The sequence below is a fragment of the Anolis sagrei genome, chromosome 2 (genome assembly GCF_037176765.1).
Source record: "Anolis sagrei isolate rAnoSag1 chromosome 2, rAnoSag1.mat, whole genome shotgun sequence".
Taxonomy (NCBI): Eukaryota; Metazoa; Chordata; class Lepidosauria; order Squamata; family Dactyloidae; genus Anolis; species Anolis sagrei.
In genome coordinates, this window is record NC_090022.1 from 7,254,072 (window position 1) to 7,315,019 (window position 60,948).

General features: G+C 45.2%; 4 protein-coding genes across 5 annotated transcripts in view; all 4 read left to right on the forward strand.

The window, feature by feature from the left end:
- LOC132765319 (uncharacterized) overlaps positions 1-24,193 on the forward strand; it is a 66,188-nt gene extending 41,995 nt beyond the window's left edge. The window contains exon 10 of the mRNA XM_067463267.1: positions 22,653-24,193. Coding sequence (XP_067319368.1) covers positions 22,653-23,432 — 780 coding nt within the window. The 3' untranslated portion in view covers positions 23,433-24,193. The remainder of the gene's footprint in view (positions 1-22,652) is intronic.
- On the forward strand, positions 664-22,641 carry LOC137096311 (zinc finger protein 1 homolog). Of its 2 annotated transcripts, none has more exons than XM_067465451.1 (7): positions 664-902; positions 2,419-2,501; positions 7,362-7,482; positions 11,883-11,996; positions 13,787-13,903; positions 15,947-16,158; positions 22,423-22,641. In XM_067465451.1, the coding sequence occupies exons 2-7, from the start codon at positions 2,478-2,480 to the stop codon at positions 22,546-22,548; spliced, it is 714 nt and encodes a 237-aa protein (XP_067321552.1). In that variant the 5' UTR covers positions 664-902; positions 2,419-2,477; the 3' UTR covers positions 22,549-22,641. The 2 variants fall into 2 exon arrangements, with proteins under 2 accessions (XP_067321552.1, XP_067321551.1); XM_067465450.1 differs by lacking the exon at positions 22,423-22,641 and adding an exon at positions 17,153-17,704.
- A 4,645-nt stretch (positions 24,194-28,838) lies between the features above and the next one.
- On the forward strand, positions 28,839-42,499 carry LOC132765803 (zinc finger protein 25-like). Its single transcript, XM_067465307.1, has 5 exons — positions 28,839-29,024; positions 30,759-31,364; positions 33,352-33,434; positions 37,305-37,425; positions 39,724-42,499. The coding sequence occupies exons 2-5, from the start codon at positions 30,782-30,784 to the stop codon at positions 40,791-40,793; spliced, it is 1,857 nt and encodes a 618-aa protein (XP_067321408.1). The 5' UTR covers positions 28,839-29,024; positions 30,759-30,781; the 3' UTR covers positions 40,794-42,499.
- Positions 42,500-46,660: 4,161 nt separating this feature from the next.
- On the forward strand, positions 46,661-58,103 carry LOC132765328 (zinc finger and SCAN domain-containing protein 30-like). Its single transcript, XM_067465355.1, has 5 exons — positions 46,661-46,771; positions 50,447-50,986; positions 51,735-51,814; positions 53,297-53,417; positions 56,069-58,103. Exons 2-5 carry the CDS (start codon positions 50,467-50,469, stop codon positions 56,950-56,952), a joined length of 1,605 nt encoding a protein of 534 aa, XP_067321456.1. The 5' UTR covers positions 46,661-46,771; positions 50,447-50,466; the 3' UTR covers positions 56,953-58,103.
- Positions 58,104-60,948: the final 2,845 nt, after the last annotated feature.

The following is a 60,948-nucleotide window of genomic DNA, read 5'->3' on the forward strand; positions in this document are numbered from 1 at the left end:
AAAGAAAGAAAAAAGTAGAGAAGAAAGGAAAGAAAGAATGAAAAAAGGGAGGGAAGGAAGGAAAAAAGGAAAGAAAAAGGTAGAGAAGAAAGGAGAGAAAGAATGAAAAAAGGGAAGGAAGGAAGGAAGGAAAGGAAGGAAGAAAGAGATAGAGAGAGAAGAAAGGAGAGAAAGAATGAAAAAAAGGAAGGAAGGAAGGAAGGAAGGAAGAATAGAAAGAAAGAAGGAGAGAAAGAGGGAGGAAAGGTTGGCCACAGCAATGCATGGCGGGTACAGCTAGTTATTAATAAAATGGGTAAGTTTCTAATTAAGGAAAGAAAATCTGTGGACACATGACTGGCTATAGAGGAAACTGCACAAGAATCATCTGTACACAAGATGCAGGTGAAACGTCAGGAAAGAATGCTACTGGAGCATTTCCATTCAGCACAAAAAATTCACAGCAACCCAGGAAAACAGAGGAGGGTCTGTGCCTGGAATCTCAAGGACTCCGTTCACACGTGAATATGTGGATTCTGTTAATTATTTGGGGAGGAGAGCCAGTGTAATTGAGAGACTTCCTAAAAGAGCAGGGAGAACCTAAAGGGTTAAATTTCCAGGGTGGGAGGGGGAAGAGGGAGGGAGGGAAGGGCTGGGAAGGGGGCGTGTCTTTATAAGCCCCGCCCACCACAGCAGAAGCAACCTGGAAGAGGAGCAGGAACAACAACAAAGCCTAGGCGGCCTTGGGAAAGATTCAGTCCAAACCTTTTCTTTCTGCCAGGCAGGGAGATATAATCAAAGCATTGGGTTGCTGTGAGTTTTTCGGGCTGTATGGCCATGTCCCAGTAGCATTCTCTCCTGACGTTTCGCCTGCATCTGGCTGCAATCTTCAGAGGTGTGTTCAGAGGTCTGCTGGAAGTGAGGCAAGTGGGGTGTGTATGTACCTGTGGAATAATGTCCAAAGTGTGAGATAGAACCTTTGTCTGTTTGAAGCAAGTGTGAATGTTGCAGTTAGCCAGCTTGGTTAGCAATTGAGTAGCCTTGCAGCTTCAAAGCCTGGCTGTTGCTGCCTGGGCCGTCCTTTGTTTGGGAGGTATCAGCTGGTCCTTGATGCTGTCAAAGGATTTTATGGCTGGAATCACTGGGTTGTTGCAATCTTCAGAGATGTGTTCAGAGGTCTGTGGAAAGTGAGGCAAGTGGGGTGTATATACCTGTCCAGGGTGGGAGAAAAAACCCTTCTCTGTTTGAAACAAGTGGTCTCTTCTCCTCCAAACTGCACCAAGATGGAGAGTGGGTCATGGGGGCTCTGTGTGTCACCTTTGGTCTTGATCAGTCATTGGATGAGGGTCGCAGTGGTCTCTGAAAGTACTGTACTATAAGTCCCATCATCCATAGTCTGTCCTCCTCCAAACTGCACCAGGATGGAGAGTGGGTCATGGGGGCTCTGTGTGCCAAGTTTGGTCTTGATCAGTCATTGGATGAGGGTCGCAGTGGTCTCAGAAAGTACTGTACTGTAAGTCCCATCACCCATGGTCTGTCCTCCTCCAAACTGCACCAGGATGGAGAGTGGGTCATGGGGGCACTGTGTGCCAAGTTTGGTCTTGATCAGTCATTGGATGAGGGTCGCAGTGGTCTCAGAAAGTACTGTACTGTAAGTCCCATCACCCATGGTCTGTCCTCCTCCAAACTGCACCAGGATGGAGAGTGGGTCATGGGGGCTCTGTGTGCCAAGTTTGGTCTTGATCAGTCATTGGATGAGGGTCGCAGTGGTCTCAGAAAGTACTGTACTGTAAGTCCCATCATCCATGGTCTCTCCTCCTCCAAACTGCACCAGGATGGAGAGTGGGTCATGGGGGCTCTGTGTGCCAAGTTTGGTCTTGATCAGTCATTGGATGAGGGTCGCAGTGGTCTCAGAAAGTACTGTACTGTAAGTCCCATCATCAATAGTCTGTCCTCCTCCAAACAGCACCAGGATGTAGAGTGGGTCATGGGGGCTCTGTGTGCCAAGTTTGGTCTTGATCAGTCATTGGATGAGGGTCGCAGTGGTCTCAGAAAGTACTGTACTGTAAGTCCCATCATCCATGGTCTTCCTCCTCCAAACTGCACCAGGATGGAGAGCGGGTCATGGGAGTTCTGTGTGCCAAGTTTGGTCTTGATCAGTCATTGGATGAGAGTCGCAGTGGTCTCTGAAAGTACTGTACTATAAGTCCCATCATCCATGGCCTCTCCTCCTCCAAACTGCACCAGGATGGAGAGTGGGTCATGGGGGCTCTGTGTGCCAAGTTTGGTCTTTATCGGTCTTTTATTATTGATATGGTCAGTGGACTAGTCAATAAACAAATCTATCTATCTATAGTTGAAAAAATAATATATGTATAGATTAATAAAGAAAAGCAAGATCATTAAGCTTCTCTACATTGTTTAATTGGCATTTGACAGGAGGTGAACCGAGGATACCAGGAAGACGGAGCAGCTCATCTCTTTCTAATGCAGGAGAAATGGCTTCAGCGCAACGGTTTCAGGTAAAAAGATGGAAGTAGAAATGAAGTGGACATATCTGTGGAGCACTTCTTGGGACTTGAAAGATTTATGTCAAAGTCTATTTCCTCCAAACTCCACCAGCATTCATATTTGGGCGTATTGAGAGCTTGTGCCAAGTTTGGTCCAGATCAATCATGGTTTGAGTCCACAGTGCTGTCTGGATGTAGGTGAACTACAACTCCCAAACTAAAGGCCAATGCCCACCAAATCCTTCCAGTATTTTTTGTTGGTCGTGGGAGTTCTGTGTGCCAAGTTTGGTTCAATTCCATCATTGGTGGAGTCCAGAATGCTCTTTGATTATAAGTGAACTATACATCCCAGCGACTACAACTCCCAAATGACAAAATCATAATTTTTGGAGTGATGGCCACTCCTTGTGTTGTGAGACGTTTTGTTGCCAAATTTGGTGTGATTTCGTTCATTGGTTCATTTGTTTTTAGGGAACTCATTATGCACAGAGCACTTTGATATAGAGAGATTTATTTACAATATTTCTAAATATTATTTACAATATTTCTAAGTCACCTTCGGGTTCTTTCTCGAACCCGAAGGTGACTTAAGGCGGCTTACAACCAGGCAGCCATTCAATGCTATTAACAATGTACACTCAAAACATTTAAAATAAAGTTAAACATTATAAAAACCATACAAAGAAGTTTGAAAACATATAAAAAGCAGTGCTTTCACTGATAATCTCGTTGTCCAAAAACCTTGTCTGAGCCGTTCCAAAATCAGTATCATTTAGTTCCATGTCTGTCTATTGTACTGCGTTTCCAAAGGCTTGTCATTAGGAAGAACTTCCTGACTGTGAGAGCCGTTCAGCAGTGGAACTCTCTGCCCCGGAGTGTGGTGGAGGCTCCTTCCTTGGAAGCTTTTAAGCAGAGGCTGGATGGCCATCTTTCAGGGGTGATTTGAATGCAATATTCCTGCTTCTTGGCAGGGGGTTGGACTGGATGGCCCATGAGGTCTCTTCCAACTCTTTGATTCTATGATTCTATGTTCAAAAAGCCATGTCTTTACTTTCCTACGAATGTTCAGGAGGGAGGAGGCTGATCTAATATCCCTAGGGAGGGAATTCCACAGCTGGGGGGCCACCACTCAGAAGGCCCTGTCTCTCGTCTCTGCCAATCGCGCCTGCGAAGAATCTGGGATCGAGAGCAGGGCCTTCCCAGATGATGTTAAGTACCTAGATGGTTCTTAGGGAGAGATACATAACAAGATTGCTTTGTTTGTTTTCTTCTCTGGTCCAAATTTCCTTATAACAAGTCTCGGCATGGTGTTTTTGAAGGGCTTGCATCTTCCATTAGGGCTCTCTCTATTTTGGATTGGACCCCATTTTCAAACCTTCATTGGATCAATTTAATTATACTTTGGGATCCTGCTTAGCCACTTTGGGCTGTGCTCTGGGAGAAAGGCAGCATACAAAGAAAACAATCAAACAAAGAATAGTTGATTTATTATTTACTAGCTGTCCCCTGCCATGCATTGCTGTGGCCCAGTCTGTTGATCTGGAAAATAAAGTAATGAGAAAGTGTCGGTTTCTAATATATGTAATGTCTTTCTGCTTGTGGGTAAACAGTATTTCTTGCTGTTTGTTTGCCAGTGTTGATGTCTGGTTTTCCTATTCTGGAACATACAACATATCATTGTCCTTCTTTAGGGGTCCCTTTCAAATCTTTGATACTGCATCTGTCATATACATATATGTGTGTGTGTGTGTGTGTGTGTGTGTGTGTGAATGGCTGGATAGCCCTTTGTCAAGAGGGCTTTGATTAGGTTTTCTTGCCCTTGTGAAGGGAGTTGGACTGGATGGCTTTCAGGCAGTATTTCTCAACCTGGGGTTTGGGACCTCTGGTTGCGAGGAGGTGTCAGAAGGTTTGCCAAAGACCACCAGAAAACACAGTAGTTTCTGTTGGTAATGAGGGTTCTGTGTGGGAAGTTTGCCCCAATTCTGTCGTTTGTGAGGTTCAGAATGCTCTTTGATTGTAGGTGAACTGCGAATCCCAGTGACTACAACTCCCAAATGTCAAGGTCTATTTCCCCCAAACTCCATCTATGTTTATATTTGGGCATATGGAGTATTCGTGCCATGCTTGGTCCAGATCCATCATTGTTTGAGTCCACAGTTCTCTCTAAATGTAGGTGAACTACAACTCCCAAACTCAAGGCCAATGCCCACCAAACCTTTCCAGTATTTTTTGTTGGTCAGGGGAGTTCTGTGTGCCAAGTTTGGTTCAATTCCATCATTGGTGGAGTCCAGAATGCTCTTTGATTGTAGGTGAACTATAAATCCCAGTAACTACAACTCCCAAATGACAAAATCATAATTTTTGAGTGATGGTCACTCCTTGTGTCGTGAGATGTTTTGTTGCCAAATTTGGTATGATTTCATTCATTGCTTCTTTTGTTTTTAGGGTACTCATTACACACAGACTATTTTTGTATAGCTAGATGTACAGTATTTATATTGTGCCCTTCTCACCCCGAAGGGGACTCAGAGTGGATCACAAAACACATATCCAGCAAACATTCAATGCCATTATACACTGACAAGGCAGATAACTGTACATAGACAGAGGTATATATAGACTTTCCTATCTTCGGCATCTTGGAGACTGTGCTCAGTTCTGGCCAGGGGGGTGCTGTCACTCCATCTTCCCTGCCGAAGAGCTTTGTTTGTAAACTTCCTCCTTGATTGAATCACCAGCATTTTTTCTGGCATTTCCTTATGGGTGCCTTAAATACCTCCCCACTTTAAACGGTACCTATTTATCTACTCGTGTTTGTTTTCAAACTGCTAGGTAGACAGAAGCTGGACTATTTATTTATCGTGTCATCAGCAACCAGACATTTGTATTACATTTTTAACAAAAACAAACAAACAGACAGACAAAAGACAGAATTTGCAAGCTTGGTAGTTGATTAAATGTCCTTTGACCAGTATCTGGCCACTTGGAGTGCCTCTGGTGTTGCTGCAAGGAGGTCCTCCATTGTGCATGTGGCAGGGCTCAGGTTGCATTGAAGCAGGTGGTCTGTGGTTTGCTCTTCTCCACACTCGCATATTGTGGATTCCAATTTGTAGCCCCATTTCTTAAGGTTGGCTGCATCTCGTGGTGCCCGAGCGCCTTCCAAGTCGCCCAGTCTTCTGTGTGCCCAGGGGGGAGTCTCTCATTTGGTATCAGCCTTTGATTGAGGCTCTGGGTTTGAGCCTGCCACTTTTGGACTCTCGCTTGCTGAGGTGTTCCAGCGAGTGTCTCTGTAGATCTTAGAAAACTATTTCTTGATTTATGTCATTGACGTGCTGGCTGATACCCAAACAAGAGATGGGCTGGAGATGTCACTGCCTTGGTCCTTTAACTGTTGGCTGCTACTTCCCGGCGGATGTCAGCTGGTGCAATACCGGCCAGACAGTGTAATTTCTCCAGTGGTGTAGGGCGCAGACACTCTGTGATAATGTCTCATTAAGAGCTACATCCACTGTTTTAGCGTGGTGAGATGTGTTCCACTCTGGGCATGCATACTCAGCAGCAGAGTAGCATAGCGCAAGGGCAGATGTCTTCACTGTGTCTGGTTGTGATCCCCAGGGTGTGCCAGTCAGCTTTCGTATGATATTATTTCTAGCACGCACTTTTTGCTTGATATTCAGGCAGTGCTTCTTGTAGACCTTAGAAAACTATTTTCAAACTGCTAGATAGGCAGAAGCTGGACTAAAGGCCAGGAGTTCACCCTGATCCTGTCAATCTTTCGGTTGGCAAGATTTACTGCAGCTGGTGGTTAACCTGCTGTGCTAAAGCTTGGCCCCTGTACATATATAAATATTTACTTCTTCCAGATGTGGCGGTGGGTCTGTAGGTGGCTGTGGAGCCGTATTCTTGACCTGCCTCTTCTCCCGCAGTGAGGGCATTTTTTTTCCAGGCGGAAGGCAAGACTGCGTCAGGGTTGGCTTGACGCGCCTTCCTCTTGGCATGTTTCTTTCTTTCGCCCTCCATTTGTGCATCTTCAAATTCTACAGCACTGCTGGTCACAGCTGACCTCCAGCTGGAGCGCTCAAGGGCCAGGGCTTCCCAGTTCTCAGTGTCTTTGCCAGAGCTTTTAAGGTTGGCTTTGAGCCCATCTTTCAATCTCTTTTCCTGCCCACCGACATTCCATTTTCCGTTCTTGAGTTGAGAGCAACTGCTTTGGGAGACGGTGGTCAGCCATCCAGACAACGTGACCGGTCCAGCGGAGTTGATGGCGGAGGACCATTGCTTCAATGCTGGTGGTCTTTGCTTCTTCCAGCACACTGACATTTGTCCGCTTTTTTCCCCAAGAGATTTGCAGGCTTTTTCGGAGGCAGCACTGATGGAATCGTTCCAGGAGTTGCATGTGACGTCTGTAGACAGTCCATGTCTCGCAGGCGTATTGCAGGGTTGGGAGGACAATAGCTTTGTAGACAAGCACCTTGGTATCCCTACGGATGTCCTGGTCCTGTATTTCAGTGTCAGTGTTGACTTTGGTGGAGAGGTAGCTGCCAAAATAGCGGAAATGGTCCACATTTTCTAATGTAACACCATTGAGCTGTATTTCTGGCATTGGAGAGGGATTGGCTGGTGACTGCTGGAAGAGCACTTTGGTTTTCTCGATGTTCAGTAAGAGGCTGAGCTACTCGTTTGCTTCTGTAAAGGTGAGTGGCTTGTAGGTCTTCTTCTGAATGCACACAGTCATCGGCATATTGAAGTTCTATAACAGATGATGTTGTTGTACATAAATAGCAGTGGGAGGGCTGTTGGTTTAGTCTGGACATTCCTTCCGCAGTATGATACTATCGTCTTTATTTTTGTGTCCAAATGCTCTTCTTTCAGGTGTCGTTTGAGGATGTGTCCGTCCATTTTAGTGAGGAGGAGTGGGTTCTCTTGGATCCGGATCAACAAGCCCTGCACTGGGAGGTCATGGAGGAAAATTATAAGATGGTGGCTTCTCTTGGTAAGAATCTTTAGCCCTTTGGTTGGTAAACATCCGTTAGGGATTGCTATTGGTTCTACAGTCTTGCTGTGTAGTTCAGGGTCATGGAACATGAGGGACTGTATAAAGCGGTCGCAGTATTAGGAAGGCTGAGAAACACTGGTGTAAGGGGACACCCAGCCATATACACACATACACATTTTCATTATATGTATAGATAAGGTAAAGGTAAATGTTTTCCCCTGACATTCATAATAATAATAATAATAATAATAATAATGAACAACTTTATATAATACCCCGCCACCATCTCCCCAATGGGGACTCGGGGCGGCTTACATGAGGCCAAGCCCAACAGCATATTACAATAAAGTAAAACCAAAACACAATAACAGCACAGTAAAATACATACAACATATGAGTACAAAGACAATAAAGCAAAATCATACACAGTAAAATAACATAACATCACAATGAGCGGGCTGCATGTGCAAGATAAAAACTAAGATACTAAAAATACTAAAATCAGGATAAGATAGGGATGGGGGTGGAGCAGATTGTTTGTGCGGGAGAAACTCGTAAAGTCCAATCGTATCCGACTGGGGGTTGGTGCTCATCTCCATTTCTAAGCCGAAGAGCCGGCATTGTCCATAGACACCTCCAAGTTCATGTGGCTAGCATGACTGCATGGAGTGCCGTTACCTTCCCGCCGGAACGGTACCTATTGATCTACTCACATTTGCATGTTTTCAAACTGCTAGGTTGGCAGAAGCTGGGGCTAACAGTGGGAGCTCATGCCGCTGGATTCGAACCTGTGAGCTTTCGACCAGAAAGTTCAGCAGCTCAGCGGTTTAACCCACTGCGCCACCGGGGGCTCCTTGTGTTTATAGATAGATAGATAGATAGATAGATAGATAGATAGATATATAGATAGATAGATATGTCAGGATTAATTTAGTTATGTATGTGTTTCTCAATGTGCTTCTATGTATTGCCAAGATGGATACTACTGTGAATTGAAAATGCCATGCAGAAATGTTTATACTTTGAGGTTGTGATTAAGTGAACTTGAAAAAGTAAGATTTGTTCTTGCTGAGAACAGAAGGGAGTTGCCAGTCTCAGCAAGAGAAGATAAGCAGATGTGAAGAGGCTTTCGGTTTAGACTACTTCTTTGTTGTTCTTCCTGAATTGTAGCTCGCTGTAGAAAGACGTGTCTGTTGTATGCACTTAGTAAACTTAGTTTCTTTTGTAACTCAAAGCCTGCAAAGTCCTTATTTTGCAACTCAGTGTCTGCTTGATCTAGCATTCCTTCCGCTGGGTATTGTCAATCTCTGACTAGATAGATAGATAGATAGATAGATAGATAGATAGATAGATAAATTCCTTGTTAACTGTTCACCTGTATAAATCCAACTCTTGTTCCTGGCGAGATTAGAGCACTTTCAAGAATGAGCTTGGAGGACAGAACACCTTGCATAGGTTTTTAAATCCTTGTGTGTTATTGTTTATATGTTATTTATATTAATTTGCATTGCATTGTATTGTTTTGTTTATTGTTCATGTAAGCCACTCCGAGTCCCTTGGGGAGATGGTGGCGGGGTATAAATAAAGTATTATTATTATTATTATTATTATTATTATTATTGCATGAGGCCTTGTTCTCTCCTCAAGAGCAAGATTCTGACTTCTCTGTCTTTCTCATCCTCTCACTTAAAATGTTTTGCTCATTGACTGATTTTGAAAGGGAACCCCAAAATTTCTTGGTCCCACAGAGCAGATGCAAATAGCCAGCCTCCTTTTTGTTGTTCATTCGTTCAGTCGTCTCCGACTCTTCGTGACCTCATGGACCAGCCCACGCCAGAGCTCCCTATCGGCCGTCACCACCCCCAGCTCCTTCAAGGTCAGTCCAGTCACTTCAAGGATGCCATCCATCCATCTTGCCCTTGGTCGGCCCCTCTTCCTTTTGCCTTCCACTTTCCCCAGCATCATTCCCTTCTCTAGGCTTTGCTGTCTCCTCATGATGTGGCCAAAGGACTTCAACTTTGTCTCTAGTCTCCTTCCTTCCAGTGAGCAGTCGGGCTTTATTTCCTGGAGGATGGACTGGTTGGATCTTCTCGCAGTCCAAGGCACTCTCAGAACTTTCCTCCAACACCACAGCTCAAAAGCATCGATCTTCCTTCGCTCAGCCTTCCCTAAGGTCCAGCTCTCACATCCGTAGGTGACTCCAGGGAAGACCATGGCTTTGACTAGGCAATGGATCTTTGTTGCCAGTCTGATGTCTCTACTCTTGACTATTTTATCGAGATTGGACATTGCTCTCCTCCCAAGAAGGAAGCGTCTCCTGATTTCCTGGCCACAGTCTGCATCTGCAGTCATCTTTGCGCCTAAAAATACAAACCCTGTCACGGCCTCCACATTTTCTCCCTCTATTTCCCAGTTGTCAATCATTCTTGTTGCCACAATCTTGGTTTTTTTGATGTTTAGCTGCAACCCAGCTTTTGCACTTTCCTCTTTCACCTTGATTAGAAGGCTCCTCAGCTCCTCCTCGCTTTCGGCCATCAGAGTGGTGTCATCTGCATATCTGAGGTTGTGAATGTTTCTTCCATCAATTTTCACCCCAGCTTTGCATTCATCCAGCCCCGCACATCCTCGCATGATGTGTTCTGCATACAAGTTAAAAAGGTTGGGTGAGAGTATGCAGCCTTGCCGTACGCCTTTCCCAATCTTGAACCAGTCTGTTGTTCCGTGGTCAGTTCTGACTGTTGCTACTTGGTCCTTGTACAGATTCCTCAGGAGAGAGGGAAGGGGGCTTGGGATGCCCATCCCACTAAGAACTTGCCACAATTTATTATGATCCACACAGTCAAAGGCTTTAGAATAGTCAATGAAGCAGAAGTAGATGTTTTTCTGAAACTCCCTGCCTTTCTCCATTATCCAGCGGATATTGGCAATCTGGTCTCTCGTTCCTCTGCCTTTTCTGAACCCAGCTTGAACATCTGGTAACTCTCGCTCCATGTATTGCTGGAGTCTTCCTTGCAGGATCTTGAGCATTACCCTTACTGGCATGAGAAATAAGGGCCACTGTACGGAAGTTGGAGCAGTCTTTCGCATTTCCCTTTTTTGGTATGGGGATATAAGTTGATTTTTTCCAGTCTGATGGCCATTCTTGTGTTTTCCATATTTGCTGGCAAATGGCATGCATCACCTTGACAGCATCATCTTTTAAGATTTTAAACAGTTCAGCTGGGATCCCGTCGTCTCCTGCTGCCTTGTTGTTAGCAATGCTTTTTAAGGCCCATTCAACCTCACTCCTCAGGATGTCTGGTTCTAATTCATTCACCACACCGTCAAAACTATCCTCAATATTATTATCCTTCCTATACAGATCTTCTGTATAGTCTCGCCACCTTCTCTTGATCTCTTCAGCTTCTGTTAGGTCCCTGCCATCTTTGTTTCTTATCATACCAATTTTTGCCTGAAATTTACCTCCAATGTTTCTAATTTTCTGGAAGAGGTCTCGTGTCCTTCCTATTCTGTTGTCTTCTTCCACTTCCATGCATTGCTTATTTAAAAATAGTTCCTTATCTCTTCTGGCTAACCTCTGGAATTGCGCATTTAACTGGGCATATCTCCCCTTATCCCTGTTTCCTTTTGCTTTCCTCCTTTCTTGGGCTATTTCCATTTTGCCTTCTTGGTTTTCTTTTTCTTTGGGACGTACTTTGTTGCCGCCTCCTGAACAATGTCGCGGACTTCTGTCCATAGTTCTTCTGGGACTCTGTTTACTAAATCTAGTCCTTCAAATCTGTTCTTCACTTCCACTGTATATTCGCTAGGAATGTTAGTGAGATCATATCTAACTGGTCTGCGTATTTTTCCTGATCTCTTTAGTTTTATTCTAAATTGAGCAATAAGAAGTTCGTGATCTGAGCTACAGTCAGATTAACCGTTATTATTAACTGTTCACCTGTATAAATCCAATTCTTGTTCCTGGCGAGATTAGAACACCTTCAAGAATGAGCTTGGAGGACAGAACACCTTGCATAGGTTTTTAAATCCTTGTGTGTTATTTTTTATATGTGATTTATATTAATTTGTATTGCATTGTATTGTTTTGTTTATTGCTTTCTTGTTTTATTGATGTGTTGTTGGGCTTGACCTCACGTAAGCTGCTCCAAGTCTCTTGGGGAGATGGTGGCGGGGTATAAATAAAGTATTATTATTATTATTATTATTATTATTGCATGAGGCCTTGTTCTCTCCTCAAGAGCAAGATTCTGACTTCTCTGTCTTTCTCATCCTCTCACTTAAAATATTTTGCTCATTGATTTTGAAAGGGAACCCCAAAATATCTCGGTCCCACAGAGCAGATGCAAACAACCAGCCTCCTTAGGTGAAGCAAAATCTTTATTTATTTTTTCCAGCGTGGCCACGCAGAGACAGAACAGCCGATGACCAAAGTGTGCCTTCAAAGAAAACGCTTCCCATCCTGTTAAACGACGAAAAAGTTGAAAAAGAAATTATAGAATTTTATCGATGTAAGTAAATTACATGATTTATAGATTTCGTATTAAAAATAAAATAGTATAAACGTTGTATATAAATAGTTTTCGGCTGGTAACCCCTCCAAGCTGAAAACCATGTTTTGGCACATTCTTCCCATGCTGTTTCGGAACGAAAACAGACCAATTAATATTATAGGTTGGGTTGTTGTAGGTTTTTCCGGGCTATATGGCCATGTTCTGGAGGCAATTTTTCTCCTGACGTTTCGCCTGCATCTATGGCAAGCATCCTCAGAGGTAGTGAGGTCTGTTGGAAGCACCATTAAAGCCTTGGCAGACCGTGCAAAAAGAATCTGCGAACCCCACCTCCTCCAAGATGAACTGAACCCCCTCAACTGGGCTCTCCAGGCCAATGGAGACTCCACCTCAGACATCAGAAGAGCTGCAAGGTGATCGAGAACAAGCCACAAAGATCCACCCAGAGGAAAAGTGTTCCTGCCAGACATCAAGGGAACCACTGACCGCATAGGGAAGCTGATGAGGAAACACAACATACAAACCACTTACAGACCCACCAAGAAAATCCAACAAATGCTCCGTTCAGCAAAGGACAAGAGGGATCCTCTCACCTCTGCAGGAGTCTCCCGTATACCATGCAGCTGTGGACAAGTCTACATAGGGACCACCAAACGCAGCATTGCCCAGACATGAATCAAGGAACATGAAAGGCACTGCAGACTACTTCAACCAGAGAAGTCAGCCATAGTAGAGCACCTGATGAACCAACCTAGACACAGCATATTATTTGAGAACACAGAAATGCTGGACCACACCAACAACCACCATGTCAGACTACACAGAGAAGCCATTGAAATCCACAAGCATGTGGACAATTTCAACAGAAAGGAAGAGACCATGAAAATGAACAATATCTGGCTACCAGTATTAAAAAACTCAAAAATTACAACTGCAAAACAACAGAGGGGAAACAAACTGGCACATAAAATCACTCTCAACAAAAGATTCCTCCCAGGCACTTCCAAGCCATTGAATTCAAATCAAGGTGATCAGCTGAAACTTTCACAGCTAGCCCCAGCAAACAAAAGTCCTTTGTCCCACCCTGGTCATTCCACAGATATATAAACCCATTTTTCCTACTTCCAACAGACCTTACTACCTCTGAGGATGCTTGCCATAGATGCAGGCGAAACGTCAGGAGAAAAATTGCCTCCAGAACATGGCCACATAGCCCAGAAAAACCTACAACAACCCAGTGATTCCAGCCATGAAAGCCTTCGACAATACAATATTATAGGTTATTCAGATCTAGCAATAAAAATGATGAAAAATCATACTTATAAAAAGCAATAGATCAAAAGACTATCATTGCGCAGAGGTAACAATGTGGGAACAAAGTGTTTTGTGAAGTTGTTCTATCCAGAGATAAATCATTTAAAAATATTAGATTTTTCACAAAATTAGATGGAAATAAGTTTTCTATTAGGTTCTTGTGGGTTTTTTTCAGGCTATAGGGCCATGTTCTAGAGGCATTTCTCCTGACGTTTTGCCTGCATCTATGGCAAGCATCCTCAGAGGTAGTGAGGTCTGTTGGAAGTAGGAAAATGGGTTTATATATCTGTGGAATGATTGGGGTGGGGCAAAGAGCTCTTCTCTGCTGGAGCTAGGTGTGAATGTTTCAACTGACCACCTTCATTAGCATTTGAAGGTCTGGCTGAGCCTGGGGGAATCTTCTGTTGAGAGGTGTTAAGATGTGTTTTCGATTAATAATATATTCAGTGAGAGATAATACAATCTTTGTTCTACAGCCAATCCACATCTGTGGAATCCAAGTCATGTGGACTATTACAAAAAGAACAGGAGGGATTCCACATTGACAGTGTTAAGAGACCTTTTAGCTTCTGAACATGGTGTCAACATCACTTGTAAGTAGACTATGGATATGTATGATGTAGTAGGCCAGTGTTTCTCAACCTTCCTAATGCCGCGACCCCTTAATACAGTTCCTCATGTTATGGTGACCCCCAACCATAACCCGAACATTATGATTCGCCATGTAAATAATGATCTGCAGTATGTATTTTCATTCACTGGAGCAAATTTGGCACAAATACCTGGTATGCCCAAATTTGAATACTGGTGAGATTGGGTTGTTGTAGGTTTTCCGGGCTATATGGCCATGTTGTAAAGGCATTTTTTCTCCTGACGTTTCGCCTGCATCTATGGCAAGCATCCTCAGAGGTAGTGAGGTCTGTTGGAACTAGGAAAATGGGTTGATATATCTGTGGAATGACCAGGGTGGGACAAAGGACGCTTGTCTTCTGAAGCCAGGTGTGAATGTTTCAACTGACCACCTTGATTAGCATTTGATTGCCTGGCAGTGCCTGGAGCAATCCTTTGTTGATACTGGTGGAGTTGGGGGGGGGGGGGAATTGATTTCGTCATTTGGGAGTTGTAGTTGCTGGGATTTATAGTTAACCAGTGGTTCTCAACCTTCCTAATGCCACGACCCCTCAATACGCTTCCTCATGTTATGGTGACCCCCAACCACAAAATTAGTTTCGTTGCTACTTCATAACTGTCATTTTGCTGCCATTTTGAATAGTAATGTAAATATCTGATATGCCGGATGTATTTTCATACACTGGACCAAATTTGGCACAAATACCCAATACACCTAAATTTGAATACTGGTGGGATTGGGGGAGCATATTGATTTTGTCCTGTAGGATTTATAGTTCACCTAAAATCAAAGCGCATTCTGAACTCCACCAACAATGGAATTGAATCAAACTTGGCACACAGGGTTGGGTGGGCATTGACCTTGAGTTTTGGGAGTTGTAGTTCACCTACATCCAGAGAGAGCTCTGGACTCAAACAATGATGGATCTGGACCAAACTTGGCACAAATTCTCAATATGCCCAAATGCAAACACTGGTGGAGTTTGGGGAAAATAGACCTTGTCATTTGGGAGTTGTAGTTGTTGGGATTTATAGTTCACCTACAATCAAAGAACATTCTGAATCCTACCAACGATTGAATTGGGCCAAATTTCCCACACAGAACCTCCATGACCAACAGAAAATACTGTGTTTTCTGGTGTATTTGGTGACCCCTCTGACACCCCCTCGCGACCCCTCTAGGGGTCCTGACCCCCAGGTTGAGAAACATTGATGTAAACAAAGCACATTCTGAACTCCACCAACAATGGAATTGAACTAAAGTTGGCACAGAGAACTCCCATGATCAGCAGAAAATACTGGAAGGGTTTGGTGGGCATTGAGCTTGAGTTTGGGAGTTGTAGTTCACCTACATCCAGAGAGCACTGTGGGCTCAAACAATGATGGATCTGGACCAAACTTGGCACAAATACTCAATATGCCCAAATGTGAACACTGACGGGGTTTGGGGAAAATAGACTTTGACATTTGGGACTTGTAGATACTGGGATTTATAGTTCACCTACAATCAAGGAGTGTTCTGAACCCCACCAATGATAGAATTGGATCAAACTTCCCAGACAGAACCCCCATGACCAACAGAAAATACTGTGTTCTTGTGGGTTTTTTCGGGCTATAGAGCCATGTTCTAGAGGCATTTCTCCTGACGTTTCGCCTGCATCTATGGCAAGCATCCTCAGAGGTAGTGAGGTGATCACCTCACTACCTCTGAGGAGGCTTGCCATAGATGCAGGCGAAACGTCAGAAGAAATGCCTCTAGAACATGGCTCTATAGCCCGAAAAAACCCACAAGAACCTAGTGATTCCAGCCATGAAAGCCTTCGACAATACAGAAAATACTGTGTTTTCTGATGGTCTTTGATGACCCCTCTGACACCCCTTCGCGATCCCCTCAGGGGTCCCGACCCCCAGGTTGAGAAACACTGTAGTAGGCTATAATCTGTTCCATCGTATCCCAATTATCAAAGTGAAAATAACAACTTGAACATTTCCATTATAATTTACAGCAAACAGGATTCTTAGTAAAAAATTTAAAAATATGAAGGATGCATACAAGAGGGAACTGTCAAAGCTGCAAAAATCAAAGTTGTCTGGAGTGGGCACCAATAACGTGCACAAAATCAGATTCCCGTACTTCAAGGAGATGGATTTCCTTAGGGACTCCATGCAGGCAGATGAAAGTGAGGATACCATCAACCTCAGCATCTCCCTTGAAAATGTAAGTGCGAACATATAGGCTACATAACTGTATAGTGTGATGGTGGTAACACTATAGTTATTTATTTGTCGTGTCAGAGGAACCAGTCCATTATATTACATTTCTAACAGAACAAAGCAAACAAACAGAAAAGTACAAAACTTGTGAGTTTGGTAGTTGGTTAAATGTTCTTTGACCAGTACCTGGCCACTTGGAGTGCTTCCGGTGTTGCTGCAAGAAGGTCCTCCATTGTGCATGTGACGGGGCTCAGGTTGCATTGCAGCAGGTGGTCAATGGTTTGCTCTTCTCCACACTCGCATGTCGAGGATTCCACTGTGTAGTCCCATTTCTGAAGGTTGGCTCTGCATCTCATGGTGCCAGAGTGCAGTCTGTTCAGTGCCTTCCAAGTCGCCCAGTTTTCTGTGTGCCCAGGAAGGAGTCTCTCATTTGGTATCAGCTATTGGTTGAGATGCTGGGTTTGAGCCTGCCACTTTTGGACTCTCGCTTGCTGAGGTGTTCCAGGAAGTGTCTGTAGATCTTAGAAAACTATTTCTAGATTTAAGTCGTTGACGTGCTGGCTGATACCCAAACAGGGGATGAGCTGGAGATGTCTCTGCCTTGGTCCTTTCACTATTGGCTGCTACTTCCCGGCAGGTGTCAGGTGGTGCAATACCGGCTAAGCAGTGTAATTTCTCCAGTGGTGTAGGGCGCAGACACCCCGTGATAATGCGGCATGTCTCATTAAGAGCCACATCCACTGTTTTAGTGTGGTGAGATGTGTTCCACACTGGGCATGCCTACTCAGCAGCAGAGTAGCATAGCGCAAGGGCAGATGCCTTCACTGTATCTGGTTGTGATCCCCAGGTTGTAAGCAACACTATAGTTGCTTACCTAGAACACTGATTGTCTCTTTGGACCAGTTATGGATGATTTGATGTACAAATATCACATTCTAACATGTGCATTAGCCATGCACACCACAACGTGTCTAATGCAGTGCTGGTATTGATTTCAGGACAAGTGTAGTCAACCCATAGTTGCAGAAGAAAGAGAGGACTCGATGTGCACTGAAGCAAGTGAGATCCAAGAGGTATCTTTCACCATAATTCAAAGCACAGAGCCAAATACACCGTCATGTAGCCATGACACAATGAACTCAGTAAGTAATTCAGTAACGTCAACAAACAGTCAGTGGTCAAGTCCTCATCCGAGGGACGATGGAGTTGCAGTCGACAGACAGGAGAGTAAAAGAAAGCGACAGAAGACATCGCTTGTGTCATCTCCCTCTCTTCGGTCCGAGCTATATAAGAAGGCTGTGGGCTACCTGGCAAACAAGCAAAGCAACACCCCAACATGTGTAGAACAAAGTTTCGGTAACCACGTCGCTCTCAGCTTAATGAATATTAATGAAGACTTGCGGGAAGAAGCAAAATATGAAATACAGGGTATCTTGTTGACATATTACAAACAGTCAAGGACCAATAAGCAGTAAATTAGCATTTTGTTGGCAATAAAGTAGACTGCTGTAACATGTTATGTTAAATAAAGGTTTGTTTTATTATCAATATGTTTGTTGTTGTTCATTCATTCAGTCGTCTCCGACTCTTCGTGACCTCATGGACCAGCCCATGCCAGAGCTCCCTGTCGGCCGTCACCACCCCCAGCTCCTTCAAGGTCAGTCCAGTCACTTCAAGGATGCCATCCATCCATCTTGCCCTTGGTCGGCCCCTCTTCCTTTTGCCTTCCACTTTCCCCAGCATCATTGTCTTCTCTAGGCTTTGCTGTCTCCTCATGATGTGGCCAAAGGACTTCAACTTTGTCTCTAGTCTCCTTCCCTCCAGTGAGCAGCCGGGCTTTATTTCCTGGAGGATGGACTGGTTGGATCTTCTCGCAGTCCAAGGCACTCTCAGAACTTTCCTCCAACACCACAGCTCAAAAGCATCGATCTTCCTTCGCTCAGCCTTCCCGAAGGTCCAGCTCTCACATCCGTAGGTGACTACAGGGAAGACCATGGCTTTGACTAGGCAATGGATCTTTGTTGCCAGTGTGATGTCTCTACTCTTCACTATTTTATCGAGATTGGACATTGCTCTTCTCCCAAGAAGTAAGCGTCTTCTGATTTCCTGGCCACAGTCTGCATCTGCAGTCATCTTTGCACCTAGAAATACAAAGTCTGTCACGGCCTCCACGGTTTCTCCCTCTATTTTCCAGTTCTCAGTCATTCTTGTTGCCATAATCTTGGTTTTTTTGATGTTTAGCTGCAACCCGGCTTTTGCGCTTTCTTCTTTCACCTTGATTAGAAGGCTCCTCAGCTCCTCCTCGCTTTCGGCCATCAGAGTGGTGTCATCTGCATACCTGAGGTTGTTAATGTTTCTTCCAGCAATTTTCACCCCAGCCTTGCATTCCTCAAGCCCCGCACATCGCATGATGTGTTCTGCATACAAGTTAAAAAGGTTGGGTGAGAGGATGCAGCCTTGCCGTACGCCTTTCCCAATCTTGAACCAGTCTGTTGTTCCGTGATCAGTTCTGACTGTTGCTACTTGGTCCTGGTACAGATTCCTCAGGAGAGAGACAAGGGGGCTTGGGATGCCCATCCCACTAAGAACTTGCCACAATTTATTATGATCCACACAGTCAAAGGCTTTAGAGTAGTCAATGAAGCAGAAATAGATGTTTTTCTGAAACTCCCTGCCTTTCTCCATTATCCAGCATCCGGATATTGGCAATCTGGTCTCTCGTTTCTCTGCCTTTTCTAAACCCAGCTTGAACATCTGGCAACTCTGGCTCCATGTATTGCTGGAGTCTTCCTTGTATCAATATGTACAGTTACATTAAAAAAAATATAAAATAACTGCTATACAAAACGATGTTGCCAGTACACCGCACCAACATCAGATGTAAAAAATGCTTTAAAATTCTCCCTCACCGCTTTTGCCTCTGTGCGGTAATAATTGGAGTAGGTGGTGGCCCCTTGTGGAAGATGCAGATCTGTTCCGGGCTGTATAGGAATCTCAGTCCTCCAGGCACCAGGCACAGTGGTACCAATTTCCACATCTTCTCTGTCCACATAATTGACTGGCCATGATTCTGTGCTTTCATGGCTCCTTAAAAAGTTGTGAAGTGCACAACCAGCAAGTACTAATGTGCGCACTTTGTCTGGCTGTAGCAGGATGGGATTCTAGATCTAAGGAAGTAATGCTACCCCTCTATTCTGCTTTGGTTAGACCACATCTGGAATACTGTGTCCAATTCTGGGCACCACAATTCAAGAGAGATATTGACAAGCTGGAATGTGTCCAGAGGAGGGCGACTAAAATGATCAAGGGTCTGGAGAACAAGCCCTATGAGGAGCGGCTTAGGGAACTGGGCAAGTTTAGCCTGAAGAAGAGAAGGCTGAGAGGAGATATGATAGCCATGTATAAATATGTGAGAGGAAGCCACAGGGAGGAGGGAGCAAGCTTGTTTTCTGCTTCCTTGGAGACTGGGACGCGGAACAATGGCTTCAAGCTACAAGAGAGGAGATTCCATCTGAACATTAGGAAGAACTTCCTGACTGTGAGAGCCGTTCAGCAGTGGAACTCTCTGCCCCGGAGTGTGGTGGAGGCTCCTTCTTTGGAAGCTTTTAAGCAGAGGCTGGATGGCCATCTGTCAGGGGTGATTTGAATGCAATATTCCTGCTTCTTGGCAGAATGGGGTTGGACTGGATGGCCCATGAGGTCTCTTCCAACTCTTTGATTCTATGATTCTATGATTCTATGATTTAGAAATACTCTTTATCTATTAGCAAAAATTCCAAAAGCTGTCTCCACAACTTGGCGGTCACGTGAAATTCTTTAGAAGAAAATAATCAAAAGATACGTTAAATACAACTATTACTATATCAATTTTCCAAGGTCAAAGGTTTCCTTCTTATACTATTTATTTATTTACTTTATTTCTATACCGCTTTTCTCAGCCCTTAGGCAACTCAAAGCGGTTTACATAGTACAAATTATCACAAGACAGTATCATAGGCAATTAAAACACATTATACATAACAGTCAATATCAATAAACAATCATTATAATAATGCCTCAGCACCAAATCAGAACCATTCTCATAATCCTAGTTCCATGTTCCTATGTTCGATTGCACCGTATTCCTATAATCAATTGCACTGTTTAGCCAAACGCTTGTTTGAAGAGCCAGGTCTTCACCTTCCTCCGGAACGCCAACAGCGAAGGGACCTGTCTGATGTCTACAGGTAGGGCATTCCACAGCCGAGGGGCCACCACCGAGAAGGCCCTGTCCCTCGTCCCCGCCAGGCGCGCCTGTGATGGAGGCAGGATCGAGAGCAGGGCCTCCCCAGACGATCTTAATGTCCTAGTCGGTTCATAGGTGGAGATGCGTTCGGAGAGGTAAGTAGGGCCGGAACCGTTTAGGGTTTTATAGGCTAACGTCAGCACTTTGAATTGTGCCCGGTAGCAGATTGGCAGCCAGTGGAGCTGGCACAACAGAGGAGTGGTATGCTCCCTGAGTGCCGCTCCTGTTAGCAACCTGGCTCCTGAGCGCTGGACCATTTGAAGCTTCCGAGCCGTCTTCAAGGGCAACCCCACGTAGAGAGTGTTGCAGTAGTCTAGACGGGATGTAACCGGAGCGTGGACCACCGTGGCCAAGTCAGACTTCCCAAGGTACGGGTGCAGCTGGCGCAGAGTCCAGAGTCACTCCCAAGCTGCAAACCTGCGTCTTCAGGGGGAGTGTAACCCCATCAAGCACAGGCTGTAACCCTATGCCCTGTTCGGCCTTTCGACTGACCAGGAGTACCTCTGTCTTGTCTGGATTCAATTTCAATTTGTTCACTGGTATAATGCTGCAAGATACAACTGCATTACCCACTGAATGCTTACCTGTAATTGCATATCCGTTCTTCCAGAGTCAAATCATACGGCTTGAGGATATATGGTTTTAATCCAAAAGTGTCATCTGCTAAGAAGACGTATGGAGTGGGTATGTCTTGACCTGGAAGTGGATGGGCTGGGGGCATGTCAAGAGCGTTAACATCTATAAGCTCTTTTAAATTACATTTGTTCCACACACCTCCATCGCTGATCCTTCCTTGTGTGCCAACATCAATATATCTAGAAAATCAAAAGGAAGAACATGCTTTAAGTCCTTGGTATAATTAAATTAATGTGGGAAGGAATCCCACTGGAGCATTGCAACACACCCAAATACCTGGGAGTCACTCTGGACTGTTCTCTGACCTACAAGAAGCACTGCCTGAACATCAAACAAAAAGTGGGTGCTAGAAACAATATCATACGAAAGTTGACTGGCCCAACCTGGGGAATCAAACCAGATACAGTGAAGACATCTGCCCTTGCGCTGTGCTACTCTGCTGCTGAGTATGCATGCCTGGTGTGGAACACATCTCACCACGCTAAAACAGTGGATGTGGCTCTTAATGAGACATGCCGCATTATCACGGAGTGCCTGCGCCCTACACCACTGGAAAAATTACACTGCTTAGCCGGTACTGCACCACCTGACATCCACCGGGAAGTAGCAGCCAATAGTGAAAGGACCAAGGCAGAGACATCTCCAGCTCATCCCCTGTTTGGGTATCAGCCAGCACGTCAACGACTTAAATCAAGACATAGTTTTCTTAGATCTACGGAGCTTTTCTCTGCTGGAGCTAGGTGTGAATGTTTCAACTGACCACCTTCATTAGCATTGAAATCCACAAGCATGTGGACAATTTCAACAGAAAGGAAGAGACCATGAAGATGAACAAAATCTGGCTACCAGTATTAAAAAAACTCTAAAATTACAACAGCAAAACAGCAGAGAGGAAACAACCAGGCACATCTTAACACCTCTCAACAAAACATTTTCCCAGGCTCAGCCAGGCCTTCAAATGCTAATGAAGGTGGTCAGTTGAAACATTCACACCTAGCTCCAGCAAGGAAGAGCTCCTTGCCCCACCCCAGCCATCCCACAGATATATAAACCCATTGTCCTACTTCCAACAGACCTCACTACCTCTGAGGATGCTTGCCATATATGCAGGCGAAACGTCAGGAGAAAATGCCTCTAGAACATGGCCATATAGCCCGAAAAAACCTACAACAACCCAGTGATTCCGTCCATGAAAGCCTTCAACAATACATTATCTTATATACTTTACTAGTTACTCCTTTCAAATTTTCATGCTCCTCTACAACCCTTCCATTTTGTATAATTTGTTCAAATTGGTTAAGCTTTTACTTCATGCCCTGTTTCTTCTTCTTTTTCTCTTCTTTCAAGGTGGTGATGGACGGCGAAGTGAAAACAGGGGAGCGCCATGTAAAGTGTGGCTGCCAGATCAAACGAGGGAGATTGGGAACGGCCCTGTCTATGAGGAAGACTTCTCCCATCAGGAATCTTACCTGAATGTTGATGCCACGAACCACACGGAAACAGGAGAACCAAAACGCCACCAATTGGGAGACAGCTTTGGACACAGTATACACCTTACTAACGGTGAAAAAGAGAAGTATAAATGCCTGGAGTGTGGAAAAACCTTCCATTACAGTGGGAACCTCACTAGCCACAAAAGGACACACATGGCGGAGAAACCGTACAAATGCCAGGAGTGTGGGAAAGGCTTTGCTGAGAAGAGGAATCTCATTGGGCATGAAATGAATCACAGAGGAGAGAGACCTTATCAATGCCCGGAGTGTGGGAAGGGCTTCAGCTACAAAGCCAACCTCAAAAGACACCTGATTTTTCACACAGAAGACAAATCGTACACCTGCCAGGAGTGTGGGAAATGCTTCCACCAGAAAGCAGACCTCGGCAGACACCAAAAAACCCACACAGGAGAAAAGCCACACCGATGCCAGGAGTGCGGGAAAGGCTTTGCTGAAAAGAGGAATCTCATTGAGCATGAAATCAATCACAGGGGAGAGAAACCTTACCAATGCCTCGAGTGTGGGATGAGCTTCAGCTACAAGTCGGTTCTCAAGAGACACCGGGATAGTCACACGGAAGAGAAATCGTACACGTGCCAGGAGTGCGGAAAAGGCTTCCGTCAAAAACGAGACCTAAGCAGACACCAAAAAACCCACACAGGAGAGAAGCCCTATAAATGCCTGGAGTGTGGGAAAGGCTTCACCCAAAGGAAATATCTCGTTGCGCATGAAATGAATCACAGAGGAGAGAAAGCATACACGTGCCAAGAGTGCGGGAAGGGATTCAGCCAGAGATCAGTCTTCAATAAACACCAAAATAGCCACAAAATGAAGAACACACACGTGGACAGAAAGCAGCTTTAAACAGTTGATTCAGGACATCTTGGGTCTTCTTTTGGCAGGCTTCAAGGAAGAACCTGACAGATTCAGCTTAGTACTGTTCTTGAGGCCAGGCTTTAGCACAGCTGGCAAATCACCAGCAATGATAAGATCTACCAATTTGATAAGATCTAACAGTTGAAAAGATACCAGTCAAAATGATAAGATCTACCAGTTGAAAGGTTGCCTGTTCGAAGCCCCGGGTCGGCATGAGCACCCAACTGTCAGCCCAGCTCACTGTTTACTTAAAGCAGTGGTTCTCAACCTGTAGGTCCCCAGGTGTTTTGGCCTACAACTCCCAGAAATCCCAGCTAGTTTACCAGCTGTTAGGATTTCTGGGAGTTGAAGGCCAAAACACCTGGGGACCCACAGGTTGAGAACCACTGACCTAAGGAGTTCGAAAACAGCTTAGAGCTGTAAGCAGAGGAATTTGATACCGCTAAACAAGCCGGGGAGGTATTTTACATCATAAAGAAAAGGATCAGAAAATGCCCAGCGACCAAAAGGAAGGAGGAAGTCCTGATAGCTCTTTGGCATAGAGGAAAGAGCAACAGCACCCCCTTGTGGCTGGATTTCAGCACAACCTCCAAGGCGCCAAAAAGCTGGATGTCAACACAACATACTTCCTTTGTGTTCTGTCTTTGTCCTGTCTGTCCAATGTTTGCCATGTATGTGTACTGTGATCCGCCCTGGGTCCCCTTGGGGAGATAGGGTGGACTATAAATAAAGTATTATTATTATTATTATTATTATATTGATGTTTCAACCAGCTGATATGATGTGGTCTCCACACTGAATTCTCACTGTTGGTTCTTCAGTTTTCTGCTTATTTTAGAAACTTTGCAGAAGAGAGCCTCTCCATGCATTATTATTATTATTATTATTATTATTATTATTATTAAACTTTATTTGTACCCCATTAGCATCTCCCGAAGGACTCGATGCGGCTTACAAAGGCCAAGGCCTCAAAACATAGCATAACAAATACACAACTCAAAGCAAATCAAAACAATTAAAGCAATATCAAAACAATAAAACAATACACCAAAACACAATAAAACTGGGGCCATTAAAAGTGCTGATGTGACAGGTGGTATGTTGGATTTTAGAATAAATGCAGTGTGCAAGCAATCTTCAAGTCTAATAAAGTGCTACTGGGACAGATTGTTGGAGTTTTCCTCTTCTGGAAAGGCCCATTGGAACAGCCAGGTCTTCAAGTTCTTCCTAAAGACTGCCAACGTAGGGGTCTGTCTAATGTCTTTGGGGGAATCGCGAGCAAAGCCTCTCCAGATGAACGAAGAGAATGCGTGGGTTCATAAATGGAGATGCGGTCACACAGGTAGGATGGTCCCAAACCGTTCAGGGCTTTGTAGGTAAGCACATGCACCTTGAATTGGGACCGGAAAATAAACGGCAGCCAGTGGAGCTCCTTGAACAGGAGGGTTGACCTCTCTCTGTACGGAGCACCAGTTAACATCCTGGCCGCCGCTCATTGGACCAGTTGGAATTTCCGAGCCGTTTTCAAGGGCAGCCCCACATAGAGCGCATTACAGTAGTCCAATCTAGAGGTGACCAAGGCATGGACCACCCCAGCCAGATCAGCCTTTGCGCAGTTGGCGCACGAGTTGCAGTTGTGCGAAAGCCCTCCCAGACACCGCCAACGCCTGAGCCTCAAGCGTAAGCGATGAATCCAAGAGGACTCCCAAACTGCGGACCTGTGACTTCAGGGGGAGTGTAACCCCGTCCAACACAGGTTGCCACCCTATACCCCGATCCGGCTTACGATCAACCAGGAGGACCTCTGTCTTGTCGGGATTGATCTTCAGCTTGTTCCTCCTCATCCAGATAGACACAGCAGCCTACAAAATATGGCTACATCTATTTGGGCTTCATCTGGGGGTGGAGTGGCCTGCGTTCTTCTCTATTTGCAGAAATGCTTTGAGGACAGAAGGAGGTTTCCTCATCTATTGAGCTTGACTGTCCTTTGTCTTCAGGCTGATGTGAAACTGTATCAATGCTGTGAGCATGAAAAGAGCCACCAAGTGGGTTGTTGTAGTTTTTTTCAGGCTATACGGCCATGTTCTAGAGGCATTCTCTCCTGATGTTTCGCCTGCATCTATGGCAAGCATCCTTAGAGGTAGGAGAGGTAGCTCACTACCTCTAAGGGTGCTTGCCATAGATGCAGGCAAAACGTCAGGAGAGAATGCCTCTAGAACATGGTCATATAGCCCGAAAAAGTTTACAACAAGCCAGTGATTCCGGCCATGAAAGCCTTCGACAATACATAGCCACCAAATGGATTCTGATCTTAATAGCTATCATAGAATAAAAGAGTTGGAAGAGACCACATGGGCCATCTAGTCCAAACCCCCAAGTTTTGCACATGTTATAAACATACTCTTTCCTCCAAAATGGTTCTCCTTCCACAAAACACTATTTTCTTTTTTAAAATAAGCCTGCTCACAGAAAGGAAGACCACTTAAGGCTGGGATTGTACTGTGGACCCAATAAACCGTCCCCAACATTGAGTAGTGTTGATATCTTGAATTCTTTTCTTTTTTTAGAAGGTTTGGTGGCCCAAAAACAAACCATTTCGGTCATTGTAAGTTTTCAGGACTGTATGGCCATGTTCCAGAAGCATTTTTTCCTGATGTTTTGCCCACATCTATGGCAGGCGTCCTCAGAGGTCTCTGGGAACGAAGTAAATGAAGTTTAATATATTGTCGAAGGCTTTCTTGGCTGGGATCACTGGGTTGTTGTGGGTTTTTTCAGGCTATATGGCCATGTTATAGAAGCATTCTCTCCTGACGTTTCACCTGCATCTATGGCAAGCATCCAATGGATGCGTGCCATAGATGCAGGTGAAACATGCAGGTGCAGGCAAAACGTGCAGGTGAAACATGCAGGTGCATAGATGCAGGTGAAACGTGCATAGATGCAGGTGAAACGTGCAGGTTCGGGCGATGGATGAGGAGGTTTCCTCATCCATCGAGCTTGACTCTCCTTTGCCTTCAGGCTGATGTGAAACCGTATCAATGCTATGAGCCACCAAGTGGATTGTTGTAGTTTTTTTTGGGCTATATGGCCATGTTCTAGAGGCATTCTCTCCTGACGTTTCGCCTGCATCTATGGCAAGCATCCTCAGACGTAGGAGAGGCAGCTCACTACCTCTATGGATGTTTGCCATAGATGCAGGCGAAACATCAGGGGAGAATGCTTCTAGAACATGGCCATACAGCCCAAAAAACCTACAACAACTAAGTGAGGTTTATATATTTGTGGAATGTCCAGGGTGAGGGAAAGAACTCTTGTCTGCTAGAATTTTGCAATTTGCCATCTTGATTAACATTTAATGGCCTGTAGTTTCAAGGCCTGGCTGGTTGCTGCCTGAGGGAATCCTTTGTTGGGAGGTGTTAGCTGGTGCTGATTGATTCTTGTCTGGAATTCCCTTGCTTTTTGAGGAAAAGTGTTCTTCTCATATATCAAGGGAACCACTGTCCACATAGGGAAGCTGATGAAGAAACACAACAGACCCACCAGGAAAATCCAACCAATGCTACGTTCAGCAAAAGACAAGAGGGATCCTCTCACCTCTGCAGGAGTCTACCGTATACCATGCAGCTGTGGACAAGTCTACATAGGGACCACCAAACGCAGCAGCATTGCCCAGACACGCATCGAGGAACATGAAAGGCACTGCAGACTACTTCAACCAGAGAAGTCAGGCATAACAGAGCAACTGAGGAACCAACCTGGACACAGCATATTATTTGAGAACACAGAAATGCTGGACCACTCAAAAATTACAACAACACAACAACAGAGAGGAAACAAACAAGGACATCTAATCACCTCTCAACAAAAGTTTGCTCCAGGCACTGTCAGGCCATGAAATGCTAATCAAGGTGGTCAGTTGAAACATTCACACCTAGCTCCAGCAGACAAGAGTTCCTTGTCCCACCCTGGTCTTTCCACAGATATACAAACCCATTTTCCCAATTCCAACAGACCTCACTACCTCTGAGGATGCTTGCCATAGATGCAGGCGAAACGTCAGGAGAGAATGCCTCTAGACCATGGCCCAATAGTCCAAAAAAACCTACAACAACCCATTGGTTGGATTTTCTTAGTGGGTCTGGAGATAGTTTGTAGGTTGTGTTTCCTCATCAGCTTCACTATGCAGTCAGTGTTTCCCTTGTTGTATGGCAAGAACACTTTTCCTCTGGATGGATCAACAGAAAGGAAGAAACCATGAAAATGGTCTGGCTACCGGTATTAAAAAAAAACTCTAAAATTATAAAATTATAATTGGAGCCCCCCGTGGTGCAGTCGGTTAAAGCGCTGAGCTGCTGAACTTGCAGACCAAAAGGTTGCAGGTTCGAATCCGGGGAGCAATGTGAGCTACCGCAGTTAGCACCAGCTTCTGCCAACTTAGCAGCTTGAAAACATGCAAATTTTATTTATTTATTTACGAAATATATATGCTGCCCTTCTCACCCTGAAGGGGACTCAGAGCGGCAAATGTGGGTAGATTAATAGGTACCATTCCAGCGGGAAGGTAACAGCACTCCATGAAGTCATGCTGGCAACATGACCTTGGAGGCATCTATGGACAACACTGGTTCTTTAGCTTATGAAATGGAGATTAACACCAACCCAAAAGTCGGACACGACTGGACTTAAGGTCAGGGGAAAACCTTTACCTTTACCTAAAATTACAACAGTAAATAAGGAACAACACTCAAACACAGGGGAACTCCAGACAAGAAACCATCAGGCTATATGGCCATGTTCTGGAGGCATTCTCTCCTGATGTTTCGCCTGCATCTATGGCAAGCATCCTCAGAGGTAGGAGAGGTAGCTCACTACCTCTAAGGATGCTTGCCATAGATGCAGGGCGAAACGTCAGGAGAGAATGCCTCCAGAACATGGCCATATAGCCCGAAAAAGCCTACAACAACCCAGTGATTCCGGCCATGAAAGCCTTCTACAATACATAACCACCAAATGGATTCTGATCTTAATAGCTATCATAGCTATTAAGCTAATCACCTCTCAACAAAACATTCCCCCAGGCAGTAACAAGCCACACCTAAAAACCGTCAGGCCATCAAATGCTAACCAAGGTGGCCAATTGAAACATTCACACCTAGCTCCAGCAGACAAGAGTTCTTTCTCCCACCCTGGACATTAGTCCACAGATATATAAATCCAATTTTCCTAGTTTCCAACAGACCTCACAACCTCTGAGGATGCCTGCCACAGATGCAGGTGAAATGTCAGGAGAGAGTGCTCCTCGAACATGGCCATACAGCCTGAAAAACCTATAACAACACAGTATTCTGGCCATGAATGCTTTTGACAAGGCTCTCTGCTTCATTCAAGACAATGCTGCCCTCCCTGGCAGAGCCCAGGCAGTGTTGCATTGGAGGCTGGGCCCAAAAGGGTTAAGTTCCCTGGGAAAGGGGGCGGGGAAAGGGGGGTGCCCTCCTCCCCAGAAAGGGGCCTGGAAGAGATGCTGTGCCAGCAAAGGAAGAGGGGAAGCTGGCTCTGCTCCTTCTCTTTCTGGGTAACAAGGTGAGTCTTCCTCCCTCGCTCCCTATTTGGGGAGCTTTAAATAGTTTTGATGGAAGAGTGGGGAGCATTAGGCAGCCTTGAGCATGCAGGTGATGGCTTGCAAAGAAAGGCCAGGTGCCTCTAAAGAGAGAGGGAAGGCAAAGGCCCACCACCTGTGTCTCTCTCTTTGCTGTGCCCAGAACTGGACTCAGGGTTAGTCCAGGTTATTTCCGACCAATGCAAAAGAGAGTGCGACTAGGACTTCACTCAGTCTCGATACTACAACCCCTATTGATGCAGCCTAGAACCCCATTGGCTTTTTAAGCTGCCCCATCACACCGTTCACCAGTGGTTCGCAACCTCCCTAATGCCACAACCCTTTGATCCAGTTCCTCATGTTGTGGTGACCCCCAACCATACAATTATTTTGTTGCTACTTCAGAACTGTATTTTTGCTACTGTTAAGAATTTTCATGTAAATATATTCAATATGCAGGATGTATTTTCATTCACTTTAACCAGGGTCCACTTTGACTAGAGCCCACTTGACCAGGGACTACTTTAACCAGGCCCACTTTGACTAAGGGACCACTTGACCAGAGCCCACTTTGATCAGGGACCACATTAACCAGGGCCTGCTTTGACTAAGGGACCACTCGACCGGGAACCACTTTGACCAGGGACTACTTTGATTGGGGCCCACTTTGACCAGGCCAACTTTGACCAGGGCCCACTATGACCAAGGACCACTTTTAGTAGGGGTCACTTGACCAGGGACCACTTTGACCAGGGCCCACTTTGACTAGGTTCCACTTTAACCAGGCCCACTTTGACCAGGGACCACTTTAACCAGGGGCCACTTTTACTAGGGGCCACTTGACCAGAGACCACTTGACCAGGGTCCACTTTGATCAGGCCTCACTTTCACTAGGGCCCACTTGACCAAAGACCACTTGACCAGGGGCCACTTTGATCAGGCCCCACTTTGACTAAGGGACCATTTGACCAGGGACCACTTTGACCAGGGCCCACTTTGATCAGGGCCCACTTTGACCGAGGACCACTTTAACCAGGGCCCACTTTAACTAGGCCCGCTTTGACTAGGGACCACTTGACCGGAGACCACTTGACCGGAGACCACTTGACTGGAGACCACTTGACCAGGGCCCACTTTAACTAGGGCCCACTTTAACAAGGACCCACTTGACCAGAGACCACTTGACCAGGGCCCACTTTAACCAGGGCCCACTTTAACTAGGGCCCACTGGACCGGAGACCACTTGACTAGGGCCCATTTTCACTAGGAACCACTTGACCAAAGACCACTTCACCAGGGCCCAACTTGACCAGGGCCCACTTTGACCGGGGACCACTTTGAATGAGGCTCACTTTGACCGGGGACCACTTGACCTGGGTCCACTTTCACTAGGGCCCTCTTGAGTGAAGACCACTTGACCAGGGCCCACTTTGACCAGGGACCACTTTGAACAAGGCCCACTTTGAACAAGGCCCAGTTTGACCAGGGACCACTTAGACCAGGGTCCACACTCCAATATTAGTACCAAAAGAGACAGGATTGGTCAGCTCTGCGGAAAGGAGCATAAATAAAATTAAAAAGTAAATAAATAAATAATGAGAAAGTAGGTTCACAGACCAGATTTTCATTCTCGTGACCCATTGTTGGCCCGCGGTCCACAGGTTGAGATCCACTGTTGTAGAGTAACCTTGACTTAAACTCCCTGTTGTGTTGTCTAGCCTTTGCTTCATGATATAATAGTATGGAGAAGGGAAGAGGTTCTTCAACCAGGATGGAAACTGTTTTGGAGCCAGGAGGGAAGGTAGAGGAGCCAAACCAGACCAGCCCTGAAGAAGGAAGAGAGCCCAATGAAACGTGGGGCAGGAGAAGAGTTGGATTCTGTGGGAGAACAGGGGAGGATGTCCTGAATAAGAAGTCATCCAGTTCAGACACTCAGTTCCAGTGCTTCCAGCAGTTCTCCTTCCAAGAAGCCAAGGGGCCCCGAGAGGTTTGCAGCCACCTCCACTTTCTCTGTTGCCAGTGGCTGAAACCTGAGGAACATACAAAGGCGGAGATGCTGGACCTGGTGATCCTGGAGCAGTTCCTGGCCATCCTTCCTCCAGAGATGGAGCGCTGGGTGAGGGAATGTGGGGCAGAGACCAGTTCCCAGGCCGTGGCCTTGGCTGAAGGCTTCCTCCTGAGTCGGGACCAAGAGGAGAAGGCGCTGCAGGAAGAGCGGCAGGAGAGAGAGGTCCTTCAAGCCCAGGAGGCCCCATTGGATACCAGCAAGACATTCTCTTCTGGGTGGACCACACTGGAGGAGGACAGAGGTGCTGCTCCACTAGGTAAGATGTCGTCTTTTGCTTGGTCTCAAGGGCCCTCAAAATATATGATGATCTATCAGATCCCTAATAATACTTGCCTTGAATAGTATTTAGGCCAGGATGTATTAATCCAAGGTGTTATTATATGGAACTGGGTGCATCCCATGAGAGTTGATGCCACATTAGACTTTCTTTCTCTTTTGTTCAGAATCTCCCATTGTGTTGTTTTAATTGTAAACCATTTTGGGACCTAAAATGTATTTGGAAAAACAAAAGAAGAAATTTTTGCGTAGAAGCGGATTTTAGTCAGGTCCAATTGCAAAAGACACACAAGCAAGAGGGAAAAGGAACAAAAAAAACCTTTACTGTTATCAGCAGAGATAATCATAGAATCAAAGAATCATAGAATAGAATCATAGAATCAAAGAGTTGGAAGAGACCTCATGGGCCATCCAGTCCAACCCCATTCGGCCAAGAAGCAGGAATATTGCATTCAAATCACCCCTGACAGATGGCCATCCAGCCTCTGCTTAAAAGCTTCCAAAGAAGGAGCCTCCACTACACTCCGGGGCAGAGAGTTCCACTGCTGAACGGCTCTCACAGGAAGTTCTTCCTCATGTTCAGATGGAATCTCCTTTCTTGGAGTTTGAAGCCATTGCGTCCTAGTCTCCAGGGAAGCAGAAAACAAGCTTGCTCCCTGGCTTCCTCTCACATATTTCTACATGGCTATCATATCTCCTCTCAGCCTTCTCTTCTTCAGGCTAAACATGCCCAGCTCCTTAAGCCGCTCCTCATAGGGCTTGTTCTCCAGACCCTTGATCATTTTAGTAGCCCTCCTCTAGACACATTCCAGCTTGTCAATATCTCTCTTCAATTGTGGTGCCCAGAATTGGACACAATATTCCAGGTGTGGTCTAACCAAAGCAGAATAGAACATGGGGAGCATGACTTCCCCAGATCTAGACAGTATGTTCCTATTGATGTGGCGGCTTTTTTTGCCGCCACATCACATTGTTGGCTCATGTTTAACTTGTTGTCCACAAGGACTCCAAGATCTTTTTCACACGTACTGTTCTCAAGCCAGGCATTGTCCCCCATTCTGTATCTTTGCATTTCGTTTTTTCTGCCAAAGTGGAGTATCTTACATTTGTCCCTGTTGAACTTCAAATAAACTGCAGTGTTGCATACAAAATCAAACAGTGCAACAAACTTACATAGTCCTTTTAAGTAACAGAATAAGGCTTTTTTATTTTCATTCAAATGAGAGGGCAAAACATAAACCTTGAGTAAACAGCTATTTTATTTATTTACTGCATTTATATTCCGTCCTTCTCACCCCGCAGGGGACTCAGGGCGGATTACAGTGTACACATATATGGCAAACATTCAATGCCAATTTTGACATACAACATATACAGACATACACAGAGGCTATTTCACTTTTTCTGGCCGCCAGGGGAGCTGTCGCTTTCATCCATCTGCGACACTGATGAAGTACTTCCGCATTCCCCCCAAATGCTTTTTTGCTGGAGTGCTTTGCTGGAGTCTGTTTTATGGCCTCATAAATTAGTTAATTTAGCCTCCCCACACTTTAAGGTGGTACCTAATTTTCCTACTCGACAGATGCAACTGTCTTTCGGGTTGCAAAGGTCGACAACAGGCTACACAATTGGTTGGAAACCCACTCCAACCCAGGCTGGCTTCGAACTCATGACCTTTTGGTTAGAGTGATCTATTCCACCACAGCAAAGGGTATTGCTGTTAGAGCCTAGCAGCATTACAGCATCTCCTTCAGAGCAGCATATTGCTTCTCCAAACTGTATTCCAAAATCCATACAGTTATACCCCACCGGGTGTAGTTCAAACATGCTGACTGACCTACATTACCAGCTGCACATAATAATTAACATCATAAGGGTTTTCTTTAACACACACACTTGATCCTGCTACAACTTACCGTAACAGAAATTAAGTTTACCTTTCTGTTTTTCCCTTTGGGACTTTACAGGAGATGAGCCAAGGATGCTGGGACAACCTAATATCACATCACCTTCTGATTCAAGAGAAGTGGCTTCTGTCAAACAGGATCAGGTAAAAGAATGGAAGTAGAAATGAACTGGAGATAATTATGGATTTGCCCAAGAGCACTTAATGTGCCTTGAAAGTGTTGGAATTCAACCCTACACTGTCCAAGTCCCAAGTCTTCGGCGAGGAGCAATTAGTTTAGTATAGGCCAGTGTTTCTCAACCTGGGGGTCGGGACCCCTGGGGGGTCATGAGGGGGTATCAGAGGGGTCACCAAAGACCATCAGAAAACACAGTATTTTCTATTGGTCATGGGGGTTCTGTGTAGGAAGTTTAGCCCAATTCTCTCATTGTTGGAGTTCAGAATGCTCTTTGATTGTTTGGTGAACTATAAATCCCAGCAACTACAACTCCCAAATGTCAAGGTCTATTTTCTCTAACCTCTTCCAGTATTCACATTTGGGCATGTTGAGTATTTGTGCCAAGTTTGGTCCAGATCCATCATTGTTTGAGTCCACAGTGCTTTCTGGATAAAGGTGAACTACAATCCCAAAACTCAAGGTCAATGCCTATCAAACCCTTCCAGTATTTATTGTTGGTCATAGGAGTTTTGTGTGCCAAGATTGGTTCAATTCAGTCGTTGGTGGAGTTCAGAATGCTCTTTGATTGTATGTGAACTATGAATCTCAGCAACTACAACTCCCAAATGACAGCATCAATCTCCCCTTCAATCCCACTAGAATTAAAATTTGGGCGTATCAGGCATTTGTGCCGAATTTGGTCCAGTGAATGAAAATACATCCTGCAGATCAGATACTAACGTGACGATTCATAACAGCAGCAAAATTACAGTTGTGAAGTAGGAACAAAATAATGTTATGGTTGGAGGTCACCACAATATGAGAATTGTATTAAGGGGTCACGGCATTAGGGAGGTTGAGAACCACTGGTATAGGCTGATTGAATCCCCTTCCTCTATGTCTCCTGTATGACATTTGGAAGGTATATTTTTCTTCTCTCCTGTCTGTTTCTGCTCTCATTCTGATACTTTTCTACTGCAAGCTTTTTGAATCTGACTTCTGCATTCTTACATTTGAGTATGGAGAGTATGTGCTGTGTGCTTTGAGATCTCTCTCTGCTTGTGTGTCAGGAGAGATGTTGTGATTGAGATATTCTCTCTCTTGAAATCGTAGAAGAGATGGGTGTTAGAGTAGTTTACATCCAGTTCTTGATTATTAAAACATGAAATTATTTCTTGTCTATATAAATAAAAATGTAATGTTTAATGTATTGTCGAAGGCTTTCATGGCCGGAATCACTGGGTTGTTGTAGGTTTTTCCGGGCTATATGGCCATGGTCTAGAGGCATTCTCTCCTGACGTTTCGCCTGCATCTATGGCAAGCATCCTCAGAGGTAGTGAGGTCTGTTGGAAGTCAGAAAATGGGTTTATATATCTGTGGAATGACCAGGGTGAGACAAAGAACTCTTGTCTGCTGGAGCTAGGTGTGAAAGTTTCAACTGACCACCTTGATTAGCATTTAATGGTAACTGCAGGCTCCAGCAGACAATAGTCCTTTGTCCCACCCTGGTCTTTGCTCACCCCTCTGGCACCCCCTCACGACCCCCCAAGGGGTTCTGACCCCCAGGTTGAGAAACGCTGTCCTAGATGGTTCATAGGAGGAGATACGTTCGGACAGGTAAGCTGGGCTGGAATCGTTTAGGGCTTTATAGGCTAAAGCAAGCACTTTGAATTGTGCTCGGTAGCAAATTGGCAGCATATGCACACACAAATTGGCCACATATATACACACAAAACACATATACACAGACTGGGCCACAGCAATGCGTGGCAGGGGACGGCTAGTTGTAAATAAATCTTTTTGTGATTTTCTTAGATTGTACTCGGCGTGTTATCCTCCTAAGCTCTGAATTCTTTACAACTACATCACACGGCACTTCATGCTCTGCTTGCTAAAGCGCTGATGCTCAACTCTTGTATCCTAATTGTTTTTGGGTGCTCTACTGTATAATTTAGGGAAGTTTTCCCTAACAGAAAGTTCCTTTTATTGATCTGTTTTCTGCTTCTGCCCAAGTTTCTTTTTAAGTGATCTCAGTATACTGTTCTTTAATTTATTTATTTTTATTATTTCGGGTATTTCTACCCCGCCCTTCTCAACCTCCGAAGGGGGACTCAGGGCGGCTTCCAACCGACATACGTTGATGCCTACAATTCACACAGTAATATACATAGTAACAATAAATTATAACAGTTAAAACATTAATACAATAAAAAATACAATAAAATGCCAGCCTGGTGGCCATCATTTTGCCAAGTCCGTAATTAATAAATTCATTCCGCTTTTGCCGTTTCCAAAGCTTTAGTTGTCATTGTCCATTGTCAGTTACCCAAAGGCCTGGCCCCATATCCATGTTTTTAATTTCCTTCTGAAAGACAGGAGGGTGACGATGATCTAATTTCCCCGGGGAGTGAATTCCACAGGTGGGGGGCCACCACCGAGAAGGCCCTGTCCCTCGTCCCCGCCAATCTCACTTATGATAGAGGTGGGGCCGAGAGCAGGGCTTCCCCAGAAGATCTTAAACTCCGAGGTGGGACGTAGAAGGAGATACGTTCGGACAGGTACGCTGGGCCAGAGCCGTATAGGGTTTTATAGGTCAAAACCAGCACTTTGAATTGTGCTTGGAACTGAATCGGCAGCCAGTGGAGCTGACATAACAGAGGGGTGGTATGCTCTCTTTATGATGCACCAGTGAGAAGTCTAGCTGCTGCCCACTGGACTAGTTGAAGTTTCCGAACAGTCTTCAAAGGCAACCCCACGTAGAGCGCATTGCAGTAATCTGTTCGGGATGTAACAAGAGCATGGACCACCGTGGCCAGATCAGACTTCCCAAGGATTTCATCTTCCATTAGGGCACACATGGTGCTTTTCACTTTGAACTGAATCCCGAGTTCTGAACACTCCCACTCAGTGGCTGGTGGAATGGCAGTTAAAGATGGAGGGAAAGTCTCTAAACAGTTGGTGGAGAGTACCTGGTTGGTAGTCTGGCCCCCACAGGGGCCAGTGGAATGGCAGTTAAAGATAGAAGGAGGGTCTCTAAACACCTGCTGGAGAGTATCTGGTTGGTAGGCTGGCTCGCTCCAGAGGAGGGCGACTAACATGATCAAGGATCTAGAGAACAAGCCCTATGAGGAATGGCTTAAAGAGCTGGGCATGTTTAGCATGAAGAGGAGAAGGTTGAGAAGATAGCCATATATAAATATGTGAGGAGAAGTAATAGGAAGGAGGGAGCTGCCCTGGAAACTAGGATGTGGAGCAGTGGCTTCAAACTACAGGAAAGAAAGGAGATTCCACCTGAACATGAGGAAGAACTTCCTGACTGCAAGAGCTGTTCAGCAGTGGAACCATCTGCCGCAGAGTGTGGTGGGGGCTCCTTCTTTGGAGGCTTTTAAGCAGAGGCTGGATGGCCATCTGTTGAGGGTGCTTTGAATGCAATTTTCCTACTCCTTGGCAGAATGGGGTTGGAGTAGGTGGCCCATGAGGTCTCTTCCAACTCTAGGATTCTATAGAATCATGGAATCAAAGAGTGGGAAGAGACCTCATGGGCCATCCACTACAACCCCCTGCCAAGAAGCAGGAATATTGCATTCAAATCACCCCTGACAGATGGCCATCCAGCCTCTGTTTAAAAGCTTCCAAAGAAGGAGCCTCCATCACGCCCCGGGGCAGAGAGTTCCACTACTGAACAGCTCTCACAGTCAGGAAGTTCTTCCTCATGTTCAGGTGGAATCTCCTATGATTGTATGATTCTTTAAACATGTGTTGTTCTAACCTCCAATCAATTAGCTTAGATATACATTGATTCTACTTGATAGTAGGTAAGCATTATTGATCTGTGTATCCTAATCCTCCTCTTTCAGGTGACTTTTGAGGATGTGTCTGTACATTTCAGTGAGGAAGAGTGGGTCCTGCTGGATCCGGACCAACAGGCCCTGCACCGGGATGTCATGGGAGAGAATTATAAGGCGTTGGCTTCTTTCGGTAAGGATCCCTCTGCCTCTTTGTCAGTATTTATTATTTATTTACAGTGTTCATATTCCACCCTTCTCACCCCAAAGGGGACTCAGGGCGGATCACAGAACACATATACAGAAAACATTTAATGCCATTTATACAATGAGAAAACAGACAACATAGATAGAGGTATACATAGGCTTTGCCATCTTTTGGCATCTTGGAGGCTGTGCTCAGTTCTAGCCACAGGGGGTGCTGTCGCTCCGTCTTGTCTTGTTCGTAAACTTCCTCCTTTTTGATAGAATTGCTTTCATTAATACCTTCCTGCTTTTAGCACGTATGGTGTAATGAAAATGACACATATTTCACGTTTGATCAGTCCACACACTGTCTTGCCAGAGAAAGAAAATATGCCATGCAGATGATCAATAAAGAACAAGTAGTCTACTCTTCGTAATACAGAACAACATACATACAATCATTTGATCAGTTGCATTGACTCGCATAATGTGAGTCAATGTGTCCAGAGGAGGGCAACTAAAATGATCAAGGGCCTGGAGAGAAACGCTATGAGGAGTGGCTTAAAGAGCTGGGCATGTTTAGCCTGCAGAAGAGAAGACTGAGAGGAGACATGATAGCCATGTATAAATATGTGAGGGGAAGTCATAGGGAGGAGAGAGCAAGCCTGTTTTCTGCTTCCCTGGAGACTAGGACACAATGGAGCAATGGCTTCAAACTACAAGAGAGGAGATTCCACCTGAACATAAGGAAGAACTTCCTAACTGTGAGAGCTGTTCAGCAGTGGAACTCTCTTCCCGAAGTGTGCTGAAGGCTCCTTTAAACAGAGACTGGGTGGCCATCTGTTGGGGGTGCTTTGAATGCGATTGTCCTGCTTCTTGGCAGGGGGTTGGACTGGATGGCCCACGAGGTCTCTTCCAACTCTATGATTCTATGATTCTATGTACTTTTAGAGAGATTTAAAATGGTATTTTGGTGTCCATGAGTTAACACTCCTTCCATGCAAGAACTCAACTCTAAACTGCCTCTTCGTCTCTCTGTAAGCACCTGTGTGGATCTGTAGCTTTCTGGTGAAGAAGTTACCTCACAAACAAAGTTTGCTTTAATTCAAAAGCATGTATTAGGGAATGCAACAAAGTTCCAACTGACAGTTTATTTTCCTCACACCTCACCCCGGCCCCTCCCCTGTATTGCTCTGGTTTCCATGGCAATCCTCTCCCAGATTTTAAATATACACAGGATAGGTCTCGGGAATGCCCTAATTTCCTGGCTTCACACAAAACCAGGAAATAAGGTCATGACAGCAGCTGCACAGCTCAAGCCTAAAAATGTAACTGTAACCAAAACTTCCAGGCTCAGCTAGATCCAGGGCCTGGCCCAACCAACCGGCTTTGTGCCTTGCATTTAGAATAATAGAATCATATAATAGATTAATCGAATCATAGAGTTGGAAGAGACCTCATGGGCCATCCAGTCCAACCCCCTGCCAAGAAGTAGAAAAATTGCATTCAAAGCATGCCCGACAGATGCCCATCCAGCCTCTGCTTTAAAAGCCTCCAAAGAAAAAGCCTCCATCACATTCCAGGGCAAAGAGTTCCACTGCTGAACAGCTCTCAGCAAATTTCAGAAAATTCTTCCTAATCTTCAGGTGGAATCTCCTTTCTTGTAGTTTGAAGCCGTTGTTCCGCGTCCTAGTCTCCAGAGCAGCCGAAAACAAGCTTGCTCCCTCCTCCCTGTGGCTTCCTCTCACAGATTTATACATGGCTATCATCGTGTCTCCTCTCAGTCTTCTCTTCTTCAGACTAAACATGCCCAGCTCTTTAAGCCGCTCCTCATAGGACTTGTTCTCCAGACCCTTGATCATTTTAGTCACCTTTCTCTGGACACATTTCAGCTTGTCAATATCTCTCTTCAATTGTGGAGCCCAGAATTTATTATTTATTTATTTGCTTTATTTCTATACCGCATTTTTCAGCCCTTAACAAGCGACTCAATGCGGAATATTGGATACAATATTCCAGGTGTGGTCTAACCATTCCAGTTAACACACACTAACCGATTTCTTTACATGCCCCAATAGTGCGGTACCTATTTATGTATTCACATTGCTAGGTGGGCTGGGAGCTGGGCTAAAGGACAGGAGCTCACCCTGATCCAGGCTTTGAACTGTCAACCTTTTGGTTGGCAAGATTTACTGCAGCTGGTGATTCACCTCCTGTGCTAACACCAGGCAATTTAAAAATTGCCACACTTCTCTTTTCTCATGCCTTCTTACTCTTACTCTTTTTGTGTCTCTCTTCTTTTGAGGTGATGATGGGCAAGAGAGTCCAAGTCAACCTAAATGCTCCCAATTGGAAGAAAGTTCCGGATGTAGAATACCCCTTGATAACGATGAAAAATCCCATATGATGGACAAGCCGCATAAATGCCTGGAGTGTGGAAGATGCTTCCGTCTAAAAGCCCACCTCAACAGACACCAAAAAACCCACACGGGAGAGAAGCCATATAAATGCCTGGAGTGTGGAAAAGACTTTGCTGAAAAGAGAAATCTCGTTCTGCACGAAATGAATCACAGAGGAGAGAGACCCTATCAATGCCTGGAGTGCGGGAAGAGTTTTAGCTGCATATCACGTCTCAAAGGACACCACAACAGCCATACTGAGAAATTATACACATGCCTGGAGTGTGGGAAATGTTTCCGTCAAAAAGCAGACCTCGACAAACACCAAAAGAACCACACGGGAGAGAAGCCGTATAAATGCCAGGAGTGTGGGAAAGGCTTTGCTGAAAAGAAATACCTCAATGAGCATGAGCTGAATCACAGAGGAGACAAACCCTATAAATGCCTGGAGTGTGGGAAGAGCTTCAGCTACGTCTCGCGCCTCAAAACACACCAGAACAGCCATACAGAAGAGAAACTGTACACATGCCTGGAGTGTGGGAAATGCTTCTGTATAAAATCAAACCTCAATAAACACCAAAAAATCCACACAGGACAGAAGCCTTATAAATGCTTTGAGTGTGGGAAATACTTTGTTGAAAAGAGAAATCTCACTGTGCATGAAATGAATCACAGAGGAGAGAGACCCTATCAATGCCCGGAGTGCGGGAAGAGTTTCAGCTGCATATCGCGTCTCAAAGGACACCAGAATAGCCACACGGAAGAGAAATCATACACATGCCTGGAGTGTGGGAAATGCTTCCGTCAAAAATCACACCTCAAACGACACCTAAAAACTCACACGGCACCAGAATATTCACACAATGAAGAAAACAGCTGGACAGAAAGCAGCTCTAGCCTTTGTATTGATTCCGTCCCGTTGTTGCACTCCGGGCCAGAAAAGCCCTCTGACTTTAAACACAAGACAGTTGAATAGAAACGCAAGCAGTTTATTGAAGATAGTTTAAAAGCAGTAGCAGTAAAAAAAAAAAAACACTCCATAAAATTAGGTAAATCCAATTAGGTAGTGTGAAGGAGTGTGGTTAAACTTACTGCCACCTAATCTGTGAGGGAAGCCGGGCAACGATCAATATCAGCTTAGGAGCTATTTTATAAAGGGACTATTAATTACAGAAGGCTTTATTCATTTGATAGCGTAGCGTTTACTGTCCCTGGCTGACTTTACTTCTTATGCAGGCTGTTTGCCTTGAGAGAAACTGTATCAGGCAAGGCTTGAGGAAAACAGTAACAAGTTTATTTTAACAGGACTACAACATGTTTAACTGTTTCTTCACAAGAGGCACAAATCTTGATTGGTTACATTAGTAAGGTTTCATGAGTAATCTCAGGCACAGACTTCAAGAGGTTTCTATAAGCAGATGTAACTCTTCTGGACAACGGTCCTAATAAAACAAATAAGCTAAAGGCTTATTAACAGAATTGGCTCCCAGCCAAACCTTGATTCTTAACTCAGAATCAATAACCCCCTGTAGTTTTATCACTACTGGGTCCTTTTCTGTAACCCCTTTGGTCACCAATTAATTCCCTGAATCTCCACCCAGAGATTCAGTCTTCCCTATAGCACACGGGCTACAGACACATTCCCTGAATCTCCACCCAGAGACTCAGTCTTCCCAGTAGCTCACCGGCTTACTGACTGACTTTCTCAAAACAGCTGCCCCGTGAAGAGGCAGTTGGCTCCGTCCCTGTTGCTATGGCAACTCAGCTAACGCCAAGCCACCATCTCCAACAAAATATATTCCTTCATACTTACCATCCATAAACTACTGTTTAAATTACACATAAACATGAGAATAAAAGTTACACATCATCACAGGTAGAAAGATAAGCAGGAACAAATAGTCCAGGAAATTATTTATTTATCGTGTCAGGATATTGCATTTTTAACAAACAAACAAAACACAAACTTTGCAAGCTTGGTAGTTGATTAAATGTCCTTTGACCAGTATCTGGCCACTTGGAGTGCCTCTGGTGTTACTATAGGAAGGTCCTCCCTTGTGCATGTGGCAGGGCTCAGGGTGCATTGCAGCAGGTGGTCAGTGGTTTGCTCTTCTCCACACTCGCATGTCGTGGATTCCACTTTGTAGCCCCATTTCTTGAGGTTGGCTCTGCATCTCGTGGTGCCCGAGCGCAGTCTGTTCAACACCTTCCAAGTCACCCAGTGCTCTAGTGAAGGGGTGAATAGAGCTTATTGGGTGAAAGAGATGTTGAAAATGCTGAAAATGCAAGCCTAAGACAGAGGTTTGTCCTTTGGCCTACAAAACAGTGAAGGCTGAAAGGAAGATAGGAGATTTGAAAGACAGGATGGCAGAGTCGCCAAGGACATGGGGCAGGATGACATCCAAGAAGGAGTCTGAAGTCATAACATGTATGTTTGCTCTTAGTGTGTAGAAGGTTATCAGCTTTGTAGGCGTCGAAGTGACAAGAAGGTGAAAGAACATGTTTTTGAAAGACTATTCCGGAATGGGACGGATCTGTTTCATGACACAGCAGGAAAAGTGTATAAGAAGGAACTGAGAAATCAAATGGCACAGACAGCTTGTTTTCTGAAAGACACTACATTGTCTGGGCTGATCTGTCCAAGTGTGGCCACACTTGAAATAAAAGGATTTTTGCTTCAAACCTCACAGAGACTGATTATCTTTTTAGAATCACTAATTTGCCAATTAGAAATAGTTCCCTTCACTGTGTGCCCAGGGGGGAGTCTCTCATTTGGTATCAGCCATGATTGAGGTTCTGGGTTTTAGCCTGCCACTTTTGGACTCTCACTTGCTGAGGTGTTCCAACTAGTGTCTCTGTAGATCTTAGAAAACTATTTCTTGATGTGCTGGCTGATATACAAACAGGGGGCTGGAAATGTCACTGCCTTGGTCCTTTCACTATTGGTTGCTACTTCCCGGTGGATGTCAGGTGGTGCAATACCGGCTAAACAGTGTAATTTCTCCGGTGGTGTAGGGCACAGACACCCCATGATAATGTGGCATGTCTCATTAGAATCATAGAATCAAAGAGTTGGAAGAGACCTCATGGGCCATCCAGCCCAACCCCCTGCCAAGAAGCAGGAATGTTGCATTCAAATCACCCCTGACAGATGGCCATCCAGCCTCTGTTTAAAAGCTTCCAAAGAAGGAGCCTCCACCACACTCCGGGGCAGAGAGTTCCACTGCTGAACGGCTCTCACAGTCAGGAAGTTCTTCCTCGTGTTCAGATGGAATCGCCTCTCTTGTAGTTTGAAGCCATTGTTCCATTGCATCCTAGTCTCCAGGGAAGCAGAAAACAAGCTTGCTCCCTCCTCCCTGTGGCTTCCTCTCACATATTTATACATGGCTATCATATCTCCTCTCAGCCTTCTCTTCTTCAGGCTAAACATGCCCAGCTCCTTAAGCTGCTGCTCAGAGGGCTTGTTCTCCAGACCCTTGATCATTTTAGTCGCCCTCATTCTCTGGACACATTCCAGCTTGTCAATATCTCTCTTGAATTGTGGTGCCCAGAATTGGACACAATGTTCCAGATGTGGTCTAACCAAGGCGGAATAGAGCATGGGGAGCATGACTTCCCTAGATCTAGACACTATGCTCCTATTGATGCAGGCCAAAATCCCATTGGCTTTTTTTGCCGCCACATCACATTGTTGGCTCATGTTTAACTTGGTGTCCACGATGACTCCAAGATCATTAAGAGCTGCATCCACTGTTTTAGCGTGGTGAGATGTGTTCCACATTGGGCATGCATACTCAGCAGCAGAGTAGCACAGCGCAAGAAATTAGTCCATCAAAATTAATGAAAACCAAATACAGAAACTTCCAAGGTAACACTCCAAAACTTGAATCATGAATCAAGAAACTCATTAATCTAACCAAGGCAAGACTTCCAACAACCAGAAAAGAGGTCTTGACTAATTTTCCAACGATGCTTCGTCTGAACTAGGGGACAAAAGTGCCAAGTGTACTTGGCACTTTTATCCCCTAATCTGCTAATAGTCCCAAGCAGCAAGGAACGGACTTCGTTGCAGCCTTGACTCTGTTATCAATCTTTCTCTCAGCCTGGCAGAACGCTTGAGAGATTGGGTTGTTTGCCTGAACTGATTAAAAACATGCCTTCTATCTACAGGCTCATTAATTTCTGTAGCTGACTGAGGTGAAGAGCTTTTCTCAGGCTCAAAGTCTCTGGTAGCAATTCAGACCCTCTTCCAGGGACCATACCATCATCCCCACACCCTTCAGGAACATTCTCATCTGAAAAGTCACTTTGAACAGGAACCCCATTGTATTGTCGAAGGCTTTCATGGCCAGAATCACTGGGTTGTTGTAGGTTTTCCGGGCTATATGGCTATGTTCTAGAGGCATTTTCTCCTGACGTTTCGCCTGCATCTGTGGCAAGCATCCTCAGAGGTAGTGAGGTCTGTTGGAAGTAGGAAAATGGGTTTATATATCTTTGGAAAGACCAGGGTGGGACAAAGGACTTTTGTCTGCTGGAGTTAGGTGTGAATGTTTCAACTGACCACCTTGATTAGCATTTAATGGCTTGGAAGTGCCTGGGGGAATCTTTCTTTGAGAGGTGATTTGATGTGCCTGATTGTTTACTCTCTGTTGTTTTGCTGATGTAATTTTTGAGTTTTTTTTAATATTCGTAGCCAGATGGCACTTCCAAGCCATTAAATGCTAATCAAGGTGGTCAGTTGAAACATTCACACCTAGCTCCAGCAGACAAAAGTCCTTTGTCCCACCCTGGTCTTTCCACAGATATATAAACCCATTTTCCTACTTCCAACAGACCTCACTACCTCTGAGGATGCTTGCCATAGGTGCAGGCGAAACGTCAGAAGAAAATATCTCTAGAACATGGCCATATAGCCCGGAAAACCTACAACAACCCAGGAACCCCATTGTCATTCTCTGCATCAATAGAAACATCATTATTAGGTACATGAACCTCGTTGTCATTCCCAACATCCAGAATACCCTGATCATTAGACACAATCACAGGTTGAAGTCCAACACCTGTCTAGTATTACACTTGATTCACAACACCTTGGATCATCTTCTGGCACACTTTGAGGTAGAACGTGGCTGGTTCAGCTTAGTGCAAAGCTACTGTTGAAGATTCGCTACTGATATGATATCCTCACTGGTTTCTGCTTTTTCAGCTGTAAGGTCTTCTGCGTGGCGCAATGGGTTAATAATAATAATAATGATAATAATAATAATACTTTATTTATACCCTGCTACCATCTCCCCAAGGGACTCGGTGCGGCTTACATGAGGCCGAGCCCACAATACAACAATATAAGCAATAACAATAACAATACAATTATTGTATTGTTAAACCCTTGTGCTGCTGAACTGAAGATTGGCAGTTTGAATCCACAGTACAGTACAGTTAGCCCTAGCTCCTGCCAACCTAGCAGTTCAAAAACATGCAAATGTAAGTAGATCAATAGGTACTGCCTTGGCAGGAAAAGCAAAAGGACCCTCCATGCAGTCATGCCTGCCACACGACCAGGAGGTGTCTACAGACAACGCAGGCCCCTCGGCTTGGAAATAGAGATGAGTACCTCCCCAAGAGCCTGAGATGAGCACCGCCTGCAGAACCGGAAATGAAAGGAGAAGCCTTTGCCTTTGTGTTTCATTGTATATCATTGTAACAAGGCATCGTAATTGCTCTGAGTCTCATCAAGGAGAAGGAATGTAAAGTATTATTATTATTATTAATATTATTATTATTATTATTATTTGTGTTTGTTTTAGAAAGGTCATTGAAATTTATTTCTTCTACCCATTTCCAAATTTTGAGAGTCAAATAAAGCTTTCTTGTGACCTCAAGGTGTCGTAGTTTGAACACTGGATTGCAGTTTTGGCAAACAGAGCAGTTCAATCCCACTTGGCCTTGGAAACCTGCTTGAGCAGCTTACATTATGGGTTGTTGCAGGTTTTTCGGGCTATATGGTCATGTTCTAGAAGTATTCTCTCCTGATTCTATGTCATTTTAGAGAGAATCAAAGTGGTCTTTTGGTGTCCATGAGGAAACACTCCTTCCATGCAAGAACTCAACTCTAATCTGCCTCTTTGTCTCTCTATAAGCACCTATCTGGATCTGTAGCTTTCTGGCGAAGAAGTTACCTCACAAACAAAGTTTGCTTTAATTCAAAAGCATGCATTAGGGAATGCAACAAAGTTCCAACTGACAGTTTATTTCCCTCACACCTCACCCCGGCCCGTCTCGGATTCTATGATTCTAGTTGGAGTTTCCAAACAGTCTTCAAAGGCAACTCCACGTAGAACGCGTTGCAGTAATCTATTCGGGACGTAACAAGAGCGTGGACCACTGTGGCCAGATCTCGTCTGTTTGAGGCAAGTGTGAATGTTGCAATTAGCAAGTTTGATTAGCACTGAGTAGCCTTGGAGTTATTTCCTGACTTGTAATAATAATAATAATAATAAAACTTTATTTATACCCCGCCATCATCTCTCCCAACGGGGACTCGGAGCCGCTTACATGGGGCCAAGCCTGAACAACAAAAATACAAATTGCAATCAAATAAACAACATAACAAATTTAGCAATTAAAAATTCTGCAAAAAAGAAAAAAAGAGAGGCCATCTGTCAGGAGTGTTTTGATCGTGTTTTCCTATATGCAAGAAGAGGTTTGGGCTAGATGTTGGCCCTTGTTGTCTCTTCCAACTCTGATACTTAAAGAACCCAAAGAGTTAAATTTCCAGGGAGGGAGGGGGGAGGAGGGGTGGGCGTGGAAAGGGGCGTGTTTTGCAAGGGAGAGGCCCCGCCCACCACAACAGAAGCAGCCCGGAAGAGACGCTGCAACAACAAAGGACTGGAGAGCTGGGAAAGCCAAGCCTGGCTTCCTTCCTATTCCCCCCTCTCTCTTAGCAGCAAATGGGTGAGTCCTCCTCCTGGTGGGCTTACTGGGGGCGAACCATTTATGACTGAGAGGGGGGTTTGAAGGGGAAAGGGAGATTCCACCCTTCTTGCCCATTCATTCCTCTTGGAGGCAGGGAGGGAGAGAGGAAATGCTTTGCAGAGAAGGAAGAGGGACTGGAATGGGTTAGAGTAGTAGGAAGCCTGGCATGATTAAAAGCAGTTGGAACAGGCCACAAGGGACATCTAGTCTAACCCCCTTCTTCCATGCAGGGACACAATCAAAGCACCCCCAACAGATGGCCATCCAGTGTCTGTTTACAAGCAGTATATGTCACTGTTGCAAGGCTCTCACTGTCAGGAAGATCTTGAATGCAGCCATGGGGCATTCATGTTTGTATAGACTGCAGCATTTGGGAGGCTCAGTATAGCTTCTGCAAATAGGATGTATGTACAGAGATATATCTCTGATCTTTCCTCCATCTGTGGCTCCCTTTCTCCCCACTTTATATCTACAGCCTTCCTAGAAGGTCACTGTGCCACCGGGTTTAACTACCACTTACACTTTGGAGAGTGAAGAGAGTGCTGCCTGGAATACATGAACCAACCAAAGATAACCTGGGCCGGGTCTACACTGCCTTATATCCCAGATTATCTGGCTGTGTAGACTCCTATAATCCAGTTCAGAACAGATAACTTGGGATCAGATCCTGGGATATAGGGCAGAGGAGAAGGGGTCCAGGTGAGATTCTCAGTTCCAATAGAGACTGGGCTCTGGACCTGTCAAATCCCAACATTGAACCAGATCAGGTCTCAAAATACACCCACGCATCACACAAACGAGACTCCCGTGATTCCTCCTTTCAAAATAATCCGATATAATATCTCCTGGCTATTTCCAGGCAGCGCTCTCTTCACTCTCCAAAGTGAAAGTGGCAGTTAAAACCAGTGGTGCAGTGGGTTAAACCCCAGTGCCGGCAGGACTGAAGACCAACAGGTGGCAGGTTAGAATCCGGGGAGAGCGCGGATGAGCTCCCTCTATCAGCTCAGGTGAGATTCTCAGTTCCAATAGAGACTGGGCTCTGGACCTGTCAAATCCCAACATTGAACCAGATCAGGTCTCAAAATATACCCACGCATCACACAAACGAGACTCCCCTGATTCCTCCTTTCAAAATAATCCAGTCTAATATCTCCTGGCTATTTCCAGGCAGCACTCTCTTCACTCTCCAAAGTGAAAGTGGCAGTTAAACCGGTGGCACAGTGGGTTATACCCCAGTGCCAGCAGGACTGAAGACCAACAGGTGGCAGGTTAGAATCCGGGGAGAGCGCAGATGAGCTCCCTCTATCAGCTCAGGTGAGATTCTCAGTTCCAATAGAGACTGGGCTCTGGACCTGTCAAATCCCAACATTGAACCGGATCAGGTCTCAAAATACACCCACGCATCACACAAACGAGACTCCCCTGATTCCTCCTTTCAAAATAATCAAATCTAATATCTCCTGGCTATTTCCAGGCAGCACTCTCTTCACTCTCCAAAGTGAAATTGGTAGTTAAAACCGGTGGCGCAGTGGGTTAAACCCCAGTGCCAGCAGGACTGAAGACCGACAGGTCGCAAGTTCGAATCTGGGGAGAGCGCGGATGAGCTCCCTCTATCAGCTCAGGTGAGATTCTCAGTTCCAATAGAGACTGGGCGCTGTCAAATCCCAACATTGAACCAGATCAGGTCTCAAAATATACCCACGCATCACACAAACGAGACTCCCCTGATTCCTCCTTTCAAAATAATCCAATATAATATCTCCTGGCTATTTCCAGGCAGCACTCTCTTCACTCTCCAAAGTGAAAGTAGCAGTTAAAACCAGTGGTGCAGTGGCAGGACTGAAGACCAACAGGTGGCAGGTTAGAATCCGGGGAGAGCGCGGATGAGCTCCCTCTATCAGCTCCAGCTCCTGATGCGGGAACATGAGAGAAGCCTCCCACAAGGATGATAAAACATCCGGGCATCCCCGAGGCAACATCCTTGCAGACGGCCAATTATGCAGGACTGAAGACTGGTTCGAATCCAGGGAGAGTGCACATGAGCTCCCTCTATCAGCTCCAGCTTCTGATGCAGGGACATGAGAGAAGCCTACCACAAGGATGATAAAACATCCGGGCGTCCCCTAGTCAACATCCTTGCAGACGGCCAATTCTCTCACACCAGAAGCAACTTGCAGTTTCTCAAGTCGCTCCTGACATGACAAAAAAAATTATCCCCACTGAGGGAAGACTATTTTCACTCCTAGTTTATATTTTTTGGGTCCTGTATGTCAGGATTTAAAAAAAGAGACGCAATGATGTGGTGAGTTGACTGGAAAGACACGAGCTGGCAGCTGATTGGCTGAGCATGCTAGGGGCCAGAGTTCTGATTGGCTGCTGTCTCTGACTTGCTGCTGAGACAAATGGTTTTAACTGCCACTTTCACTTTGGAGAGTGAAGAGAGCGCTGACTGGAAACAGCCAGGAAGGAAATGGCTGTCAACTCTCTGAAGCCTGATCATTTCTAAGGCATGAAGCATAATTTAAAGACTGTTTAAAAGTACTGTTCATTCCCTCTGTTCTCTGTGTGAATTCAGAGAGACTGCTAGAATCATAGAATCAAAGAGTTGGAAGAGACCTCATGGGCCATCCAGTCCAACCCTCTGCCAAGAAGCAGGAATATTGCATTCAAATCACCCCTGACAGATGGCCATCCAGCCTCTGTTTAAAAGCTTCCAAAGAAGGAGCCTCCACCACACTCCGGGGCAGAGAGTTCCACTGCTGAACAGCTCTCACAGTCAGGAAGTTCTTCCTAGTGTTCAGATGGAATCTCCTTTCTTGTAGTTTGAAGCCATTCTTCCATTGCATCCTAGTCTTCAGAGAAGCAGAAAACAAGCTTGCTCCCTCCTCCCTGTGGCTTCCTCTCACATATTTATACATGCTGTACATATTGTTGCCCTGTTTGATCTTTTGAACTGAAGTAAAGATACTAGAGACAAAGTTGAAGTACTTTGGCCACATCATGAGGAGACAGCAAACTCTAGAGAAGACAATTATGCTGGGGAAAGTGGAAGGCAAAAGGAAGAGGGGCCGACCAAGGGCAAGGTGGATGGCATCCTTGAAGTGATTGGACTGACTTTGAAGGAGCTGGGGGTGGTGACGGCCGACAGGGAGCTCTGGCGTGGGCTGGTCCATGAGGTCACGAAGAGTCGGAGACGACTGAACGAATGAACAACAACAAAGATACTGTTACCAGTTACACAATCCCGAGTTACACTTTATTACACTGCAGGGTATATCTTGGTTCAAAAACTGTGGTATTGCTTCTGTTTATTTACATTTACCAACTCTCACACTGTAGATGTTTCAAAGATTGTCTGCTTTGTACTGGACTTTATGGCAGTGTAGACTCACATAATCCAATTCAAAGCAGATAATGTGGACGATCTGCTTTGATAATCTGGATTATATGGCAGTGTAGAAGGAACAGTAGCAGGACCATACCAAAGCAAGAAGGGTCGAAGGCGAAGGGAAACGAAAACGAAGGCGAGTGACTTCCCATCACCTTGCTTCATTAAGGGTTTAAGAGTAAACAAAGCCACCAAAATGTAGAGATCGTTCATGATTTAGAGATCTTGTCAGCTCACCTGGGTTTGATCTCCTTGTTGTTGTGTAGCCTTTGCTTCGTGACTTAAAATGAGAGGAAGACGGCCTTCAGCCCAGGTGGAAAAGGATATGGAGTCCCGATCGAAGATGGAGGAGGCAAACAAGACATGGGGCAGAAGAAGTGCTGAATTCTGGGGGAAACCAAGGGAAGACACCCTAGATGAGATGGTCCTCGGAGAAGACCTTCAGTCCCAGCGCTTGCGGTGGTTCCACTTCCAGGAGGCCGACGGGCCCCGAGAGTTGTGCAGCCAGCTCCACAAACTCTGCTGCCAGTGGCTGAAGCCAGAGAAGCACACCAAAGCCCAGATGGTGGACCTGGTCCTCCTGGAGCAGTTCCTGGCCGTCCTTCCTCCAGAGATGGAGAGCTGGGTCCGGGAATGTGGGCCGGAGACCAGTTCCCAGGCGGTGGCTTTGGCTGAAGGCTTCCTTCTGAGCCAGGAGGAGAAGCAGCAGCAGAAGCAGCAGGAGAGTGATGTCCTTCAGGCCCAGAAGGTCCCACTGGACACCAGTCAGAGGTGCCCTTCCAGGTGGATCCAACTGGAGGGCAATGGTAAGAAAAAACCTTTAGTTCTCAAGGATCCATCAAATATAAGATCTGCTGTCATGTCCTCACCAATATGCATCTATAGCAGGCATGGACCAACTTGGGCCCTCCATGTCATGACCTTATTTACTGGTTTTGTGTGAAGCTAGGAAATTAGGCCATGCCTTAGACCGGTCCTGTGTATATTTGAAATCTGGGAGAGGGTTGTCATGGAAATGGGACCAATGCAGGAGAGGGGCCGGGGTGAAGCATGAGGGAAATAAACTGTCAGTTGGAATTTTGTTGCGTTCCCTAATGCATGCTTTTGAATTACGGCCTTCCAACTTTGTTTGTGAGGTAATTTCTTCTGGATGAAATAGAAAGTGGGTTGTTGTAGGTTTTTCCGGGCTATATGGCCATGTTCTGGAGGCAATTTTTCTCCTGACATTTCGCCTGCATCTATGGCAAGCATCCTCAGAGGTAGTGAGGTCTGTTGGAAGTAGGAAAAAGGGGGTTTATATATCTGTGGAATGACCAGGGTGAGACAAAGGACTTTTGTCTGCTGGGGCTAGCTGTGGATGTTTCAGCTGATCACTTTGATTAGCATTCAATGGCTTGGAAGCGCCTGGGGGAAATCTTTTGTTGAGAGTGATTTTATGTGCCTGTTTGTTTCCCCTCTGTTGTTTTGCTGTTGTAATTTTTGAGTTTTTTTAATACTGGTAGCCAAATAGAAAGTGGTTAAACTTCCTAACATTATTTTTGTGGCATTTCACAGGCGTTGATTCAATGCTGGGAGAGCAAGATAGCTTATCTCTTTGTGTCGCAGGAGAAATGGCATCACCACAACAGTTTCAGGTAAAAAGATGGAAGTCGAAATGAACTGGAGATCTCGATTTGTTGAATTCTCCATGAGCACGTCATGTGGGTTGAAAGCTTGGTTTGTTTGTTTTCTTCTCCTGGCCAAGTTTCCTTATAGCAAATCTCAGCATGGTGGGTTGTTGTGTGGCCATGTTCCAGAAGCATTATCTCCTGACGTTTTGCCTGCAGCTATGGCAGGCATCTTCAGAGGTTGTGAAGTCTCAGCCTTCATCTTCCAATAATAATAATAATAATAATAATAATAATAATAATAATAATAGTAATAATAATAATAATAATTGTGCTGTCGCACGCTGGGCCTGAAATAATGTCTGTTTACATAACGTGCCTTCTGTATGCCCAACGGGACGCCGGGGTGCCTCAGCTGAAGGGCCCCTTAGATTTCCCAACACAAAGTGCTATTGAGTTCAACAAAGTTCTGTATTTGGGCTTAAATCTTCAAACAAATGAATTAAATGCTTTATAACCTTGGAAAACCAGTAGCTTCCTCAATCTGCTATCAAGGGCAGGCAACTGTTGGTAAACTGTTCCTTTCTTCCTTAGGGAAATCTTCTGACCCCTCCCTGGGCAATCTTTTTTTACCTTGCTGGCGTGAGGCCCCTACTCCCGGCTCCAAGCTGTGTTATGGATAGCCCGAGTGGTCCCTTACCAGACAATGGTTGCTGTAGATCTGCCAAGCTGAAAGTTGTCCTTTAGTTTTATTCCATGAAGGCTGTAGGAACTGTCCTGTTGCCCCAGCAAAGGCTGGCTGTATTCCCCCAGCAAAAGCTGTGGAACTATTCCTTTACTCCCCCAGCAGAGCTGTGGATCCTTTCCTTTTTCCCCCAGCAGAGCTGTGAGAAGTAAAGCTTTTGTGCAGGTGGGAAAGAGAATCCCACACGTCCTGCTTTTAGGCTTCAAACTGTGAGACTGAACAACCCCCCCCCTTCCCTCCAAAACCCTGGGAAAAGGGGTGGGTCTAAAAACTCTAACGATGATTGCCAGGTTGCTGGCCCTATGATTGCAACCTGAGGGAAGCTACCTTATTGCAAAATGCATGGCTTAAATAGATTCATGCAAACAAGCAGTGCAAGAAAATGAATCAAATCTCCTGGCACTGCCGTGCCAGCACAATAATAATAATAATAATAATAATAATAATAATAATAATAATGGGTGCAGTGCCTAAAGATCTTGGCTTGCACTTAAAAACAATCAGCGTTGACAAAATTACCATATGTCAGCTGCAAAAGGCCACCCTACTCGGATCTGCATGCATTATTTGCCAATACATCACACAATCCTAAATACTTGGGAAATGTCCAATGGGTGATCTAATAAAAAAGCCAGAAAAGTGATCTTATTTGCTGTGGACTAATCTAGAGGTCCTTTTATTGTGTTGGAAGGGGTGCATATAGGATTTCGCTTCGCAATGGAAGAAGCATTATTGATCTGTGCGTCCAAAATCTCTCTTTTCAGGTGACATTTGAGGATGTGTCTGTCCATTTCAGTGAGGAGGAGTGGGCTCTCCTGGATCCAGATCAACGGACCCTGCACTGGGAGATCATGGAGGAGAACTATAAGATGGTGGCCTCTCTTGGTAAGGATCCCTCACCCTCTTGGTCAGGAAATATCAGTTAGGGATGGCCACACATTCTGCAGTCTTGCGGTGTAGTTCAGGGTCATGGGTCACCCGTGTCCAGCACTTCTGGTTTCTGACCTGGATAGGGAAGAAACTATTCTCTTGTGGGCGCTATTTCTGAAAAGCTGGTCTTCACAGAGGCACTTTATGCTTGGTTCCTCAAAGGTGGTTGCAGAAAAGGAGCTTTGGTAAGGGCTTTGGATTTTAGAAAATGGCATTCAAAATCATTTGGAGATCATAACCTTTTGGAAAAGCATGATGTTTCAGAGAAGAGCCCAAACCCTGTTTGAGTAGAATCTTCTCAAGTGGTATACAACCAAGTGCAATTATGCAAGGCAATTGTCTTCAGTTGTTAGACTGAACAACCGCTTAGGTAAACAGTAAGCCCTGAGCAAGGGCCGAGTAAATGACCTTCGAGGGCTGTATCCGGCTCTCAGGCCTTAATTTGAGGACCCTTGCCCTAAACGGTTCCGGCCCAGTTTACCTGTCTGAACACAACCCTATGAACCATCTAGGTGGGGTAGAAATATCTGGACAGGCCCTGCTCTTGGTCCCACCTCCTTTGCAGATGCGATTGGTGGGAACGAGAGACAGGGCCTTCTCAGCGGTGGCCCCTCGGCTATGGAGCGCCCTCCCTAGGGATATTAGATCGGCCCCCTCCCTCCTAACATTTCGAAAGAGAGTAAAAACCTGGCTGTTTGAGCAGGCATTTGCAGACACAGTATAACAGACTAATTGAGATCCACTAGGGTTTTGGTGAACCATAAACAGCTAGGGTTTTGGTGAACCATAATCCAGAAACATCCAAAGGACCACTCTTTGCCCACCAAAACGATTGGACAATGTGACGAAAATATAATTTTTCTCTGAGGACTTGTGTATTATGGTTTTTATTGTTGTATTGCCCTCCAAATAGGATGTTCAGCCCCACAACTCTGTGTGTTCCCTATAAACTTCCTGCTCCTATTTTATCCCATTATAGTTTGTTACTCTTTTTATCCTGAATATGTGGCCCGCCCATTGTCTTCATTACCGTGATTGTGTTTACTAGAATGTTTATTTTATGATTTTTTCCCTTTTTAATTGTTACTTTGATGATGGTGTTGCTGTTTGTTGCTTATGTTTTGATTTTATTGCTGTATTATGTTGTTCGGGCTTGGCCCCGTGTAAGCCATTCCGAGTCCCCATCGGGGAGATGGTGGCGGGGTAGAAATAAAGATTTATATTATTATTATTGTTGTTGTTTTTAATATGGTTTATGTTATACATAATTGTTTTTAACTATATTTATGTTCTTGGGGGCATTGACTGCCGACTGTAAACCGCCTCGAGTCGCCTTCGGGTTGAGAGGGACGGTATAAGTTAAATAGCCTCTGTGTATGTCTATATGTTTGTATGTCAAAAATTGGCATTGAATGTTTGCCATATATGTGTACACTGTAATCTGCCCTGAGTCCCCTGCGGGGTGAGAAGGGCGGAGTATAAATGCTGTAAATACATACATACATACATACATACATACATAAATATGGTAAATATGGTAAATAAATAAATAAATAAATATGGTACTGTATTTATATACTGCCTTTCTCAGCCTATCGGCGACTCAAGGTGGTTTCCAACAAAACAGTATACATAGTATCATAATACAATTTAAAATCAATTGAAATTACATAAATCACAACAGCAATAAAAACAACATCATTGGCGTCTCCTTATTGTCAAGCATTGTCGTCAGTTATCCGTTCCTATGTCAGTTGTTTGCATCCGTTACTCCGTGTTTGTGAACGCTTGCTCAAACAGCCACGTTTTGAGTTTCTTCTGAAACGTTAAAAGGGAGGGAGCAGATCTAATATCTCTTGGGAGGGCGTTCCATAGCCAGGGAGCCACTGCTGAAAAGGTCCTGTCACTCATCCCCGCCAAACATACCTGTGAAGAAGGCAGGGCTGAGAGCAGAGCCTCTCCGGACAGTCTCAAGGTCCTAGGTGGTTCGTAAGGGGAGATACATTCAGACAGGTAAGTTGGGCCAGAACCGTTTAGGGCTTTATAGGTTAGAACCAACACTTTGAATTGTGCCCAGTAGCGAACTGGCAGCCAGTGGAGCTGGCGCAACAAGGGGGCTGTATGCTCCAATCTGGCTGCTGTCCGTTGGACCAGTTGAAGCTTTTGGACAGTTTTCAGAGAGCGTTGCAGTAGTCTATACGGGTGGAGAGACTATTACGGGTGCAGCTGGTGCACAAGCTTCAAACTTGTATCATCTTCAGACTACAAGAGAGGAGATTCCATCTGAACATTAGGAAGAACTTCCTGACTGTGAGAGCCGTTCAGCAGTGGAACTCTCTGCCCCGGAGTGTGGTGGAGGCTCCTTCTTTGGAGGCTTTTAAACAGAGGCTGGATGGCCATCTGTCAGGGGTGCTTTGGATGCAATATTCCTGCTTCTTGGCAGGGGGTTGGACTGGATGGCCCATGAGGTCTCTTCCAACTCTATGATTCTATGATTCTATCTTGGCATTGTTGTCTCCCCTGTTTTTCACATTCTCTCACTTACACCTTTTGTGCCAATTGACTGATTCCATGCCTGCTTTCTGCTTTTTCTTTCTTCTTTCAAGCTGGTGATGGAGAGGAGAGTGAAAACGGAGGCGAGCTGTGTACAGTGTGGCTGCAAACGCTGAGATGCGACGAGGAGGAAGAGCAAAGCGTGATAGCGGAAGCAGACCTCAATGGAAGGAGCCAATGGCTCTCCGATCCCTGGGAAATCACGGTCCAAGAGATCACAGATCAAACGAGGGAGATTGAGAACTGCCTCTTCTACGAGGAAGACTTTTTCCACCAGGAATCGTACCTGAACGGCGATGCCACAAGCCACACCGAGACAGGGCCACCTAAATACCAGCAATTGGGAGATAGCTTTGGATACAGTCTACACCTTACAAACTTTGACACCTCCGATATAGTGGAGGAGCCGTATAAATGCCTGGAGTGCGGGAAAGTCTTCCATTATAGTGGAAACCTCACTAGACACAGAAGAATACACATGGTGGACAAGCCATTCAAGTGCCTCTTGTGTGGGAAAGGCTTTGCCGAAAAGAGGAACCTGATTGGGCACGAAATGAACCACAGAGGAGACAGGCCTTACAAGTGCCCGGAGTGCGGGAAGGGCTTTGGCTACAAAGCCAACCTCAAGAGACACCAGATTTTCCATCGGGAAGAGAAGTCCTACACCTGCCAGGAGTGCGGGAAATGCTTCCATCAGAAAACAGACCTCACCAGGCACGAGAAAATCCACACGGGAGAGAAGCCATTTAAGTGCCTGGAGTGCGGAAGAGCTTTTGCTCAAAAGAGGAGCCTCATAGGGCACGAAATGAACCACAGGGGAGAGAAGCCCTACAAGTGCCTGGAGTGTGGGATGAGCTTCAGCCAGAAACCACACCTCAAGAGGCACCAGACTCTTCACACACTGAAGAAAACACACGTGGACAGGAAGCTGCTCTAAGTGTTGCATGGATCCCTTCCTGCCTAGTCTTACAATTGACTGTGAGAGCTGTTCAGCAGTGGAACTCTCTGCCCCGGAGTGTGGTGGAGGCTCCTTCTTTGGAAGCTTTTAAACCGGCGTTTCTCAACCTGGGGGTCACGAGGAGGTGTCAGAGGGGTCACCAAAGACCATCAGAAAACACAGTATTTTCTGTTAGTCGTGGGGGTTCTCTGTGGGAAGTTTGGCTAAATTCTATCATTGGTGGGATTCAGAATACTCTTTGATTGTAGGTGAACTATAATTCCCAAATGTCAAGGTCTATTTTCCCCAAACTCCACCAGTGTCCACATTTGGAAATATTGAGTATCCATGCCAAGTTTGGTCCAGATCCATCAATGTTTGAGTCCACAGTGCTCTCTGGATGTAGGTGAACTACAACTCCAAAACTCAAGGTCACTACCAACCAAACCCAGTATTTTTTGTTGTTTATGGGTGTTCTGTTTGCCAAGTTTGGTTCAATTCCATCATTGGTAGAGTTCATAATGCTCTTTGTTTGTAGGTGAACTATAAATCCCAGCAACTACAACTCCCAAATGACAAACTCAGTCCCCTTCCCCACCCCACCAGTATTCAAATTTGGGTATATCTCTCATGTCTGCCAAATTTGGTCCAGTGAATGAACATACATCCTGCAAATCAGATATTTACATGACGATTCATAACAGTAGCAAAATTACAGTTAGGAAGTAGCAACAAAAATAATGTTATGGTAGGGGGTCACCACAACATGAGGAACTGGATTAAGGGGTCACGGCATTAGGACGGTTGAGAAACACTGTTTTAAACAGAAGCTGGATGGCCATCTGTCAAGGGTGCTTTGAATGCAATTTTCCTGCTTCTTGGCAGAATGGGGTTGGACTGGATGGCCCATGAGGTCTCTTCCAACTCTATGATTCTATGATTCAAGACACTTTGGGTCTTCTTTTGACAGGTTCGGCTTACGTACTGGACTTGTGGCCCCGTTGGTGCCGATAGGATGTGGCATCCGCATGAATTTCTTCGTCTAAGCCGTATATACTATGTTTGGCACATATTTAGAAATTTGCTACGTTTCTTCTATTTTACAGATTATAACGAAATAAAGGTATCTTGTGGCCTCCTGGTGTAATGGCTTTGAGCCTTGAACTTGTCCAGATCTGTAGCTTTTTGAAGTAGAAATTGCCTCACAAACAAAGTTGGAAGGCTTTAATTCAAAAGCATGCATTAGGGAATACAACAAAATTCCAACTGACAGTTTATGTCCCTCACGTCTCACCCTGGCCCCTCCCCTGCATTTTGAGCCTTGAACTTGTCCAGATCTGTAGCTTTTGGAAGTAGAAATTACCTCACAAACAAAGTTGGAAGGCTTTAATTCAAAAGCATGCATTAGCGAACGCAACAAAATTCCAATTGACAGTTTATGTCCCTCACGTCTCACCCTGGCCCCTCCCCTGCATTTTGAGCCTTGAACTTGTCCGGATCTGTAGCTTTTTGAAGTAGAAATTACCTCACAAACAAAGTTGGAAGGCTTTAATTCAAAAGCATGCATTAGGGAACACAACAAAATTCCAACTGACAGTTTATGTCCCTCATGTCTCACCCTGGCCCCTCCCCTGCATTTTGAGCCTTGACAGCAATCTGACAGCAATCTGGGAAACCAGCTTGAAATCATCTGGATAAGAATCAAGGGAACTGGGACTCAAAAAGATGTCGTTGTAGGCGTCTACTACAGACCCCCAAGCCAGGAGGAAGATCGTGATGAAGTCTTCTGCCAACAGTTGACCAAACAGGCACAGAAAAGAGATGTAGTAGTCATGGGCGATTTCAACTATCCCGATATTTGCTGGAAAACAAACTCGGCCAAGAGTACAAGGTCCAACAAATTCCTCGCTTGCCTTGCAGACAATTTCATGGTCCAGAAGGTAGAAGAGGCAACAAGGGGATTGGCTACTCTTGATCTCATCCTAACAAATGCGGAGGACCTGATCGATGCGGTCGAAGTGGTAGGATCCTTAGGGGCAAGTGACCATGTGCTCCTGCAATTTGAGGTACAAAGGAAGGCCGAAACTAAGACAAGTCAAACCCGCATTTTGGACTTTAGGAGAGCTGATTTCCAAAAAATGAAGGAAACGCTGAGCAGCATTCCGTGGACACAGATACTAAAAGACAAGGGAGCTACGGATGGATGGGAATTTCTCAAGAGTGAAATACTCAAGGCGCAATTGCAAACCGTGCCAACAAAGAGAAAAAATAGGACAAGTGCAAAGAAGCCAGAATGGATGTCCAAAGAACTTCTAACTGTGCTGAGACACAAAAGAGACATGCACAAGAAGTAGAAAAAGGGAGAAATCACCAAAGAAGAATTCAAACAAATAGCCAACACCTGTAGGGAAAAGGTCCGCAAGGCTAAAGCAAAAAACGAGCTCAGACTTGCCAGGGACATTAAAAACAATAAAAAGGGCTTCTATTCTTATGTCAGTAGAAAAAGGAAAAACAAGGAGGCGATAGGACCTCTTCGAGGAGAAGATGGGGCAATGCTGACAGGGGATAGGGAAAAGGCAGAACTACTTAATGCCTTCTTTGCCTCGGTCTTCTCACAAAAAGAGAGTCTTCAACCTCAGCAAGATGGAGTGGATGAGGGATTGGAGGACATCCAACCCCAAATTGGGAAAGAAGTCGTCCAGGAATACCTGGCCGCTCTTAATGAGTTCAAGTCCCCAGGGCCAGATCAACTACACCCCAGAGTACTGAAGGAACTAGCGGAAGTCATTTCGGAACCATTGGCAACCATCTTTGAGAGTTCTTGGAGAACGGGAGAAGTTCCAGCAGATTGGAGGAGGGCCAATGTGGTCCCAATCTTCAAGAAGGGAAAAAAGGACGACCCAAACAACTACCGTCCGGTCAGCCTCACGTCGATACCGGGCAAGATTCTGGAAAAGATTGTTAAGGAAGTGGTCTGCAAACACTTAGAAACAAATGCAGTCATCGCTAATAGTCAACATGGATTTATCAAAAACAAGTCATGCCAGACTAATCTGATCTCTTTCTTCGATAGAGCTACAAGCTGGGTAGATGCGGGGAATGCCGTGGATGTAGCGTACCTGGATTTCAGTAAGGCCTTCGACAAGGTCCCCCATGACCTTCTGGCAAGGAAACTAGTCCAATGTGGGCTAGGCAAAACTACGGTGAGGTGGATCTGTAATTGGTTAAGTGGACGAACACAGAGAGTGCTCACTAATGCTTCCTCTTCATCTTGGAAAGCAGTGACAAGTGGAGTGCCGCAGGGTTCCGTCCTGGGCCCGGTCCTGTTCAACATCTTTATTAATGACTTAGATGAAGGGCTAGAAGGCAGGATCATCAAGTTTGCAGACGACACCAAATTGGGAGGGATAGCCAATAGTCCAGAGGACAGGAGCAGAATTCAAAACGATCTTGACAGATTAGAGAGATGGGCCAAAACTAACAAAATGAAGTTCAACAGTGACAAATGCAAGATACTCCACTTTGGCAGAAAAAATGAAATGCAAAGATACAGAATGGGGGACGCCTGGCTCGAGAGCAGTACGTGTGAAAAAGATCTTGGAGTCCTCGTGGACAACAAGTTAAACATGAGCCAACAATGTGATGTGGCGGCAAAAAAAGCCAATGGGATTTTGGCCTGCATCAATAGAAGCATAGTGTCTAGATCTAAGGAAGTAATGCTACCCCTCTATTCTGCTTTGGTTAGACCACATCTGGAATATTGTGTCCAATTCTGGGCACCACAATTCAAGAGAGATGTTGACAAGCTGGAAAGTGTCCAGAGGAGGGCGACTAAAATGATCAAGGGTCTGGAGAACAAGCCCTATGAGGAGCGGCTTAGGGAACTGGGCATGTTTAGCCTGAAGAAGAGAAGGCTGAGAGGAGATATGATAGCCATGTATAAATATGTGAGAGGAAGCCACAGGGAGGAGGGAGCAAGCTTGTTTTCTGCTTCCT

Coding starts and splice junctions, on each gene's coding strand:
- LOC137096311 (XM_067465450.1), top strand. CDS start 2,478: ATGGCTTCAGCGCAACGGTTTCAG. Junction 7,483..11,882: donor TAAGATGGTGGCTTCTCTTG/GTAAGAATCTTT, acceptor TATTTTTTCCAG/CGTGGCCACGCAGAGACAGA. Junction 16,159..17,152: donor TCAGCATCTCCCTTGAAAAT/GTAAGTGCGAAC, acceptor TATTGATTTCAG/GACAAGTGTAGTCAACCCAT.
- LOC132765803 (XM_067465307.1), top strand. CDS start 30,782: ATGGAGAAGGGAAGAGGTTCTTCAACCAGGATGGAAACTGTTTTGGAG. Junction 33,435..37,304: donor CTTCTGTCAAACAGGATCAG/GTAAAAGAATGG, acceptor CTCCTCTTTCAG/GTGACTTTTGAGGATGTGTC. Junction 37,426..39,723: donor TAAGGCGTTGGCTTCTTTCG/GTAAGGATCCCT, acceptor TCTTCTTTTGAG/GTGATGATGGGCAAGAGAGT.
- LOC132765328 (XM_067465355.1), top strand. CDS start 50,467: ATGAGAGGAAGACGGCCTTCAGCCCAGGTGGAAAAGGATATGGAGTCC. Junction 50,987..51,734: donor GATCCAACTGGAGGGCAATG/GTAAGAAAAAAC, acceptor GGCATTTCACAG/GCGTTGATTCAATGCTGGGA. Junction 53,418..56,068: donor TAAGATGGTGGCCTCTCTTG/GTAAGGATCCCT, acceptor TCTTCTTTCAAG/CTGGTGATGGAGAGGAGAGT.